Source organism: Hirundo rustica, chromosome 3 (assembly GCF_015227805.2).
Source record: "Hirundo rustica isolate bHirRus1 chromosome 3, bHirRus1.pri.v3, whole genome shotgun sequence".
Classification (NCBI taxonomy): Eukaryota; Metazoa; Chordata; class Aves; order Passeriformes; family Hirundinidae; genus Hirundo; species Hirundo rustica.
The window spans coordinates 33,934,538-34,000,054 of record NC_053452.1 but is presented as its reverse complement, the minus strand read 5'-3'; the positions used below and the strand labels follow the sequence as shown (position 1 = coordinate 34,000,054).

At 40.0% G+C, this 65,517-nt stretch overlaps 1 protein-coding gene across 2 annotated transcripts; it reads left to right on the top strand.

The window, feature by feature from the left end:
* The first annotated feature begins 12,144 nt into the window (after positions 1–12,144).
* On the top strand, positions 12,145–49,194 carry ADSS2 (adenylosuccinate synthase 2). Of its 2 annotated transcripts, none has more exons than XM_040058460.2 (13): positions 12,145–12,343; positions 26,761–26,863; positions 29,316–29,384; positions 30,136–30,186; positions 32,501–32,567; positions 35,652–35,759; positions 36,030–36,111; positions 37,799–37,925; positions 40,644–40,798; positions 41,232–41,356; positions 42,347–42,444; positions 47,005–47,154; positions 47,882–49,194. In XM_040058460.2, exons 1-13 carry the CDS (start codon positions 12,182–12,184, stop codon positions 47,932–47,934), a joined length of 1,350 nt encoding a protein of 449 aa, XP_039914394.1. In that variant the 5' UTR covers positions 12,145–12,181; the 3' UTR covers positions 47,935–49,194. The 2 variants fall into 2 exon arrangements, with proteins under 2 accessions (XP_039914394.1, XP_039914393.1); XM_040058459.2 differs by lacking the exon at positions 12,145–12,343 and adding an exon at positions 24,447–24,661.
* The last annotated feature ends 16,323 nt before the right edge of the window (positions 49,195–65,517 follow it).

The following is a 65,517-nucleotide window of genomic DNA, read 5'->3' as shown; positions in this document are numbered from 1 at the left end:
CATTCCTTCTTGTGACAGCACACAAGGCAGGTAATGTAACAACATTAACTTTGGTAAGGCAAGTGCTGTAAAGTAATCTTATACTCTGTTTCTTTTTGATTTGCACAGGCAACAACAACTCGTTCAACCCCTGGAAAGGTCATGGAGTGCCTTATTTTGGAGGCTATCTCTATTCGCATGGGTAACAAGAAGGTGATCGGGAGTAGTCAGCATGGATTCACTAAAGGCAAATCACGTTTGACCAACCTGATTGCCTTTTATGATGAAACAACACCCATATGGATGAGGGGAGAGCAGTGTGTATTGTCTGCCTTGAATTCAGTAAGGCTTTCAACAAGGTCTCTCACAATATCCTCGTAGGCAAAGTCAGGAATTGTGGACTGGATCAGTGGACAGTGATGTGGATTGAGAACTGGCTGAACAGCAGATCCCAGAGGGTTCTAATCGGCAGCACAGGGTCTAGTTGGAGCCTGTCACCAGAGGTGTCCCCAAGGGTCAATACTGGGCCCAGTATTGTTTAACTTGTTCATCAATGATCTGGATGAAGGAGCAGTGAGTTCACTGATGACACAAAGCTGGGAGGAGTGGCCGATACCCCAGTGCAGCCCTGCAGAAGGACCTTGACAGCTTGGAGAGATGGACAGATGGAACTGCCTAAAATTCAACGAGGGCAAATGCAGGGTCCCGCACTGGGGAAGAATAACCCCAGGCACCAGCACAGGCTGGAGGCTGACCTGCTGAGGAGCAGCTCTGTGGAGAAGGACCTGGGGGTCCTGGTGGACAACAAACTGTCCATGAGCCAGCAGTGTGTCCCTGTGGCCAAGATGGCCAATGAAATCCTGGGGTGCATTAGGAAAAGCATTTCCAGAAGGTCAAGGAAGGTGATCCTGCCCCTCTACTCAGCCCTGGTGAGGCACATCTGGAATGCTATGTCCAATTCTGGGCTCCTCAGGAAAACAAAGATAATTAAGGGACTGGAGCATCTTATGAGGAAAGGCTGAGGGAGCTGGGCCTATTGAGTCTGGAGAGGAAACAACTGAGAAGGGAACCTCATTGCTGTCTATGAATATGTAAAGGAGGGGTGCCAAGAGGGTGGATCCAGGCTCTGCTCAGTGGTGCTGAGCAGTAGGACGGGAGGCAATGGCTCCTGTCTGGTGCACAGGAAATTCCACCTGAATATGAGGAAGAGCTTTTCTACTGTGTGGATGACTGAGCACTGGAACAGATTGTCCGGAGAGGTTGTGGAGTCTCTGGATGCAGTCCTGTGCTTTAGGATGACCCTGCTTGAGTAGGGAGCTTTGACCAGATAACCTAACACAGTTGGCACTGTGATACTGGGTCCAGTCCAGCTGAGCAGAGCATGGTGAAGATAGAGGAGAAGCGAGAATGATGGAGTTGCCCAAAAACAGAATTTTAGATCACAAACACATAGGCCTCACGATCTGAGGAGCAACATCCAAAGACCTGGGGGCATGGCTAACTTAACAATATATAAGGTTATCTGGGGGCAAGGGTCCAATCCCGAATGTGGGATAGGGACATGACTTTATATTGTCAAAGGTCCCAAACCAATGGAGAACTAGAACTAGAGACATGACCTATTTTGGAATGATGCCATTAGCATCCTAATTTCCATATCTCGCCTCCCATAGTCTCAGGTTTATGGTTTCTGCATGAGCTACCAGGGCTAAGGTATTATCTAGCTCAGCTAGCTCGGGTGCCTCAATGACCCACTGTGGTTCATTCCAACCTTCCCCATTCTGGGATTCCATGAGGGAAGCAGCACCTCCCTTCTCAGAAATAAATGAGAAAAGGATAAGACTTTATCCAGAAGAATTTTTTGTCCTCTCAAGAGCCCTTTCTCAGTCTCTCTCTATTCTTGTGTGCTGTGCAGGTATATACAGGCTGTTCTGCTGCAGCAAAGGAAGAGTTACTCACCGCTGAATTTGTCAAGGAAATGTTACAAAGCTGTTATTTCAGTGTGTATCGCGAATGCTTCCATGACTGGCACATTGCTGACATACTGCTGTGTTAGTCATGAAGACTAACACCTGGTATTTCCATCTCATGGTACATGCAAGAGGAATAAACATTCAGTGGGATGGACTCTCCACCTTCCCCACAAAGTATAGCAGTGTAAGGACGTGCACAGTTTTTATAAAACAGCTGACGTACTGCAAGTTTACATCCTACAGTTCGCATCCTGCGGTTTCCTATTCATCTGCTCAAATCAAAATGCCGAGTCTTGCAATCCATCCTTAGAATAGGGCAAGCTGAGTAATCATACAGCTGCTTGCTCAGAGGTGGCTGAGTAGAAGAACTTGCACAGGAAGAATATAAGCTTGCCTCCACAGCTGTGAAGTTCAATCATTTTTAGCAGACTGCAAACTACTTATGAATTCAGTTTGTTAGCAAGGACAAATTTTTTTTACTATTGAAGGCTTTCATATTTTCCCACATGATCACAATTTCTCAAAGAGGGGTTGAGGTAAGAAATAATATATGTTATCACGTCTTTATATTGAATTTGGCAGATGCTATGAAATAAGGAATTTTATAAATAAGATGATATTAGTTTACTGTACCAATAGAATGTTTAATCAGAGTCATTGTATGCCACACACATTTAAAAAATTTCAAACAAGTACAGAAATTCAAAGACATTAATAATGGGTTGGTCTGCCAAAATCTGCCATATTCAGCCTGAATTCGTGTCAAAATTGTTTTCCATAAAAATGAGGAAAAAAAAGGGAATAGCTAAATTAAGATATAAGGCCAAAGAATATATTCAGATTTAAATTTACCTTGCTTTCACTGATGGAGAGTGGATCAGTTCTACAAAAATAGTAAATTATGTATTACTTTAAATTATAATTAAAAAGATTGCTGTTGAATATTTTACACAATTTAAATCAGTCTGCTTGTATGAGATGTATATACAGTGTGTAAAATAATGTTTTTAACGTACTGGCTTTAGTTGTTTTCACTGCATAAATATTTTAATACTTAAAGAGAGACCCTTATTTGCTGATATTTCTCATTTTTAAACATACTCTAGGCATTTTTCGTAGTTTTTTCTTTTTCTAACATAGCTTCTCTCTTACCGAAAATATATACTATTTAAAGGAAGCATGACTTCTGAAAATGTCACCTTATTTAAAGTTATCAGATTAAAAAGACCAGTTTTCAAGGAAGTTTATGTGTTGTATCAGAGTGCACAATGTGCACCTTGTGTTGTGCCCTGTATGAGGAGAAGACTCACTTCTCAAACATGGAGACACATCCCTCTCTGTAACATGATGGAGCAAAGTGCTGCCTGTGTTAAAATTAGAGCCTCAGATTTTTCTGCAGCCTTACTGCAGCTGGAATGAACAAGGTCCAAGGGTGAGGGAAAGGCAGGGAAACTGCTGTATCTTGGATGTCAGAAATACAATAGAATTAGGTTTGCATGAAATCAAAATGTTAAATTAAAATTTAATTTAAATAAATAAAATTGAATTTAAATTAAAAAATAATGTTAAATCTGATTAAGTCAATGCTAAATCATCCACTGCCTTCAAAAGAAGTCAAGAATTCATCTACCAGTAAAAGTGGAGAAGTTGTAGACAGTGATCAGAGTTTAAAATGTGGAAGCATGTTTTAATCACCCCTCCAGTAAAATATTAAAAAACTATGGCAGAGCTGAGGGGTGACAGGGGAGTAGAATCCAGCTGGAGGCCTGGAGTCACTGACATTCCCCAGGGATCAATACTGGGTCCATTCTTATTCAGCTTGTTTATCAGTAGCATAGGAGGCATCCTCAGCCAGTTTGCCTGTGACACTAAACTGGGGGAGTGGCTCTGCTGCCACTCAGTGGGACCTTGGCAGGCTGGAGAATTGGGCAGAGAAACAAAATGGGGTCCAACAAGGGCAGGGGCAGGGTCCTGCACGTGGGGAGGAATAACCCCAAGTGCCAGCACAGACTGGGGACTGACCCACTGGAGAGCAGCTCTGTGGAGAAGGACTGGGGGTCCTGGTGGGGGACAAGTTGTCCATGAGCCAGCAGTGCCCTTATGGCCAGGAGGACCAATGGTGTCCTGGGGTGCATCGGGAAGAGCGTGGCCAGCAGGTCGAGGGAGATGATCCTGCCCCTCTATCCAGCCCTGGTGCGGCCACCTCTGGAATACTCGGCCTGGTTCTGGGCTCCTCAGCACAAGAAGGACAAGGAGATACTGGAAAGGGTCCAATGGAGGCCAAAAAAAGGACAAGGAGTCTGGAGCATCTCTTATGAGGAGAGACTGCAGGAGCTGGGCCTGTTCAGGCTGGAGAAGAGAAGACTGAGAAGGATCTCGTTAATGCATTTTAACCTCTGAAAGGAGGGTGCCAAGAGGATGGTGCCAGACTCTTTTCAGTGGCGCCCAGTAACAGGATGAGGAGCCATAAAATAAAACACAAGAACTTCCACCTCAACATGAGGAAGAACTTCTTTCTATTGAAGGTGGCAGGCTGGAACAGGCTGCTCAGGAAGGTTGTGGGGTCTCCCTCTCTGGAGACATCTGAAACCCACCTAGATAAATTCCTGTGTAACCTGCTCTAGGTGACTCTGCCTTGACAGGAGGGTTGTACTGGATGATCTCCAGAGGCTCCTTCCAACCCTAAGGATTCTGTGATCCTCTAACTACAGATTATCTCCAAATTTGCTGAAAAAAAACTCTATGACTACAAAACTAAATTTGTAGTTATCAAGCAAACACACAAGTAATTTTAATTACTGTGTCTGAAGTGGAAGAAGTTGATCTATGTTTCTCCTAGGATGAGAGATTGCTGCTATTAAGGCTGTTTTTGGCTTCTTGACAATCATGTTTTGTTTAAGTTTGGTAACTGTGCCTGGTGGATTCCTTACAGCAAAACAAAATTTAAAAGAGCAATTAACTGCTCATTTCTACAGTAGTATCTGGGAAATTTAGGAAGACATTCTCAGAAAATACAAACACTAATCAAACAGAAGACATGCATGAAAGATTACCCTGGGGTTGACAGAAAAAAAATCCAAGTAAGAAGCTTACCAGCCTACTGTAAAAATAAACAGTTACACAGCTTTGAGGACAGGCACATGATGCTTTAGATTCACAGGAATTACAAGAAGAGTTCAAAACTCATTAGAAATAAATCTACTGCTATTTATTTCTATTGTGTTTAGAGAAACAGGCCTTTGTGTACATATTTTGTAAGCAAAAGTATTCCATTAAAATCCTCCTGACTAGCATTACAGATGTTTTCCTCCTCAAAAAATAAAGCAAGCCAAATACTAGCAAACTCCATGGGTGATAAGAGCAGAACACAAGTTACTGTTTTCACCTAAAAGCTAATGGGCGTATTCAGAAAGTCTATATAGCTTTTTTTTAGTAGTCTCACAACCACTAGACTTTTCCTTTTCTTTTTCCTAATGCTTCCAAGTATAAGGTGATCGTAACTCTGGTAGGGCTTCTGAGACTAACAACTTCCAGGGTTCCTGTCATGTCTTGCTATGCTAAAATATGTTATTCTTCACTACTCATTTTTTCTGGCTTCTCTAGCACATTTCAAGAGCATACTCTCTCCCTGCACACCAGTGGCACCCTCTGTTCAGTTACTTTTAATTCTTACTTGTTTGAGCAGATGTTTTTTAGCTGAAACTTTATTCTGACTCCCTAGTTAGTCTCGTCTTTGTAATCTTTTGCAATTCTGTCTTGAAATGCTGATTTACCTTGGACAATGGGTAGCTGTGAATTTATTCAGTGCTACATCTGAATTCACATGTTAATATCCTTCATTTTTAGACATGTTCTAAGTACAGAAAATTCTTATGGATTTTAATTCAAAATGGAAACAAAGGAGTTCTCAATTTGACCTGTATGTCGATAAAATATGAAATTAAGAGATGTTCCTTACTTTTTTTGCATTCACTGTTACTTAATAACAATAATGTCTGCATAATGTTTTATCTCCCATTTAATGTAAGATTAAAATTTGCTAACATCCTAACATTCCTTTTAAGCCTTAATCATACTACAGAATACAGAAAGAGGTGTAAAAAAATTCAGTGGTCATTGCAAAAGCTGAGGGGTTTTGCAGCTGTACGTGATAACCAGCTGCCTTTTGTCTCCCAGAGAAGGTATGGGATGCCACTAGGTCTCTAGAGCAGAGTAGCTGGATGCTAAAGAGATATGTGTAAAATATTTCATATTGATATAAAATAAACAAGGCTATCCGAAATCTCAGATTCATTGATTCACCAAACCTGCACTAATGAAACTCTGTTCTTACTTGGCAGTTTTCCTTCACAGTCTTTTAGCAATAAAGATGGGTTATTTTGTAAATAGCATATCCAGTTCTGCAGCTCCATTTCACTACAGACTATGGTGCTATGAGAGACATCTGCACACAAAGTATCACAAGTATATAATGATCAGACCACAAATTTATTTACACAGACTTTAGTTTTGTTTTACTCCATAGGTTTCAGCAAACAGACAGTTCATTGTCAGTTCTGGTGAACTAAAATTATTTAAAATATAACACACAAATGCTTAACCCTTGTTAGCTTGAGATAAGGACAACTAAAAACATATTTAGATTAAACATTAAAAATTTAAGATTTCAGGATCCTCTGAGAAAAAACTCACATTTCTTTTAAATTGAGAATATATCTACAGTTCAGCATTCCAAGGACAGACTATATACACCTCTGAGACTGAATGATTAAAGCATTATTTATAAGCACACTGGACCAAAAAAAAAAAAAAAAGAGTGGAAGAAAGAAAAAAAGATTTGAGAGAAACTTGAGTCTAAAAGCATGTAAAATATTCATAAAGCTTTTGGCTCAAGTTTTTCTTACATGTGTGTGAGACAACCTGGCTACTGTACAGTGTCAGTGACACTTTGGGGAACTACAAGACGCTGTCTCTCAACAACTCCATAAACAAGTCTATGAGTGACAGGGAGCTGGCAGGGCGCATTTCCCAGCCCCTGAGCTCTCCGAGAATGCTGAATGGGTCATCCTAGAGGCTGACACATCTTGATCACCTGCCTTTGAGGTCACACTTTGCCCCTTTCACCTGCTTAGTCTCATACTATCATGGCCCAAAACATCAGATAGGATATATGGGTTTCAACAAAGACAAACCCCTTTATTCTAACCTGTAGTTAACAACCAAACTGAATTTCTGTCGATGCAGTAGCTCTTACCTACAGCCCTAGCTGCACTTTCAAAAGATTGTGAACTCAGGGTGCTGTTTTCAAACAGATTAAGCCTGTGTAAACTGGGGCTACTGTGTTCCCCTCCCTTGAGCTGACACTTTTGCAATGACCCAGATAAGGGAACTATTCTAACAAAAAACCAGACCTAGGAAAAAGGGAATGCTTTCAGCGAATTCAGTACCTGTCTTTGTCAAATATTGTGTGATGTCTGGCATTCTGTTTTAAGGAATAAAAACAGATTTATACCTTCATTAGAGATTTTCTGCTTGTTTCTTTCCTTTATATAGTGCTTCATTCTTTCTGACTCAGATAATCTGAGAAATTTATAGATCTATAAAGTCTTCCAAAAAAATTAATCACCCAGTATCTCCCATATTTCCTTTCTATCAGATTTCCGATGGCTGATGCTGTTAGAGGCTGAGGCACAGTACAGTGTATTTGTAGATGCTTAACCTGTAACCCTGAGGAACAGGGAACTTAGTTACAGCTGCCTGGAAGGACAACCTGCTGCTCAAATGACAAATACCAGTGAAATTTGGTGGGGGGAACACTGCAGTAAAAGCTAACATATATGTCCATTTTCATATTTAACATAAACTCTTTAACATATATATTTAAATTACAGTATCATACACACAGAAATACTAATTTCATTTCCGCTCTGCACAGACAGCAATTTGTTTGCTGTTCTTTTGGAGAAGAATGGAGTATGCAGATCTGAAGAACTGGTTGTTTGGGGTTTTTTTTAGTATTATTATATAAGATAGTTGTATTTTCCATACAACTACAATACAACAAATAATAATTTACAAATCTCATTTTCAGGCAAAGGATTTAGCTTTGCAACTTGTCAACCACAGTATTTTATTTTCCTGTCTCCAGTCTTACATGTGTGTCAGCTGCTACCTCATTTACACTTGCATGTAAAAAACATGCATCTGTAAATTGCTACTGAAATTTCAAAAGTATCCTGGATTATCAGAGCTATTTTTCCACTGAATTCAAACTCTTCCTATTGTGGTGATCTTATGATTTTTTACCTTTATCTTCTGCAGTATATACATCAGGAAATTTCCACACAATAAATGAAGTTCTTTCATATTCTAGATATGAAAGGGTTGAAACACCACTCAAGATATGAAAGGGTTGAAACACTTCCTAGTGCATCCAAATATATAATTCGTGACAACATGCAAAAACATTACTTTGTAATGTTCTTTATCTCATTTTTATCAAGCTGAAAAAAGAATAATGACAGTAACAAAAATAATTACGGGAAATTTTAAATGGAAAAACTAATTTAAAAATAGAAATAACAGGCAACAAGCAGGGATCAATTCCATTAGCACACTGTCCAAATAAAATTATGTATGTCCTGACTGTATAATGACTTCTCTTCCTCCCAAGCTAAGCTGACAGCATTCTGGAGAGTTTGAAGTACTACAGATGCCAACCATGTCTGGCACAGTGATTCTTAGGCTTTTTTTGACTTTGACGTTTTCAACACCTAATATTTTTTGTGAGTCACTGTACATCTTAACATCAACTTACAATAAGAAAATGCTCTAAAGATGCTGTAAATAATCAGTAAGTAAAACTAACTTATCTTTTACTGGATGTTTTAATGACATTAGTGAAAAAATTCAAAATTCTTTAACACTGTTCTGTAGGACATATGCAGATTAGCTAACCATGGCCCACATGGCCCACGGATTACTTTTCTGCAACCACTGTTTTAGTGTAGATAAGACCTTCATGTTTAATATCTGTGTATTACATCACTGTCACAGGCAGAACCAATTTTAACAGAAAACTCCTACCACAGGCCATGTGCCCTGACATTTTCATTGCCAAGAGTCATTTCTCCAATCTATATCTTGCCTGAGACTCAGAAATTGCTTACAGTAGGAGAAACCATATCAGAAAAGTATTAATATCACTCAGTAGTCCTTCAACGCAATTAAGAAGTATCATTAAGGAGAAAGAAATAGCACACTCTGACCCATCAGCTAACAGTCCAGCTGGCCTTCTTGCTTATTACAGCACTTTCCCTTCATTTATGCTCACTCTTGATTTTTTGAACTACTGAAGTTCTTACCCAAATTCTCCTCTATCTACTTGGTATGTAATTCTTAAAATGCACAATCAGAATATGTGGGATACATCATTAGTATAATTGAAAACAGGGGGATGTAACAATTTCACAGGTATCTTTAACACATCTAAAATAAATGCAGATGTCACACTGCTTCTGTTCAGTTTTTATCAAAACTTCCTCAGTCTCTTGCATTTATCGGGAGGCAGGAAATGCAGCCAGATGAAAAGCCTGGATGTACCCAAAATAAGAGTAAAATTTGTGATAAATGTAACTGCCTCAGTTCATAGTATCCAGTCAATAACACTGTAAAACAATCCAGAAGACAATACAACCCGAGCTTTAGCAGCGTACACTTCTTCCATGGGTTCAGTTTTACAAAGTCAATCCCTCATACCATCTTGCTAATGCCAAAAAGGCAGTCACAGTCCTTCATTCCTTTAACATAAACTCTCGCCATTTTGTGCCACCTCTAAACGCCCACCTGACCCCTCCCAGAGCAGATTCAGCTTGACCAAGTAGTGGAAAAAGCAAATACAGTCCATGTATGTTAGAGGAAAACCCCAGTACAGTAGCATTGCATGTTCTTGCTGGTTTTCTTCCTTATACCAGAGGAGCCACAAGTGCAGCGTCTGTTTTTGATTAAAGGGCATTAGACACCAGTAGTGTTTGTGCTTTTGTCAAAAGTTACCAGGTTTTAGAACTATACTATAAATACAGTTAGTGAATCATGCCAATAAAGAATACTTAGTATCTTTTAGCATTAGAATGAAAGCTTCCATTTTGTTTGCAAAGAAGAGAGGATGGATGAGGGACCCACATAATATCATTATTACATTAAAATTCTAAACCTTGCAGTACCAACCAATATTGATGAACTTGATCTGCATTAAATATTTAGAAGATTTCTGGAAGTGAAGTATTTATCATTTTCTTCCCTAACAAGAAACCATACCAAAACATAATCTCAGAGCTCTCCTACACCAAATAAAAATAGCAGAACAACAGATTCCTGTGTCTGAGACTCTTTGGAAAGTGACATTACACTAACACCCCACTACTAGGACACCATTAACTCAAATTTATTTTGAGATCCAAGGTAATATTTGCTTTAGCAATGGTGAAGTGTGATTATGATTCAGCTAGATCAGAAAAATCATATCCTGAAACAATCTTGACCATTGCTCGAGGAGTCATGAGATGATTTATGGCCTCAGGAGTGCACTAGAGCAAAGTTTGCCATCGTGTCTGGAGAAGCAAGACTGGAGAAAAATTACTTCAGCAGCTCCATGTGGCTTTTAGTCTTTTAGTGACTTCCCACAAGCTCTGAGCAGGGATACAGAAGTTATGACTATGCTTTGGTGTTTGTTGTTGTTGTTGTTGTTTGGGGTTTTTTTGTTGTTGTGGTGGTGTTTTTTGGGTTTTTTTTGTTTGTTTGTTTTTTTTTTAGCAAAAGCAGACAAGAAATGGACTATAATGTACCTTTAAGGAACTATGCTCCTTGAATTGTATACACACAATTGCCTCCCATCACTTGCAGTTGCTCAATATCTTAGTTCTGAACTACTTTGTCATAGCCATCTGTTAGCACTGACATTCAGGATTTATATATTTCTAGCTGTTTCAAAAAAACCAACTTCTCTGTCAATGTTGTATTCAATTATGCGTTACATACCTCTCTAGCTTTACAAGCCACAATTAAAACTTTTCTCCAGTGGCTTTTAGAGATCCTCAACTTCTTGGCTGGAGTAAATCCGAAGGAGAGAAGAAGCAATTAAAACCAAACACTACAGCCCGCCAGACAGCTCCAGACTGACTGCTCAGTGACTCAGGTCTTTGAATAACTGTCTCGGCAATAATTATTACATCATTCAGATTTTTATGCCTTTAAAATAGCTACTTTACAGGAAAAAAAAAATCTTCCCTCGGGGTTGTTGGTTCTGTGAAGGAGGAAAGAATGAAAACAGCCACTGAGACATCAGTTCCACTCCCGAGCGTGCATGGTAAAGGAGTTTCTCGGCTATGGTTTTTTTTCCATTATTGGGTATTTTTTTCCTCATGAATAAGCCTTGGGTCATGTTCCGGTGCCTCTGGAGAAAATGGCCTCTTATGTTCAACCTTCGTTCCCCAAACTTCAATTTATAGTCTTGTGATCATCAATCCAGCAAGCCCGAGCGCGTAGGCAACGCTGCGATACGCTGCACACACGCGTGCAGCTCTGGCATCCGCGGCAGGGGCCGCAGGTACCGGGCAGCTGGAACCCCAGGGGTAACGGGAGCGAGAGCCAACTCTGCGGGACGGGCACGGCATCAGCGCCCTGGCGCCCTCTTCCCACGGCCGCCAGGTACAGGCGCCGTGTCGGCCCCGCCATGCCGGCCCGGCCGCCCGCCATGGCCACCTCCGCCCTGCCGCTCGGCCTCCCGCCGCCGCGGGGCCGCCTGGGGCAACCGACAAGGCGCCGTCCTGCCGCAGGTGCGGCCCGCGGGGACTACGCGTCCCAGCATACTCCGCGCCCGGCTCCCCACGGAGCCCCGCGTGGGGGAGGCCGCGCGGCGCGCTGGGTAATGTAGTCGGGGCCGCGAGGCGTCGTTGGGGAGCGGCGGGGAAAAAAGCGGCCGGGAGCGGCGGTTGCCGCTCCGGTTTTCCACGCGAGCGAGCCGCAGGATCCGGCTGAGGGCAGGGGTCGGGCTGGCGGGGCGTGGCGGGGCAGGTCGGGCCGATAGGCGGCGGCACCTGGACGCGACGGCGGCGGCACCGCCCGCCCGCCCGGCGGGGAGGGGAAGGAGGAGGCGGAGGCGGGGGGAGCCGAGCGGCCGCCGCGCGCTGCCGCATGTGCTTGGAGCGGTGCCGGAGCGGGCAGCGCGAGCCATGGCGGAGCACGGCGGCCCCGGCATCCCCAACGGCGAGTGCGCCGCCCGCCGCCCCGGCAACAGGGTCACCGTCGTGCTGGGCGCCCAGTGGGGCGACGAGGGAAAGGGCAAGGTGGTGGATCTGCTGGCGCAGGACGCCGACATCGTCTGCAGGTGCCAGGTAAGGAGGAGGAGGGAGGTGGCTGGGGCGCGGGGGAGGCCGCCAGTGTCACCTTGAGGCGGGCGGCCCCGCCACCGGCCCCGCCGGGCGCTTGTGGCCGCCCCGGTTCTGCCCCGAACGCCCGGGGAGGCGCGGGGCCGGGGGCGGTGGGGGCTGCGGGGCAGCGGAGCTTTCCCTGGTGAGAGCCCCGTGCCGGGCTCCGCAGCCCTCCCGCGCCTCCTTTGTCCCGGCGCCGGGGGAAGAGGAGGAGGAAGGCGCCCTTCTCGCCGCCCAGCGTTGGCCCCCGGCAGGCGGAATGCGCCTGGGGTCGCGTCCTCCCTCCCCCCCAGGCCTCCCACTCTTTGTGTCCGGGGGGCGCCGGGAAGGGGCCGCGCTGGGCGGCTCCGGCAGCATCGCCGCGGGGCCGGGATCCCGCCCCGGCAGTGGCGGCGGGAGCTCTCCCGGGCCGCAGCGCCGGCAGCGGCGCGAAACCGACCGCGAGTTGTAGGATGCACGTGGGGGATCCGTGTAGTCCGCCACAACTCGGTCGTCTTCAGATAAAACTAGCCGGTAAATGACTCGCCTGCCCTTGCTCCACGATCGATGTTGTGTCAATGGGATCCCACATTTATCTGTTTATATATTTATATATTTTTTTCTCTCTCTACGGAGGCCTTATTTCAGCCAAAAAGCAAAAAAAGCGAGTCTCGCCTGCAAGCAAAGTGCCCTTAATGCCTGCGTTAAAACAGCACAGATCTGAGGAGATGTTTTTCTGAGCGTCTCTAGTGTAGTAATTCTGTAGGGCACAATACAATGAGCTGAAGATAAGCACAGTTTTTTCTTTAAGTTGAGAGATACAGCAGCATAAAATGCCTGTAGTGTGCTCAGGTTTCACGTTAAGTGTTGCTGTCTGTGTGCTTTTGTTGAATGTGCAAATTAAATTTGCTCTTAAATAAACGTATTTTGGAAGTGCGTACCCTTCCCCTTTAAAGAGTGCAGACGCTGAGCTGTTGTTATCCAGCGAGAGCTGCACATAAATGGTGTTATCAAAAACAAGTCGGTTGCAAAGCTGACAGATCAATACCTTGAACTTCAGAGAATCAAATTTTGAAATAAACAAATATATTCCTAAATAGCTGTTTTCACAGATGATTTTTTTTTTCCCATTTGTCTGTTTTTGGGTTTGGTTTTGTTTGGGTTTTTCAGGGTTTTTTTTAATACTAAAATGTGATGCGGTGATATGGTATGACTGCCTATCTTTGTGGGTCATAGAGTGACTCAGTTCATCTTTTACCACTTTGTTCTTGAAACTTGAAGGGCACCCAGGTGAATGTGTATGTTTAATACTGAGTTTTGGAGGAGGGACAAGAGAGGCAAACAGTGAATTTTTGTGTGCACGTGTTTTACTGTGCTTGTTACTTGTTTTGAATCAGCTGGGTAAAGGATGAAGAAAAGGAAAAAAATTCTGATGTTATCTCAAGCTTGAATTTCATGGCCCTATCCTAAGCCATGAACTGCCATTTCTAACAACTTGTTGCTCTTGATGAAGGAAGGAGTTTTTCTTCCTCCTTTCTTCCCTTTCCTGTTGATGGCTGTGCTCTCCGAGTCTCCACCCATGCACTAGCTCTGGCAGTTGAACACTTCTGTGAGTTGCTTTAACTTATCAGAGTGGCAGGAAACTATTGTTGGATTTATTTTCTACTGTTCTAGTAAGTAAAACCGGATTTTTATTGGTTCAAAGGACCTTGGTGAAAAGAGGGGTTCAGGACAGGGTAAGCACAAAGAATGATTTATTGGAATGAGAGAAGAAAATAGGCATATTCTCCTTCAGTGACACTGATAAAATGAAATAATTTACTTTTATTGAATATTCTTGCTATGTATACAAGCATATTTGTGAACTTTTTGTTACTGCTGGCAAATCAGAGTGTGACCCTTGTGCTTTTTGTAGTGGTACAAGTCAAGAAAGAAAGACAGTCACACACTTGGTCTGGTGCTTGCTACTATCAGCTTTCTGTAACTGGAGCTTCTGATTCTTATTTCACCGTTATACTCTTACTTATTCCTGGATGGTTCTTTCTGTTCATCATACCACAGAGTTGCTAGAATGCCTGCAGATGACGTCAAATATTCCCAGTGTGTTCCTGTGGAAAATTTATTAGTACAAGTGTTGGAGGCCTAGGAAAGCTGATGTAGCAGATCTGAGATGTCTTGGAAACTTGTGTTGTACTTGAAGTGAAACACTAGGGTTCTTCTCACTGTTCTGTGTTCTGGGCAGATGCAGAACATGAAAATGGTCCCATCCCAGAAGCTGACGTGACTTATCACTTAGTTTTACGGTGCCTGTAGAGTCATTGTGAGAAGTTGTACTCTGAAATCTGTGGCTGTGCCTTGTCTCCTAGGTACCACATGTGCTGATGACTCCAGTTTGATAAGCCAACTGTGGCATTTGGAACCAGGAAGTTACTTGGGAGCAGTTAGCTGAATGAGTGTGACAGGAAATAAGTTACATTATGACTCTACTTCTAAATAGCCCCCTCTAGAGTATTTTATCTTGGGTTTAGAGGTCATGAAAAGCAGCCTTGTGCTCAGAGAAAGAGAATGGTATTTTCTTTTCAGAAGACAGATTCAGAATTTATCAGGGTTACTATTAGGCTTTCAAAAACAACTGTTTGAAGAAGCTAAGCTAAAATTAAAATATGTCTAGGGGTTGCATGTATGTAGTTGCTAATGCAACTGCACTGGCAACTATGATAGTTTTGTGAAGATACTGCTAATGCACAAGGTTCAGATACAATTAATACAAATGTGTTTATGTGACAGGTAAAGTATTTAGTTGTTCTTCCACTGTAAAATCTGATTTGCTCTTGATTTACCTCTTGGAGGTTTCTGGTAAAACGATACTATTGATAAAACAAATACAGTGGTGAGGCTTTTGCACTTAAACCTATATCTTGTCTTCCATGTATAAAAGAACAAAGTCTGTGTACCTGCTGTCACATAAATCGTAGTTCAGACAGTAAAATAGAGCAAGAGTTGAGATTCAGGAATAATTGCCAAAAAAACTTTGTTTTTGTATTAATTGATATAATTTCTTCTTAGTAAGCAGCTAGCCTTGACACCAGCAAATCTGTCATTTTTTAAGGTTACATTGTGTTTTGTAAACTCCACAGATAATGGAAAGTTAAAGGAAAACGTTTCTTGTTCTGATTAAGGACTTCCTACCATTACGGAGTGCAGCCCAGTTTGGGAATTAATTACCAGCGTTTCATTTGTTAGTGGAGTGATGGAAAAATGGCAAATTAATGCAAGCAAGTTATTTTAGATAATATTTTTTAAAAAAACAAGTAGAGTACCAAAAGATGCTGTGTATCTCTTATATTAACAGCACCCCTCCACCTAATCTACCAGTGTTTACCATGAAGCAAAAAATGTAGTATCTGCACTGATTCTGTTCTCTTTCACTCATTTCATCAGCAAGTTTTTGGTCACTTCCTTTTCTTACTGTTGGAGGTAGTTGATTTATTCAGAGAATATAACTCACAGAAGTAAGCCTCCTAAGCTTTCACTTGTTTTTTTTGTGCCATATTCCCCATGCTAAAGAATCCCATTTTCCTGCTTCTTTAGTTCTGTCTTACACGTTGTTGCTACATTGAAGCAGAATTGCAGCTTTTCTTAGTAGATCTTCTCAACTGTTTTCAGTGTGATCTGCCTGCTGTGGGATTCTACTCCTGAACTCCTAATGCATAGGAATTGAAGTATGTGGAGTTTTTATTCTCCCCTTTCTGCCCAACAGCAGTGTGTACAGCAGTGCCGCTGCTAATCACTTGATAATGTAGCAGCAGTAGTGCAATATCTAGAGAAGTTTTCAGTGTGCAGATCCTTGAGATTAAGCAGTTACCGTCAATTAACTGATAACAGGTTGATAATGATTACAATCAGTCAGCTGCTTGACTGAAATCTTCACACCAATGCTGCCCGGTACCTTCTCTAGTCATTATATGGCTATTTTTTTTAAATGGGATTTTGTTTTAACCTTCCATTCCCCAAGCCCTTTGTTTTTCTAAATATTCTCATTTGAAAAATATTTTAGTCTAGAGCCTATGCAAGCCATGCAGAATTAGGAACACCAGAATCAATAGCTATAGTTGTTGGTGCTTATTTTTTAGCTGCTCAGGCGTTCAGTAAGTGATGCCTAGCTAGATCTTTCTTCAAGTGCTGGGTGCACTGCTGAACCTTGTAGTGGTTGGCAGCATACCAGTGGTGTGCTCTGGTGAGGAAAGAGTCCCTAAAATGACGTCTTCAGCCTACCCCATCAGTGAGTCCTATGCTTACAGACCTACTTTAAAGCATCACTGGCAGGTGATCTCTTAGGACTGTAAACAATCATACAATGTCTGCATTATTTTAAACAGAAGACTGGTTTAAATGTGATTTTCCAGCTCATAAAGTTTGTACTATTAACAAAGAAGGCCTTAAAAGCTCTGAAGAGCAAATTATACCTTGATTTACTGATTTCTTAAAGCTCCTTCCATCTTATTGTTACATGTTACTAGAGAAGCTTAATGTATGTGTTTGTTGACTGAGATGTAGTGCTCTGTAGCAGCTCATTAGGATTTCAAATGATTTTTTTTTATTTCTACCGTGATACTTCATGTATTTGGAAGATGTTTTCTGTAAGTATTCCCAACGTCACTTTTTGTTCTTCATGTCCTTTCTAGAATGTTGTTGTGAAGCGAGGCAGTGCTGGACATATCTGTGCTTTGAATGTTTTTCTTGTTCCTTATCTGTCTGCCTCACTTGATCTCTTTTATCTCTTAGGGATAAATTGGTCTTTATTCTGGACTTGAATAGTGACTCCTGTTTCCTACCAAGCATATGTAGGCATTGCAGCAGAATAAAGTTCTGCAGGTCCAGTAAAGCTAAGAACCATCTCTAAAAAGTTTTTCAGAATAAATCCTTTGAATAGTAGTTCTCAGAGCTAATTCTGTCAGTATAGTGAAATGGATGGAGTTTCTTAAGATGACTAGACTTCAGTAAAGTTAATGTTTTGTTTGTTAGGAGAAAACAGGTGAATGTGTAAGACATAGTGTTCTTATTTTGTTATGTTCTGCCTCAGACCACATTCTTGATGCAGCAGCGCTTGTACTACGCATTCAGAAATTTCTGAAGTCTAGCCAAAGCTTGAGAAACCTTTATAATGTGTATAACATGAAGGCTCCTTGAACTAGGTTTAGATCTTGCGAACATGAATGTATATTTGTAAATGAAGAAAATGGCTAGTTGCTGGCTGGTGTTCATACTGAAATTCAGTAGTAGATTATACACAACGGTTTGTTAGCTGTTTATTCACTGGGGATGGGGTGGGGGAGAGAGAGATTGTCATGAAATATATGAAAAATGAATGCCTATCAAAACCTTGTAGCTTTTAAAATTGTTTATACATTTTTTAAAGGGGGATGGTTTGCGGTGTTAAGTTCAACATAAATTTTTGACAATGTCTTGAAATGAAAAATGAATAGCTTAGTAATTGCAAAGCTGTGCTTTCTTGGGACACATCATGGGGTTCAGATAGATCTCCTCACTAGACTGATGAACTTTTTAAAGGTATGCTCAGCATTCCCAGAATCTGATTGTGACAAGAAGCAGCTTTTCATGTTTCTTGGTAGTAGGCAGCTTTCTTGGTGTATTTTTGACTTTTCATCTAAGAGTTAAATGAAAATGTTTACAACTATAGGATGCCAAAGCAACATCGACTTGCTTCTTGCCCAACTTGGCAGTCTCTTGGATAGCTAGCTCAGAAACAACAGTGGTTGCCCTGAGCTAAAAATGAATGCTGGAATGTGGTAGCAATAAAAGTAAACTGTAGAAAAAATTATGCACACACACATCTGATGGAGAGAGTTGAAAGGAGTGTGCGGCTTCTTCCTTAACGTTGCATGAGATAACATCTCTTTTAAGTAGACAGCTAATTTTTATTCTAGAGGAAATAACTTGAAAGACTTCTTTGCTCTTCCCTGAGGCATCATATTTTTGAGATAGACAACTTGGCATGATCATGTCATAAGAAAAGGCAGTGATTGTCATCATAGACTTTTTGGGTAGATGGTTCTCTTAAATGCACATGTCAGTATTTCAGAGCTGCTCTGAATACTCTTGTATTTAATACCAGTTTAGAGAGCCATAGCACAATATGCTGTTAATCACAATTTCAGTCTACTTTCCTTGATTCTTTTTTTCCCTAAGCATCTCCACTGCTAAGTAAAGTTGTAGTAATGCAGACCAGTCTTAGCAGCTATGGGAGGACTGCTGTAGGCAAGGGGGTTTGAACTATCTTGAAGTGTTCAGAAGGCATTCAGCTGTTCTGGTGTTTATGCACTGGCAGAAGTCTAGTCTGCCCTTGATTAATGAAGATGTGCTCTGGAAATAAAACACCTGTTTTCAAAGTATGTAGATCTAAAATGGAGAAAGATATGCTGCTGTTCCTCTGTCTGAGTTTCACATACGCTATGTTTGTGTTCCTGCAATGATTTCTTACTAGCATCCTCTGTTTACGTATGTGCTCTTGTAATACTTGGCTAACACACGTGGCACATGTTTATTCTTAGTCTTTGTGCTCTACACAGAGGTTTTCCAGAAGAGGGAATGTTTTGCTGGTTGGTTTTTTCTTTTTCCCCCCTTATAATGAGGAGTCGTATTTTTGCTTTCATTTTATGAACAAGAACTCTGCTCTCCTTTTTGATTTTGCTGAATATCTAAAGTGGTCCATTCGTGTTTCCTATTAGATTGTTGTCACTTTTTTGCAAAAAAAAAAAAAAAAAAAAAAGGAAGGGAAAACCCCAAAGTTTTAAGCTAGAATGAATTTAAAACTGAAAGGGATTGTCTTTCAGGAATGATGGATATACTGAGCATGTGTATTTTTCCTGAAAGAGTCCCATGTGCCAGGAAGGTAGAAGAACTGCAAATTCTTACCCTTAAACTGGAAAGACAAGTGGTGACATCCTCTGTGTGCATTTCAGGCAAACCAGTGAGATTGGCTGCAAACCAAGGAGCAAGGAACTTCTCTGATCAAACTCATCAGAGGAAAAGTGTTCTAGTTCAGGATGTCTCTTGTAAGCATTTGAGTAGGGCTTTGTATAATTTCCAGTCTTTTTGCAAAGTGAAGTTCTATGTTTCCTGAGTTGTTGGCTTCACTCAGTTTCACACGAGCTCCTGAGTTAATGGGCATTCCACATAAAACATACCAGAGCTTGTAACATCCAGTTCCCTTAGCTGAGTTTTGGTAATGGCTGGTTATGTGCTGTAAACTTGAAGTCTTAGCTGATAAACTTTCTTGTGCTATTTTAATTCAGTAAGAAAATAATATTTTGGTTTAAAAAGAGCATCCCTCTTTAATCCTGGGAGTTGAGGTCATGTTGCAAAAATGTTAAGTAGTCATCAGTTCAACTTTCTGACCAGCATAGGTCATTACTGTTTTGTCAAATTAACTTTATTAAATTATCAAGACTCTTCCATAACACCAATAAAAAGGTTGGTTCTTATTTTTCCAGCGAATCAGCTTAATATATGAATGTTCCTTGGGAGCTTTTCACTAGTACATCAATGCAATTCCAAAAGAAAAATTGCTGTTAAATATTATTATCAATGCTTCTTCTCGGTGCTGTATATGTGATTAGAAAGCTATTGTGCATGGACAGAATATAGCAATCTAAAGAGCTTTGGGAAGGTTCAAAGTGAGAAGACTTACCCTTAAAGTTGCTCATACATCCTTAGGAGTTTACCAGTCTGGGTTCAAAGTATGACTCTGTAATAGTTATACTTACAAAAATTTTTTTCAGTCTTCAGAGCTATAAGGAAAAAAAAATTCTAAAATTGTGGTCAGGTGCTTGCATTAATATTGTTGCTAGTCCTGTTCTTTCTTTACCCAAAATGCTGGCAGTTATGGTATTTAAAAGCTACAGAAAGCAAAAGAAACTAAGTAATTTTGCATAGCCAGGGGAAGTGCTGAAATTATTAACCTTTAATTACCATACATGTCCTATTAGAAACACTTTTCAATCAGTATGTTTAAAATGTGTCCTCTTTGATACTATTGATTAGTCTTCAGTGGTTTTTCCAGTGACGCTGTCTGGACAAGGGCACAGTGTTGTGTGAATGCTGTGTTTGTGTCAGGTTCACAAGTGCAGAGTGTGTGGTAAGTGTTGCTTGCCAGTGCTTTGATAGTGGCTTTTGGCTAGCAGGAGTCACTTGTTTGATTTATTGATGTTTCAATCTTGTTTCTAGTAAAATGTCAACTGGCAGATAATGACCTTTTCCCCTTTAAAATTAGTATTTTCAGGCGCTCAACACTCTTGTAAAAAGGGTGTTTGCAAAGAATGTTTATCAAAAGGCTCCCAGATGAGCAATGCTTGCAGCTGCCTTTGCTATCTTACGACCCCTCTGTGTGCATGTCACTGATTCTGTTCACGTTTGCCAGGATAGGTATGTTTTAGAATCCTGTCTTGTTTTGTGTGTAGTACTGACCAACCTATCTGAATTGAATGTGCAGATTCTTGGGTGTGGTGCTTACATTGAGAAGGATTTTTGAGCTTCTTAATCTTTAACAAGCTGAAGGAAAAAGAAAAACCTTGGTGTTTTGTTTACTATAAGAAACTATCTCTGAGCAGCTTACCACTGTGTAAATTATCTCAAAAATAGTGTTTTATAGGGAATGTTTTGTGGAATTATGTGTATAGAAAGCAGGTAGGTATGAGGTTTTGTTACAAGGATTGCTGTAGTGTGATAATTTGTGTATTAGTGCGTGCCTTTTGTCTCCTGTAAATTTAACTCTTCTACACATTGAATAACTTGGATATATCAAGATTACCAGCTAGTGGTAAGTGATTTAAGCATACTGCTCTAGTAAAACTGGAATTATGCCTTTTAAGAGTTTTATGTTCAGTTATCCTACGTGGGTTTTGTTTAAATATTACAGATTAAGTAGTGATCGTGTACCTGATCTTACGTTTCCTGTTCCACTTGAAATACTTTAAAATAGTAGTGTAGCTGAATAGTGTCAAGATTATGCAAGGAGAAAAAAGCTACTATCTCTTAATAAGGTTTTAAATTGTTCATCCATCAGAGCATCAAAGTAAGTCCTTAGACTAAATTCGTGTCCTGAAATCACAGAATTGTAGAATGGTTTGGGTTGGAAGGTACTTCCGAGGTCATTTAGTTCCAGCGCCCTTCTGCTGTGGGTGGGAACATCTTTCACTAGACTGAGTTGCTCTGGGCTCCATCCAGCTTGGCTTTGGACACTTTTAGGGATGGGGCATCCACCACTTCTCTGGACAACCTGTTGCAGTGTCTCACCACCCTCACAGTAAAGATTTTCTTTCTAATATCTAATCTCAGCCTCTTTCAGTTTAAAGCCATTCCCGCTTGTGCTGTCACTACGTGTTCTTGTAAAAAGCCCCTCTCTAGGTCTCTTGTAGGTCCCTTGGGTACTGGAAGGCTGCAGTGAGGTTGCACCAGAGCCTTCTCTCCAGGCTGAACAATTCCAAGTCTCTCAACCTGTTTTCACAGAAGAGGTGCTCCAGCCCTCATAGTCTTTGTGACCCTCCTCTAGACTTCAGCAGCTCACGTCATGTTGGGACACACAGCAAAGGTTCTTGCTTGTTATTCGTGATGATTTTCATGCTGTGTCTCCCAATAACTGGAAGGAAATGTTTTCATTCCAATCCAACTGGCACCTTTTTGAGCTGGACTTTACATTGTAATTTGATAAAGCTATGGGCTGCTGAAAGCGCTGATTCTTTGGTCACCGAAAGTTGTTTGGGAGTGGAGAGAGAACTGTTCCAAGTACTGTGTTGAAGGATACAAGGAGATAAAATAATGGAAGGAAGGAGGACAAACAAACCGAATGCTTTTAAATTATTTTAGTGCTAAGAAGGTTGCTGACTAATGAAAATCCAATTTTAGAAACCTTAAAGTATGCTTAGGCTGCAATGCTCTGTCTCAATAGAGATGTACAAATAAATGGCACTGTATTTGAGTGGTTAAGTATGAAGTATGCTTGGGACTTCTGATATGGTTCCTGACTTAGCCCCTTGTCAGGAGCATGGTGTTACTGGTTGTTGCTGGTTCTTATTGCTCTTTGTTTTGGGTTGCTGCTCTTTTGCCAGATGGAGAATTAGTTTTGTGTTTCTGTTTTTTGTTCTATTCCTATGTACTCATTTTTCTGTGATGAAAGAGGCTTCCTCTGCTGCTGTTCTGCAGAATTTTGTTCAGAGTGCCACTGGGTTCTTACATCTCTCATGTATCAGAAGTTATCTTTCACCCCCATCAGTCCTTCTGTGCAGTCAGTCTATTTGTAGCTGAATCCAGAGTTGCCTTGCCCTCAGGGCTGAGTATCTTGGCCATGGCACACTTGTTAGCTCAGCCAAAGGAAATCTTGTGCAGGGAGAAAGGCAAAAGAAGCCACTGCTACATGTGTGTAGTGTATTCCAGACAGCAAGAGCATCCTTTGGTCTTGCTGTACATTTGTCCTCTGCCTGTGTTGGCACACAGGTATTTCAGTTTTCACATATATGGGAGATAAGTCCTGCTATTTGGGTACCTAGAAGATTACTGGGATGTGGTAAACTGATTTTTTATTTAGTTAGCTATGGAGTATTGCTAGCCTCAATGACTCTATATCTTGATTCTTGTATGTCTTAATTTCCCTCTGGCAAAATCTTTATGTAAGGTATTCAGTATCATTTTAGCATGAACTTTGTTTGACTAATAGGGAAAATAATTTCCACAGTTAGTTCTTCATTAATAATTCTTAAACATGTGAATCAAACGAGTGTTAGTTTGAATGACCTAGCTGGTCCCATTTGGTTTAGTTGGATGAGGGAGGAGGAGTGAGAAATCCAGATGGAAAGCACAGAAGCCAGGAGTGACTTCATCAGTTCAAAGCTTAAATTATGATCAGAGGCAGTAGTTTCCTGCATTAGCATCAGTATCGGGAGAAGGGAAAAAACAACCCAAAACAAATTCAAACCCCATAACCTAAAAACAACCCTCCCCTTCAGCTTACCACTGCTAGAACGCTGAGTTCAGGTTTCTGTAATTAGAATTGTTTACCAAACCCATGTTGGGCAATGTCTGAGCATACAACATGTGTACACTTCACTGCAAGTTCACTGTAAAGTGTACAGTGTAAACCATTATTTTAATATATTACAACTCATACTTTGTAACCACATGCTTGCACTTCTGCAGTTAGGGTAGAGCTTTCCTGTTCACGACATGCTGTTACTTACATACTCTCTTTGAATAAGGTTTGAAATTAAAGATACTTTACAAAATTACTCATTTTGACAGAATGACATCAAGAGCAGTGGGGGGACTGACCTAATACTCTACCAGACAGCTTCCATCAATAGCATTTTTGGAATTGAATCTTTTCATATTGTAGGCATCATAATATTATAATCAGTAATTTCTGAAATTCAAATTTGACTCTAATCTGAAAATATGTGTTTGGAAACCTTGAGGTATTCACATGGCTTAAGACGGTGATTTGTCACACGTTTTTTTACTTTAGACTCTAGCAAAATCCCTTAAAGTAGAGCAGCTCACAGTAAACATGCAGAATTAAAACCCACTAGTTTGCTTCTAGGTGAAGCATGAGCTCTGTTGCATGAACTGTTCAAGGTTTAAAGGGTAAAATGGCATTTTTATTCTGTCAGCCATGAGGCATTTTTCAGTGAGCATGGAACCAACATCCTTGGCATCACTCAGCAGTGCAAAGATGAAATCTTGACACCGCCAGAAGTCAGCAGTTGTGCTCTTGTGACTAGCATAGTCAGGGGCTGCGTGCTGTACACCTTGTTCAAGCGCATGTGACTGCTGAACTTTAAGTTGCCATGTCTGAATGGCACTAGTAACTTGGCAAACTTTAGGACACTAAGGATTTATTGTTGATTGTGATCTAATTTCTAGAGTAGCTCATTTTTTCTCTTTTTTTTTTTGACATTTATGATACTAGAGAAACTTTTTTTTTTTAAATAAATTGAGATACAAACCATGACATTAACTTGTCCACCTAATGGAGAATTTCAAATGAATAGTCATTCACTAATGTTAGTGTTATTTATGGGTTAGTTCAGTTTATTTATGCTGCTGTGGGAGACTTTGGACTTGTCTTCTCATTTGTAAATTCTAGTACCTCAGTACTTCAGTGTTGTACGTAGATCTATCTATTGAATTTTCATTAAAGCACTTCAGTGCTCATGTTAAAGTTGCCTAGACTGAAACTAGCAGTGAATCTAATAGAAAGGAATAATTTGAAGGAACCTGATGTGGAAGAAGGTAAGTACCACTTTCAGCACAAGTGAAATTTACTGACTATAAATGCTACTTCAGTGCATAACTGTTCTTCTTTGCCAAGCAAGATTTTGCTTAGCTCCTCAAATACTGAGTAGAAAACTAATGTCTTTTATTGCTAAAAATACCTAGTGCATTTTATATAAGTATATAACTTAATGGTTCTTAAAATATTGTCTGTTTTTGGAGTAACTTACAGTAGTTCAGCATTGCATTTAAAAACAGAAATTGTAAATGATCTATCTGCTGATATATCTAGTTAACATCCTCCTAAATTGAACACATGATTGTGGAGTAGTAGACTGCTATACAAACTTCCTTAAAGCTGTTGAGTAGAAAGAAAGCAAACAGAAACAAGAAGTTTATTCCTGAGCATTTATTATTTTCTTAAAAGAGTACATTTGAGAAGCCTGCTTTATGTCTTCGTTCAATATGTTTCATTTGTTGTGAATTGAAAATTTATTGTTGTCTGGTTGAGTCAGATCACTTGCAGTGAAAATCTGCATCCAAAAATCTTTACAGCTACTTCAAGATAATGTTTACTGCATGGAAAAATTCTGCAGAATGTTACTAAAAAGTTTAAACTTTTATTAAACTCAGGCATTTCCTTTGTTGGGGGAAGGTTCGTAAGTTTTCTCGCTTTTCAGAGGAGGTGAAATGGTTGCAAATCCTCAAATAAATAATGCTGCAATTTCAAAATCTTCATTGCTGACTTCAATGAGATTAGGCTGGTACCTGTGGCATGTGTGTCTGTATACTGGCACAAATGTTTAATATCTACAGCTACTCTTTATTTATATTGTTGGATTACAGCTTTATGTATTGGATTCATGCTTTGTAAGTATTGTAGAAGTAGTGAGTAGCTGTTGAGTCCATTGCTTAGAAAAGTCTATCTGTGATACAATAGTCAGAACTAACTCAGATTTATAATTCTGTGGATTAATAATTATTATAATTTCTTTTAATGTAATGCCTTTCTTCATTTCGTCTTCTGCTGAAAGGTGGCTCAGCTTAAAAGTTTTTTGTTTTTTTTTAAGTTTTCATTTCTGTGAAGCAGTTAACTTCTAGTGTGAGGTGCCTGTAAAGGATATTCCTGTGGTTATGACAAACAACCGTTTTGTATGTAACCTTGTCTTGCACAAATGACTGGGTCACAAGAGAGTATAAAGCTTATTTTCAAAAGTACAGCAAACAAGAACCGGGGATATTTGGTAACTGTTTTGTAATCTTTTTAGTTTCATAAGCCTTTCTTGACCCTCTTTAAGACTTGGTCACAAGCTTCTTTTAGTATTTTATATGGATTTCACAGTTTAATGAATCTCTTAATGCTCTCTTTGTCGTAATGAAAAGGGCTAGAAATGTTTGAAGTGTTAGTTTGTTGTAAATGGTTTCTGGTAACTTGAAAACCACAGTTGTTTTAGTTGTCTTTAGATTCACCCCTTAAACAGCATGTTTAACGTAACATGTATTTAACATAAATGACTTGCACTGTTACGTAAGTGCTCTTATCAGGAAGGAGGTATAGAATGAACTAGGTAGTTTTGCTGGTTACTATTAATAGAAAAACACTCAAAAGACTGAAAAAAAATTCAGAACAACAAGGCTGCATGTTACCAGGCGGCAAGACTTACCTATCCCAATAATTGTATGGTTTTATGATCCCAGTTTAACTGGGGATTTGGGTTTTTTTTTTCTCTTTGCTAAGGTTGCAATTCCACTCTTAATACTTTACTTTCCATAACTCTAACAGAAAACTAATGAAATTGATGATGGCTTTTCAAAATGTTTGCATGCTCTAGAATATTTATGTTTCTATCTCATAATTTTAGAAACATTTTAATCTCATTCCACAATTTTGTACCTTTGATGAACCAAAACACTGTCCAAAGTCTATATGGCAGATAATACTGATGTTGAAATTGTCCAGTTTGACAGAACAAGTTTGGCTGATTTCCTGGGAAATCTCTGAATGCTGTTTTGTCAGTAACAGGAATGAAATCTGTGGAACCAATTTATTCAATCACTATATTATGTGTTCATTTGTCAAAAACTGTTAACGCTTTTTTTCCCTCCCCCCCACTTAGGGAGGCAATAATGCAGGACATACAGTTGTTGTGGATGCTGTGGAGTATGACTTTCATCTTCTGCCAAGTGGGATCATCAATCCAAAAGTCACTGCATTTATTGGTAAGTGGGATGTCTCTAAAAAAAACGACAGTACTGTAGTTACGGACTTCTGACTCATTAAAATAACAAAATGTATCTGAGGACATACAGGATCAAGATTCTTTTTCTTCAATTTTTCATAGGCCTAGACTGTTTATTGTCTTCCTAATACTGCCCTTACTCATTTGTGAAGTTTGGATTACAGAAATTTCTTCTGTCTTGGATAGTTCACCTTTGTTCTTACTGTATTACCATTGTAAACAGCTAGCTGTCCAGTGTGTCCTCATTCTTCCATTCTCTCTTATTTTCTCTACCGTTTATTCATTTTATTCTCAGAATACCCCCCTCTCTTTTAATCTTCAGCCCTGTTAAGTACTTACCAGTACTTTTTGAACCATAGAACTTCCCTCCCTTTTCCATCAGATTGTGAAATGAATGCTTAACTCCAAAAGACTTCCACACTCTAGAGTTCTTATCAAGAAGTCCTCTCAGAAGAATACCTTGGAAGGTTTAAGGCAGTGGCAGTACTAGGTGATGTCAGGATGTATCATCTGTTTGCATTGTGAAAAGGGATTTAGGCTATCTAGTCTGTTGCCCCTAAAAAACTACTTACCCCCTTACTGCTCTCCCTTCTTGGAATCCTGTTTCCAATCCTACGTGACTGGGTTTTTCCCCTTTGGAGTGCTTTCATGGATAACCTGCTTAATAATGTAGTGTAGCCCATAGAATTTCCTTCTGAAAATGAAGGCAAACATAAAGCATATGTAGACACCATTATAACTGTGTTTGTGCTTGAGTGCTGTTTCACCAAACGGGTTGGGTCTCTGGGTCACTAAAGGCTATGACTTAGCAACACTTCCATGTTGCACCTTTGGTACCCAGAGCTCCTGTCCCTTACACAGTGTACTTCTCCAAGTCAGGATTCTGTTGTCATGCTCTTCCTGTCGCTTCTTCCTGCATCTCATTGCTTTGAGCCTGCAGTCTTGCCTTTCAGCTTGGTGCCAAGAGCAAGTGGTCATTGACAGTTTACTAAAGAGCAGCTGAAGAGCCTCTGTCGCAAGTTATGTTGATTCATAAACAGTCCAGCTGGTAGTGACTATACTCTGTCAGCACTAAATCTGCGCTTAATGGGATTTGGTGGTTAATTGCCTCTTTTCAGCTGTTACATTGTGACTTGATAATGGGATAGTTATAGATCAACTTGTCCTGCCTAATATTTCTACAGAAATGGAGACAGTGAGCATGGAAGTAGATTCCTGTTGATAAGTTTTGGATATTACCTGTTCCTAGTTTTGAGGGCTGAGGCAGATGATATTACTTCTGTTCTCTTTTGATGTTACTGTACTATGTTTCTTAAGATTATTGCTTGAAAACAGTCCAAAAAAAAGGATGCCCATTTGCCTTGTGGTCTTTGGTGGACTTGGTTGGATAGGAAAGCCCCCATCCTTTAACAATACAGTAGTTGGGAGAGAACTTCTTACAAACCCTCTTGCCTGTATCTTCTGTCTTTTGGTCTTGTCTGTTCTGAAGTTTTTTCTAGATTCTTTTAGGTATGCTTATGTATAAAATCTCATTAGGGGAGATTTTACGGGAAAAAAGGCTTAGGATTCCACTGAAAGAACATGTATGTTAAAAAAAAGAAAAGCGTAAGGGCAAAATGATTGGAGCATTATAATAGAGTATTCCTATTATTTAGGGCTGCATAATGAAGGTAGTAGTGAAGAAGTCTTAAAATACTTTGTGTTTTGATATTTAGAATGCTTTTATCAGTGTGAGATGAGGCGATACGCAAATCGTTTTGGATGGCAGATCCCTTCTTCAGCTCAATGTTCCACTGGTAGCTTGCAATCTACTGAGTTTGGTATGGCCTTAAGATGGTTCAGTTTTGCTGTGAGAATGCTCCTTCCTAGGCACTCAGTGATGCTGGTGAATTGTATGAGCTAGTACTCTTCTTCTGAGTAATGTGACAGCTGGAGGAAGGTGAGCTTGCTTTTGGTAGGGCGTTTGCCTCTGTTGTTTTTGCTGGTCTCTTAATCCCATCTCTATGTACACAATATTCTGTGTGTGTTTACAGCAACAAAGTGCCTGCAAGGATGCTAGTGTTTATAATGCTGATAGAAATGTACCAAGCTTTTAGAAAACAATAGGATTATTAAAATGAAGTTCAAAGACGGAAGTTAATTCTAGATACGAGGAGGAGGAAGTTGGATTTTGGACTGTTCTGTGAATCTGTGACTGTTTGTACTGGTCTAAATTGAAAGTTTGTTGCATTTATTAGAAAGATTCAATGAACATAGGTAGAAATGATTACTTTAGGAGCAAATCTGACTTAGACAAATTCCTAAATTGCATTAAGTTAAAAAACTTAAATGAAATACTCTGCACACAAAATATGAAGTGTCTTTGAACTGTTTGAAATATTTTTCCCATGCTCAACATAATTAATTAAATTTTGTATAACGATTTTCTTCAGGAAATGGTGTTGTAATTCATTTGCCAGGACTCTTTGAAGAAGCTGAAAAAAACTTAAAGAAAGGAAAAGGTGAGAAATTGAAGATACTACTTTTAAAATAGTTTGTGGGACACGCCTCAAATGATTTAGATGGAGGATGTCTCTGTGGAAGTTACATACAACGTATTTTTCCACAACGCCCTTTAGCTGTTGCTTTCTAACAGGGGTCTTGCTATAAATGATAGAGCCGTCATGGGAAGAAAGATAAAAGGAATCTTTGTACAGTTTCAAAATATAATCTTAATCAAAATTGCAGACATTTTTCTTTTCTTAAAAACATGAATTTAAGAAGTGAAATGGCATTTTTTTTAAGTGTCTTAACCTGTTCAAAGTAATTTTACCTCTTACAATATTGGTGTACACTTTGGTGACCATGTTAATGTGAACAGGTGCTGTGGCAATCACTTCTTGATTCAGAACTCAGTTTTTGGATACTTTGTGTTAAGTCTCTGGCCGTGCTTGGCAGCGGTCTGCTATAAGTGGGGAAAATCAATGGTCTAGATTATTCAGAACTAAAAGAGCTACTACTGATTGTTTGCTAAAATTGAGGAGCTAGTAGCTTGAATTCTTCTTCAGAATAAGCTTGATTTTCTCAGCTTTATAGGTTGATGCCAAGTTTTAATAACTGAAATTATTTTTTTTTTTTACTCTGCAGTGTGATTGCTCAGTCTTAAAATAGATTGACTGAAAACTAAGCATGAAAAGTATTTATACTTTATGCATCAGAAGACAAAAATGCCATACAAAACATAATTTAAACTATTTCATTTTGCCTTTAAAGGACTGGAAGGCTGGGAAAAGAGACTAATAATTTCTGACAGAGCTCATATTGGTATGTTCCTGTTTGTGGTGGGTTTGGGGTTTTTTTTGTTTTTTTGGGGGGGGGGTTGTGGGGGTTTTTTGTGTTGTTGTTGGTTTTGTGTTGTTTTTAATTTTTGCTTTTTATGGCCTTTCTGTGGCAGTAAAAATGTGATAATTTTTAGCCATCTCTTTATACAGGTATTTTTCTTTGGTTTAAGTCTCCCTGGGTTGCTTTGATTTATTGAAGGTCCTAGAAAAAAAAATCACTAGAATATAAACCTGGGAGGATTCTAGTGATTTTTTTTTTAATCCTATTCCATAAACATTGCCTAGGCAGGAAAGCAGGTTCACTTTCTAAGTCAGATTAGAAGCACAGAGCAGTCAGAAAGCATTCAGAAGTGAATTGACCGAGGATTCATTTCCCCTTTTGGTGTAAAAGTGGTCTTGCTTACAGTAACGTTTCTGCTGGGAAATCAGGTGACCCGGTGTCACTTGAAACTGATGGTCTCCCTGCCAAGGATATTGCCACATGCTTCCTGGAGCAGATTTGATGGAAAGCACTCTGTAGGGATGGAGAGAATGGCTGCCTTCCTCGCAAGGAGCTCATCAGTGAAGCGCTGAATCCAGCCTATGCTTGAGACAGCACTGCAGTTCAAAGCCTGAAGTAAAATAGTGTTGAGGCCAATCCACCAACACAGGGCTTTAGAAACTCTGCCTGCACAACTCCTACTACATCTTTATTACATAAATTCATCCTTTAGATTAGCTCTTTAGATATTATAACATTACTGCTGCCTCTAGTCATTTGCTGAGGATGTAAACTGTTTAGGACTGTATAAGATAAAAGCTTGTAACATGGGGGAAAAACAGTTTTGCTTTCAGTTTGCTTTCTTTGGTTTTGCTTTGTTTCGTTTTTTACACCAATCTGGAATAGCTTAGTGAGTGAACTTATTGACAGTTATTTCAGAGTAAATATTTTTTTTTCTTCGGAGTAACTAACGCGTTTGAGATAGGTGAGTAATTGTTTCTAAGTTACCAGTGTCTTTTCTGGTAGTAGAATCATTGTAGGTGAATTATTTGGAAATAGCTCGATTACTAGAAAAAAACTGTTCTGTGGTGATTATATTGCAATGGTGATGCTGTGAATTTTTCATAATTAAACAGGTTGTGAATAAAAAGGACCAATTGCTGACTGTCACTCATAATCATTCAACCTCTTCACAGGATTGAGCTTTTATAATGCCTTTATTTAGAAACCTTTGATGACAATTTGAAAATCTGTTACCATGATAAAAATGTCTTCTCTAAAATGGGTATCGATCTGTGAATGATTAGTCTGTAATAAAAGATCAGCCAAACGTAGGTTCACACTGCTGGGCATAATGTAATTCTTTAAAATACAGGAAAGCGTGGAAATAAACACCAAGCCAAAGCAGTAAGGCAAACAGGAAAACCACTCTTGTTCTGGAGAGATTGGCATACTTACTAAACCAGTCTTTACTGTGCAGTGTATAGATAGTTTTTAGTTTCAGGAAATAGTACTTAAGAAAACTGGTTAAATTCATTCTGTTTGCCCATAAGCTGTGCCCCAGCCCACCAATCTTTGTATTTGATGTGAGTCCTGTAAGATTTTTTGGGGAGTGGGGGGGACTTGTTGTGTGTGTTTTGAGTTTTGTTATTGTTCTGTTTTGGTTTTTGTTTTTTTCTTTTATGGTAGATAAAGAATTGATACAAGGGATTCTTTGCATAATCTGTATCATTAATAACAATATAATGCGTAAAAACATAATCAGGGCATATGAAGTTGACTTCTCTTTACATAACAGATGTGGGTGGGTGCTTTTGGATTTTCAAATGTGTTTTAATTAATGTTGCCTAAAACATAAAAATAAAATTCTTTAAGGAGTCTGTAGAATGAGTGAGAATGGTAACTTTCAGGTCTCACCTAAATTTTAGCAGTATGACCTTTTTTTACTGTATCCTATTTCCAGGTTTTTTTTTTTTTTTTTTTTTAACTGTATTTTGCTTAATTTATCCATATATTCTTTGGGGCTACTACAAAAGCTGAAATGGCTTAGTTATTCTGTGGGATGTATATACTCACTCTGCAAATATTCTACAAAATAAACACTTTTAAAAAAGTCTCTGAAAAACCTTGGAACTCTTCCCTTTGAAAAAATGTAAAGGAGAAGAAAAAAACTCCTGTAATTTTATTTGCCTTTCTTCAGTGTGTATATTTATTTTCCACATTGGTAAACAGGCCTAGAGTTGATTTGAAGAAATCATTGCTGATGTAATAATTTGTTTCACATGAATTTTCAACTTTAGTTATTTTATTTTCTTAGTGTTTGATTTCCACCAAGCTGCTGATGGCATCCAAGAACAACAGAGGCAAGAACAAGCAGGAAAGAAGTAGGTAGTTTTATTTTGTCAAATATGGGACGACTTAGTACAAACAGGACTTAATACATTGAATCTCTGTTTTGCCCTGTTCAGTGGGTTGAAAAAGAATTATCCATGTAACTCCTGAATGTGAACTATGCCAGGATTATTTCTTACACTTTATCTTCCAGTGAAAGATTATGTGCTTAATTAAAGCACATAATCACTCAGCCTTTATATTATATTATATTTATATAATTTTTTATATAATTTATATTATATTTATATAAGCACTCAGTCTTTATATTTTGTCTTACGAAAAGGTTTCTAGTTATTAATTTGCTAGTTTCTGCTTCCTAGTGTTTTAATTGTTTGCTAGAAGTATCTGTTGCTGTAAAGATAGATTTCTCTTTAGGAATATTGAAGGACATCAATATTTGGCATCTCTGAATAACTGAAAGTCGGAGGTACATGTAGATGTTCACGTTGTCTTCTATAGAATGCTACTGACTTTCTGAAGCTTTCAAAACTTACAGAAATTATCTTGCTTTGTTTTTTACTTGTGGTTTCCAAGTAGTAGCTCACTGGTTCTTGGGAATGGGGAAAAAGCTGACAGAATTAAGTGAGCTCTCTACAGCTGGGAAGCAGTGTAGTGCTATAGACTTCTCAGATAATAGTAAACTTAGAAGAACTTCCAAAAAGAGAGATTACATGGATGAAAAGTAATTCAGACATACTTATTTGAAAAATGTTTCATCCATGATAGTGAGCTTTAAGAGAGTGTTTGATTTGGGTATCTTGCTTCACACAGATTGCCACCGACTGATGATTTGTCAATGATTTTTACAAAGGGTCATTTTTACACTATACCAGCTCCCATGTTATCTGCTGGTTTAGGATTTAAAAGGCAAACAGAACATATAGATAAATATGGAAGAATATTCTTATTTTAATGAGCCATTATCAGCTATTATTAGTGTCTATCAGCTATTCTTGAATATTTATGGAGCACAGGATAAAATTGCTATATGACAATATTTGCAGTTAAAAACACTGTCAGTCAAATCAGCTGCTTGAGAGAAGGCACTTTATTGTTAGGGAAGGCCCAATTAATTTGCTTTAAAAAAACCTCAGGAAAAAAGGTTACTTTCAAAGCAAGAAAAGCTAAAGTCACTCCAAAAAACACTGTATTTCTTCTTTCTGTGGGATTCTTGATATTCTGTAACGTGCAGTTTTCAAGCTTGTTAAAATTACCCTATTTCCACTTTAAATTTTAAGGCTGAACAGCTGTAATGGGGGGAGTAGTACTACAGGCTGGCTAAGAACAGGCTGTCATGGATTATCAAAAGACTGTCTCTTGTTTGTTGGGGGCAAGGAATTGAAATAGTCTGCTAGCATGTCTTACTGTAGATTTGACTACATAACATAGTTGTTGTTAAAATTCTTTTGTGCCTAAGACTTTGAACATTCTAAATGGTAAGTTTATTTTTTAACTGAATGCTTTTGCCTGGTCAAATGTGACTCAAAACCCATCACTAGTAAGGCTCATCATGTAGCTTCCCTTGCAGAAAGGTTATAGAAAAGCTAATCTAATACAGTGTATTCTGCTTATACAATTGTCTTAGCTTCTGTAAGTACAGTCTTCTGATAACTTTTTCATTAATTGATATGTCTTAATGAAACAAAATAAATGGAAACCAACCCTTCCTTTAAAAGATTCTCTATGGAGAGTACAAATTGAAGTGGAGGCTAGAGTCAAGTGTTTAAGCCACAATGTTCTGGTCTGGTTAAAGGATACTGTGTGATGCAAAGAAATTTTTTTTTTTTTTTTTTGACTGGAGGTAAACTCCTTGAGATTACTTGGTATTGAGTCTAATTGGAAGAATTCAGGGTTTTTTTTTTCTAATCTAATCCAAAGTGCTAAGGAGTTGTGTACTTAATGTGAACTGTATTTCTGTTCACTCACATATCAAGTGATACTTGGTGACATAAAGTTTGGATATGATCTGTGCCTCCTACTTTACCTGGAGACCCTCTTGAATTGAGTTATGGTGTGGTACCTTCAAGGCAGTTTGAAGAACTATGGGATACTCTGCATGTGCAGAATTTATAACTGAAGAAGAGAAGGTTTTCTGTGTCTGACTGTGGGGTGGGGGAACACCCAAACCAGTTAAAACTAAGTGCACAATTAAACTTAGCAACATGCAGCATACTTCTGCAAATGCTGCAGACCTGTTCACTTCTCCTTAAAAAGTTACTTAATGTATTGAGCATGATGGGGAAGATATTTGATAATCTGCCTGTGATGAGTGCAGTTTGGCTCCATTTTGATAGCTACTTAGCATGGCTATAGCAGAAGACGTTCTCTGAAGGAGCTGTACTTCTCTCAGTAAAGTCAGTGCAAGCAAGTTTTGTATTATATCATCAGGACTTATATCTGGAAAAGGCTTTTCAGGCAGAGTGGGAAGGTAAGGGTAAGAAAAAGAATTGAGATTTTCATAATCGGCTACAGTGGAAAATCCTTACCTGAACTCTTAAAATAGAGAGAGCATTTTGAGTGTCTCTGTCACTTTGGATGTTTGACAGTGTTTTCTGTTTTCCTGGCTCCAACTGAGGTATTTAGGATGAAAATAAATACTTCTCATATACAGACTTAAAATCCATACTCTTTGTGTTGTTGCTTTATTTTAAGTTGAAGGCTTTCTTTACGTCTTCAGGACAATGTTTCAGGAAGATGTTTTAGTTTTGGTTCATAATACTGGAGGATGTTTTCTTGACATTTCTTGACATTTCTTGACATTTGGTTCCTTAAATATAAAACTTCAGAACTGTGTACAAATAAACATGTAAACATGTAAACATAAAAAAAAATTCACTAAAGTACAAAAAATTATTGGTCTAAAACAAAAAATATGTAGAAAATTAACATATTTGCTTGTATAAACAGAGATATTCTGGCACTAGGTTGCATCCTAAAAGTGTCTTGTGTTTTAAATGTTTAAAACAAGGTTAAATGCTCACAACTAACAACATTTCATTTTATGCTAAGGATGGAATAGCTTTAAAGAAAAACCATCAATATATCAATAACTCTTTATTATTATCTTTTCAAAGTCTGGGAACTACCAAAAAAGGAATTGGTCCAGTATATTCTTCAAAGGCAGCTCGAAGTGGACTCAGAATGTGCGATCTTGTTTCTGATTTTGATGACTTTTCTGAGAGGTAATTACCATACACAGTTGTAAGCGTTGTTTTCAGTTTCTGGATAGTACCCTGTGTAAGCAATTACATCTGTTATTTTTCTTAATTAAAAGTTCTTTTTTAAAAAAATAATTATTAAATTATACAATCATGATTATTATAATAATTCATTGTTTGAAATGGTTAAATTGCCAGATAACTGCAGATATGTAACCAGTAAAAATCGAGGGTTGGTGGGGAGTTGAGGAGGAAAACGAACCTAAATCTCAGTGAAGCATTTTTGCCTTTTAGGTTCAAAGTGTTAGCCAATCAGTACAAAGCAATATATCCTACCTTAAAGATAGATATTGAAGGGGAATTGGAAAAGCTGAAGGTAAGCCTGCTTGTGTCTCTTGGATTATATAATCACCATATGCAGTTACTGATAATGCCAGTCCCTTGGTGACTGATGCTTGTGCTGGTGTGAGGAGTTAGACTGTATCATGGGAAGCCATATGTATCACTGTTGGAGAGTCTGCTGCTTATCCTTAAGGACACTTGGCCCTGTTTTACGAAACATTTCAAAACTTGCTTTCCAGAGAGATACTGTGAAAAAGTCTTGTATGGGGTGATTTCTTCTTGACTTACTTCTACTCGCTCAAATATACACTCTAGGAGAAAAACCAGGATTGTAGTTGGGGGAAATACATTTCATTGTAAAGTAGAATGTTAAGTCCTTGTCTCAGAACGTTAAGAACTGAAGTAAATAGTTTTTCTAAGTAATAAGCCTTAAAAAAAAAGTATGGCAACATAGGAAAATGGAAATTGATAGCAGCAGAACTAATGAAGCCTGGTTGCCAGCAAACTGGTCTTGTGGTTAATTATGGGTTCTGATTTGATGTTTTCCCTGTGAATGGGATGGCTGAGAGTTTCCTCACTGGTATTGGGTTTTATTTGCACAGCATCCAGGTTATCTGAAAATCTTGTGAGTATCTTACCATTCTACCTAAGCTTTTTGTTCATGCTTTTTATAGGAATGTACCTCTATGAGATTTTCTTCAACTCTTAAAATGTCAACCAAATGTGACATTGTTTAAAACCACTGAGGTGTGTGGGGAACAGGGAGAGCACGCACAACTATATGATAGTTCTTTAAGAAAATCAGACTAAAGAAATCATCCTTCCTCTACCTTCAATTTTTACTGGTCTAGAATAGAACATATGGGAGTTTGTAGCACTTCTATTTGTTTTACTTTAAATAGGGCCTGTTGCACAAGTTGAGTTGTAAAATTTTTATTAATATGTAGGTCTAGAAACCAGTTACAGTTGGTTGCTTCGTAATGCTTTATAGCTTACTTAATGCAGTTCAGGATTACAGAATATCTGAAACTCCTTGTTAAGGTGGAAACACAAGATATATTTGTAGCTTGAGGAAATTACTTGTCTTATGCTAATGCACTTGATTCCATTTAGAAAGACAAAGCATTATATTTCACATGGAGTAAATTGCTAAAATGAGAACTTCATGTGTTCTCATGGAGAAGAAAGGCCATGTACCAAGTGATAATCTGAACATTATTGGTTTCTTGCATCCAGCTACTCAGTGACATTCAGGCATTTAATGCTTAATTCCAATAAATAACTTCATTTTTACTTAAAAATTATAGCCCACAATCATAAGCATTTGTTAGCTTCAGAAGGCCAGAAGTGGAACTTCCTACAATACTGGTTTTGGGGGAGACATTTTGAACACTTGGAAATGCAAGACCAAATATAGTACAGTGACAATACTCATGCCTGAATATTTCTAAAGCATTCCAGAAGTTTGGATTTTTCTTTCTTCCTCATCCTTCCCCCTTTTTTCTTTCCTCCTCAGAAGAGAGTACATATCTGTTGTGTAAATCTGACTTTCACATTCTTCCTCCCTTTGTTCACATTATGGCATATTTAACATGTCTTTATTTGCTTTTCCTCTTTGAAAGGAATATGAGCATTGTTGTGAGGGAACAATAGCAATTCTACTCTGGCTGCCTTTTGTCGTAATGAAATTATACTATACAATAGTCTTTTGTGTTATTCAGGGCTACATGGAAAAAGTAAAACCAATGGTAAGGGATGGTGTTTATTTCATGTATGAGGCTTTACATGGACCACCAAAGAAGATCTTAGTTGAAGGTGCAAATGCAGCACTACTGGACATAGATTTTGGTAGGTATGGTCTTCTTGAGACACTTGTTGATATACACTTGTGTTGTAAAAAAGGAACATTAAATATAAACTCCTGTGATAAGCTGTTCTCATGGCAGAAGTGGTTTCTTTTTGGAAGAACAGCACTCTCTGTGACTAGCAAGTAATGCAGGGGTGGGTGAGTGGATGTGTTAATTAAATTATTTCAAAAAGCTGTAGGCTCTCCCAAGAGCAATAATTTGAATGACAGCAAAGATTGAGTGGTGCCTCTTCGAGTGTAGCTATTACTTCAGCATCTCTAAATTTTAAATTAAATAGCTCACAATTTTTTACATCTGTGGAAATCACTTGAAAATAAAAATGGAGAGCTTTGAGAGGCAAAGCATACATACAAAATACTTCTTGACTTTTGAAAAATGAGCTTGCTTTTTTAAAAAGAACTCTTTAAAAAGTGTCTTTATATAACACTTAGTTCTCCATTAGTTCACATTGTTGGGAAAGGTGTTGGTATTGCTGATGAGGCAAGACTGAAGAGATTATCCCAATCTATTTGATATTCAAAATGACACAGTTTTTCTTAAAACTCTGTAAGTTTGCTAATAAATTAGAAGATTCTAGGTAGTAGAAGCAGCTTCTTTTTTATGAGATGGTTATGTTTGGTTATTATGTTGTAATGACAAGATAATTTGCTGCCTCTGTGTAAGCATAAGCAACCTATGTCATTGGCTCCTGCATTTTGTCACATTTTTCTTCAGTCTCACTAGGCTTGTAAAGGCGTCATTTTTATCGTTTGGAAGATGCTAACACCTGAAATTTAAGCCTGTAAGGACTGCTGTCAAACAGTTATGAAACTGGCATGCACGCAGCTTTCAGACAGTATGAGTTCTGGTATTGGGCATTTTCAAACATACTCAGTTTGAAAACCTCTTCTTTTAAGAGTAAGATATCTTAGATTAGTCATTGTAAGTATAAGCACCAAACTTCCTTATTAGAAGACACATCCTTTTTTAATGAGACAAAAAAAAAAAAAAAAAAAGAAAGAGGAAAGAAGTCTTCAGATATGCTTGTCACAGAGAAATCTTTGATGCAAAACGGAGATATTTGCAAAAAGTCTTATCTAGGGAGGTTATTTTCTTGTAAATGGTGAGTATTTTGGATTTCCTGTAAATAGAAGGTGCAGGCAGTCTCAAGTACATCAGGTATGTCTATAACACATACAGAGTTTAGATTAGTTAGATTTTTTTTCCTGCCTCTGCTGTGAGACTCACACATGAGAAGATCTGCTCTCCACAGGTAGGTACCATTAGTGGATTGGACACTTGTGTTAACAATAGACAAGCCCTAGTCAAAAGGTTTGACATTGCCAAGTTGATTATTAAGCATTCTGAATGAGGCTGTTGTCTGTGCTTTGTTGTATAGAAGTCTTAATATTGAAGTGAGTTTTGTGAATATGTGTCCTGGCTGTGAGGGTAGTAAATCCCCAGGCTTGCAGTCCATGCCACTTTCCTGGAGCCTGTAATGAAGTTCACTTGTGCATTTGTCTGGGAATGGGGGGAGGGAGGTGTGTGGCTGTGTGGTCTCCTGTGTTTTTAAACACAGAGTAATGATAAAGCAATGTAAATATATCAGGCCAGGAGGTTAAAGTGAGTAAGAACTGTTCATTGACTATTTTTGACATCCACTAGCTATATTCACCCGTCAATACTAAGAACAGTTTTACTGCTGTGTTCTAAGATTAAAAATAATTAATGCTTGCAAACTGCTGTTACATATCACCTGTAAGCCTGGGTGTTCCTCTGGAGTGATTTGAGATACCTGAAGCTAATCTGTGAAACCTGACTGTTCAGTCTCTGAAGGATTTTTAACTTTGTAAAGGTGTCTCGCTGAAAGAATTGCATTGCTTTTAGTTCCTTTTGTCTTGGTTGTTCCTCAAAAGACATACAGAAAAGTCTGACACAACACATAGAAGTTCCTTGCTTATGTGCAGTTATAGTAAGGCTGAAGTATTTGTTCACAATTCAGCTGAGAACTGGCATGCTCAGTTTCATATTCCACTACTTAATTAAAAAAAAGGTATAAACATAAGGATTTTTTGAGAGGTTTAACTCTTTTCTTTGCAGTCCAGGCTGCATTTTGTACTAGAGACAAACTTGTACCACTAGACTATATTCCAGGAGTCTTCTTTTTTTAATGATCTTTTTCCATTTGATTATGCAAAGTTGTTCTTTCCAGAGTTCTGCGTTTCATTACATTTTCTTATTCTTATAATGTGCTGATCAGTTTATAGAGTTTGTATTTTATTTTTTTTCTCCGAAATTAAAAATTATAAACCTCTATTCTCTAACTTTTAATTCTGTTTTGTTCAGAGTCTCCCTTCAAATTTTTGCATTGTTCAGTTAGTGAGTATATTTAATATAAGAAAGCAAGGCATGTTTTTTGTGGTGTCTTACCCAATTTTTTACCTGTGCAATCATTCAGAATTGTTATATAATCCATTTTTTTGCCAGTTGAAGTAAGTAGTAAGATTTCTACCTTTTCCAGTGAAGGTGGATCAGACAATATACATACAAAGCTAAGAGCTCATTGAATGTGTTCTTGACTGTAAAATACATTTATTGTGTGTTTCGGTTTTGAGTGTTGTAAAATCTAGGTAAGTGCAGTGCAAACACTATTTCTCAAAAAAAGTTTAAACCCAGGGTTTCAATAACTTTCCAAACCCAATGTTTTGGTTTTTAATAGGCACATACCCTTTTGTGACCTCATCAAACTGCACAGTTGGAGGCGTGTGCACAGGTCTGGGCATGCCACCGCAGAACGTTGGGGAAGTGTACGGGGTTGTGAAAGCCTACACGACCAGAGTTGGAATTGGTGCCTTTCCTACAGAGCAGGATAACGTGAGTATTGCAGCCTCAGGTGGGACCTGCTGGGTGAAATAACTTGGTGTGCCTTGTCTGTCTTTTATTAAGTCAGCGTTAACAATGGTTAAGTGCAAGTAGGTAGGTGACAGTGTGTTTGGATGTCTCAGTCTTCTGATTCTAGACTGAGCTTACAGGACTGCGAAACCTGATAGCAATTTTATGAGACGTTTCTGTGGAATAGAAGGTTAGAGCAGGAATGAATTTTGAGAAGCTTACCTAAAAATCGTTCTCTTGAATTAGAAAGAACATTTTGTATTGCTGTCTTCATCCAAATGGACAGCGTTGTGAAAAACTTGGGGAGGACTTTGAAGGTAATTTATAACGTACTGTAAAACATTAAGTAAACACCTGCATCACGTATTTCAAATCAAAAGAAACGCACACGCTCATGTGTCTTACTCTTTGTTAGGAAATTGGAGAATTGCTGCAACAGAGAGGCAAAGAATTTGGTGTTACCACCGGTAGGAAGAGAAGATGTGGCTGGCTGGATCTTGTCTCACTCCGATATGTCTATATGATTAACGGATTTACTGCGTGAGTTGTTTGTTGAGCTTTGTTGGCAACTTGATAGAAAATCATAAAATGCTGTAGATTACTGTAAATTGTACATTTAGTAGTTAATAACATTTGCATTGTTAATATTGATCAGTTGATTGTTTTGATATTTTGATAAATTATGTGTTCCTCATTTTTCCTATCATTAAATATTTTTACATTTGACATTATCATACATGTAGATTTTTCTCGTCTTTCTTCATGGAGATTTCTTTTGTTAGTTTTTCTTCAAAATAAAGATAGGTGGGAACCCATCAGTATCTCCATTAGTATGTGTGAATACCAAAAGTACGGATATGTCTTTGGGATCTTAATCAAAATGAAAGATAGGTGCCCGAAACTAACTGGAATAAAACTGCCAGTAGATCAAATACTGTAAATGTATATTCTATTTAAATACTTCTGTTTTTCTTGTTCTTTGTGGGTTTTCTTTTAAATAAGATGCAGCCAGGTATTTGTAGAGCCAGTGTTTGATTATTTTTCTGCCCTCACTTTAGAACAGGAGCATTTGGCAAAGGACAGGAACAGACACTGCCAGGCATCATGCAATGAAATTATCATCTCAAATGGTTGTACCTTAAGTGGTTAGGTATCTTGGCAGCATCCTCACCAATTAAAACACTTAAAGCCATAGACAGATTCATTCAATTAGAGAATACCTGTTCTTTGATTTTTTTTGACATTTTCATGTAGTACTAGGTCTAAGGATGCAACAAAAACTGTGATTAATCCTTTTTTGTTGCTATCTTCTTGTTTCAGTGGTTGGTTGTTTTTTTTGTTTGGGGTGTTTAAGTCAGACCAGAGAACAGATTAGTGCCATATGAGATACTTTTCTAAAGAGATAAAATTAATTGCAGGAATCAGTTTTGTTTGATTCTTTGTTGTTTACAGGTTTTTTGGGATTTTTTACAATGTGATAAGATTTTAGAGTTATTGAACTTGTTTAACCAGAGTAATGTTTCTTTATAGATTGGCACTTACCAAATTGGATATCTTGGATGTTTTTCCAGAAATCAAAGTTGGTGTTGCGTACAAACTAGATGGTGAAATCATACCTCATTTTCCTGGTAAGAATGCTTATTTAAAATTAAATTAAATTTAAAAACAAGATTTTGGTGAAATGCAGAGTGGTACTTCTAAATTAATTTGACTTGTACTTGTAAACTTACAAGAGCAATATTTTGCTTCAGCATCAAGCCATTAACATCTTCCAGATCTTTTACCACACCAGTACCTGCACCCTAAAGATATCTGTAGCAAATACTGGCTTTTGTCTACTAGAAAGATTCAGAGAGCTATATAAAGCTTGTAAAACATAAATGTTGCTACTACTTGTCCTTCTTATTTTATGCAGCCTGCATCACCTTCAAGCTAAATTGGAAGCTTGTTTCATACTCTAAACTCTCTTGTCTTGTTCCCGCTACTGTCTTGATGCCCATTTTTAGCAGGCCAGGTCTTCATTTAAGCATGCAGTGAACCCCATAAGAGAATTGGTCCTGTTGAGAAGCCAAGCTTTTCTTTCCTTCTGTTTTTTTTCTAAAAGTTCACTTCCCTTTAAGGATTCATGGAGTAGCCAAAAAGCTATGAAAGCTACACATGTAAAAGAGGGACAAGGAGTGGGGCAAGAAATGAACAACTAGTTTAGGTTGTTGGCAAGACTGTTTTCTAATGCATGGCTGATGTGCATCAGCTTAGCATGATAAAAACTGTAGTTCCTGAGGACAGTGGTCATTTTTACTTGAAGAGTGTACCCACATGTTAAAATAATCAAATATCACAAGTCAGTGTTTTTATAGATAATGCATCTTGTTCAGTTTGTGATAGACATACTCCAGAAAAAAATGAAGAACATAAAGCAGTACTAAAGATTGGGCCTTTTAATTTTCATAATGTGCACACAGATACCCATTTTCATTCTAATTGGTACCTGACGGTTAGAGGCTAGTCACAGGTTACAATTTTTCATGTGATCACCATCATCATCAGAAACTTCTTGTGGGTGCAGAGATCAACTGTAGTAATTGGACACAACTCAAAGCACTATTTATGTAGTACAAAGATGTAATTATGTATAAAGGAATAAGTGATGATCTACCACTAGTCCTTGAAAATAGCACATATCTGTTAAGAGTAATTCATAAAGAATTAAAAAAAAAAATAAAATCTTCTGTTTCTCCATGTGCTTGTGGGAGTTCTCTAACTGATTTGCTGTCCAGGATATTTGAACAAAAATGCCAGTTCCAGTCTGACTGCATGCTGAACGACTCTGATTCAGGAAATGTAGTACTTGTCCTGCACTAAACCAGGGAATGCTTTTCCCTTTTTAAGACTCAGGTGTTACAAGATTGATACTTACATAAAGACATTAAGGACAGTTATGTTTACTTGAAATGGCCTTTGAACATAATGGAGATTGTACATTTGAATTGAGAACTACTCAGTAAATGCTTTCCCTGTAGCCTGTTGTATGACCTTGTGCTCAAGCCAGGAAAACCTTTGTATGTCTCAGGGCCAGAATCTTGTTAGATACAGCTCTTGAGGCAGCAGACTTTGTTCCCTGGATCCTCCTAGGTAACAGCTGACCTTTGATCATAGCAGCACAATGTGGCTTGCCTGCCTGTATTTTTCTTTACTTAAGAACAATTAAGAAATCTGGTAGAACTTCAGTAGAAGCTGTTGACACGCTGTCTTCCTTAAAGCATCAGGAAGGTGTTTGAGCTGAACTTCTGGTAAGCTGGAAGATGCTGTCTCTCACAGTGCCTCTGTGTTCCACACCTCTCTTTGCTATACTCCTCAACATTTGGCAGCATTTTCAGCACACATGCTGCAGGTTACCCATGCCCCTGGCATAAAAATCAAAAGGTAACTTTTTTCCCACTATGTGTTTTGCAGACCATTAGACTGTTTCTGATGTCTACATTTCTGCATGCTGTGTGCTTGTATATTTCTTTTTTTCAAATGTACCACTTACATTTGAATTTAATTTAGAAGAAAACTAGTCTGGAAAGCTCTCACTGGCAGACTTTTTCTTTCTCTTTCCCCTTCCTACTCTCACACTCTCTTGGAGATGTTCATGATTTACCCTTCTTGTGAAATGACTGTCTCTAAATTAGAAGCACACATAGTATCCACCATCTCAGGAAAAGCGTTTTATATATTGTTCCTTTTTCCACCTGGATCAGGGAAGCATACAAGTCTCACGAAGGGTTTTTTAGCTTAGCTTTCTGTGTGCATTTCGTAATTGCCTCTTAAGCAAGAACCTAAAATGTCTTGTAAATTTACAGCTAGCTTCAGTTGATATTACTGAGGCTGTTGTCTTTTGCTGGCCAGTGACAGGAGTCTGTGGAAGAACTTCCTGCTAGCTTTGAGCCAATCAGTTTAAATAAAAGGTATGTGAGAGCTATGGTTTAGTTCTCTAATGCCTCCTGTCCAAATTCAGACATCAGTTGATTTCAGCAGAGAGAGACATAACCTCTAGCTCAGGAGACTTTGAAAACACAAATGCTTAGGAACCTGGGAGATTACTTTGGACAAGCTCTATTTTCATGGCTGGTGTTGGTGTGTGGTGTGGGTTCTTCTTTTTTTCTTTTTCTTTTTTCATTTTTTCTTGTTTTCCCTGGGCATATGGTGTAGATTAAAGAGCTGGAACACTATTCTGGATGCACCTTTGGTCTGACCTACCTGACTGTTTTCATGCTTAGTTTCTGGAAATTGCTGGAGGATCTTTTTCTTACAAAGGTTCCAAGGTCCCAAATCTGAGTTTTTTTCTGAATTGGAAGTAGCATCACTCTTCAGATTATGATATTGTATTTGCTCTGTCTGTTACATAGTTAAGCTGTTAAGGAATATTCTAGAAACCCTAAAAGATAAATCTCTTCAGTGAAAAGCTGAGAGAAATCTAGATGGTGACTAAATCTGGTACTACACTCAGCTCAGTTTGTGGCTTGTCTTTACCACACATCATCTTATATCACACCTGCTGGAACAAAATTAAAGAATCATTTGAAACCTCAAACAACACATCTCTCCTTTTTCTTCTCTCTTAGGGGGAAGTAAGGAATTGATCTAATACAGGCTAATGGAAGATTGTAGTCAATATTAGACTGTTCAATACCAAATGCTTTCAGCTGTCTCCCTCTAACCTCATCAGCAAGGCTCTAAAGAAAAAAGGCCTGTGGACATCCAAGATGAGGTGTTCATTCACTTTCCCTCTTCAGAAAGAGGGAGGCTAGCAACCATCTGCACTCCAGGAAGATCAGTTTGTGGTTTTGCACTTAGAGTGTGTCTGTTTTGTTGTACAGATCACCTGGGCTGCAGACAACATCTCAGCTGTTACTGCTGCAATAAAGTGCTTATCCTTGGCTTCTTCAACCAAACATCCTTAATGTGCCTGTCTGTTCTCATTGCCACGAGTATTGGTTCAGGATTCCCTTAACCTGGGAACACCTTGGTCCAAAACTTTGCATGTTTCTTTGCTGTTACAGACTCTGAGGACCAGCAGAGCAGTCTCCTTTCAGCCTTTCTCAAAATGCCTCGTCCATTAAGGCTGTCCTTAGAGCACTGCTGCTGTTGAACTGTTGCCTGCATCAGGACAAATTGTTCAATGTGCTCAGCTTGAGTTTGCTGGCTACACGCATGCTGGAGGGGATTAGCGTATGGTTTTGTATTTGCACCTCTACTGTGCCTCTTGCACCTCAAACCCTTTCCCAGGCTGACTCGGTGTCCTGGCAGGAGTGACTTGAACTGAGACACGGAGCCTACATAACGTTAATTACTATGCCCTCTTCTTCATAAAGGAAGAAGGAATGCCTGACTCTTCCCATTTTTTGTCAATGTATTTTGATCATTTTTAGACTTGAGCCCTTTGTTTTGCCGCCCTGGGTCATTCCCAGACTTAATGTTCAGATAATTCCTAGAGTGATTCAGTTCCAGAACAGTATACCTAGCATGGCTTTCAGTACTAGAAATCATCACAGGATTCATAGTTAAAGGACAACATTGTAGCAAGTTACTAAATGAAGGACAAAATATTGCTTCTGTTCTGAGAAGTAGTGGGAACAGTTACTGTTCATACATCTTCAGGGACTCCGCACTGATTAATAAATTCATTGCATAGTTTTGGGGCAAAGGGTCTGTGGGCATCAGAAGTCTGTTAAGTCTTAACTGCATCTTAGGACTACATTTAGTAAGAGGTACACTCCTATGCTATTTGAACATACATTTTAGCTGCTTGATTCTTAATTTTGCTTTCACAATTCCCTCATGAAGAAGGATCTGGTTCTCAGTATTTGTTCAGAAAAAAAAAAAAAAAGAAAAGAACATTTTGGGGAATTATTTCCCTGAAAAGTTCTTTTCTGAACTGAAAAGATTGTGGTTTCAGCAAAATACATGCATGTGACTGAGCACTGGAATTCCTAAAGTCTGAGTCCTGAGAGTTACTGGATTTCTTTCCCCACTATGCTTATATTAACAAAAACCCAGACACTTTAGCGGCTGCAGTGCTTGTATTACCTTATGAGCAAACCTCTTTGTGTGAGGAAAGAATAAAAGCTTTACCATTAATGTTTCATAGTAGAGAATGTACAGTATCTCTGGACATAAAATTTTTGTTTCTGTTTGCTACTCAGCCAATCACGAAGTCTTAAACAAAGTAGAGGTTCAGTATGAGACACTCCCAGGATGGGTTACGGACATATCAAATGCCAGGACGTTTGATGAGCTGCCTGTAAATGCACAAAATTATGTTCGTTTTATAGAAATGGAGTTGGGTGTTCCTGGTAAGTAGAACAGATTTTCTTCTTGCTGTCTGGGTTATTCCTGCTCTGTGAAACCTGTTTGGTATTTTGTATTAATGAACATGCAAAATACTAAAAACTAGGTTCTAACCATGCTTATTGTGCCACTAGGTGATTATGGTATTACTACTTTTTATTTAGTTGTTGAACTCAAAATTTTCAGAGGTTTTAATATACATTCCTTCTTTGGCTTATACTATAGTTCTTGTTCAATTAAGATTTTTTTTTTCCATAACTTGCTCAAGTGTCTTTTAGACTGGTTATAATCGAGGTTCAGTTTTGCTACTATCTTAAAGTCAGTGGGACTATGAGTTATTAGTTAGTGTGATGATTTATATATGAGAGGAAGAGGTCCTGAACTGATACATTTCTCTATGCTCCCTAATAAAGGTGATCCTTTGGTTCTATCCAAAGCTGGGAGTTAGGAGATGATGCAAATTTTTACTTTTCTGATAGTTTCTAACTATCTTTTATCATTTGTAAAAGTGATTAATTTATTATTGGCAGTTTCAAGAACACCTGCTTTTTGAAGTTGCCAGTGTATTCTTTGAGAACAACAGACAAAGTTATAATTTCTTAATGTGTGAATAGTGTATGCTGTGTTTTTCTTCAAAGTGTGGTGCTTAAGAAGATGAGTTTGTATCTTATCTTATGATACAATCCATTCTTGCTATGTATTACAACAGAAGTTTGCTTTTCTCTCCTGCAGTTAAATGGATTGGAGTAGGGAAATCCAGGGAATCAATGATCCAGCTGTTTTAAAGATTTCAGATGCATGGAAGAAAGCACACTCCTCAAAAGACTGCTCATTCTTAAATGCATTAGTAGCCCGCAAAGCAAAGATGTTGGAAAGATAGATTTTTGCATGGGAAGAAATGCTAGAGTTGATAGCCCCAGATCAATTGCTACTCCTGAAAGAGACTCTTAACATGAACCTGTATCAATTCCTCTTCAACTGCAATTACCAGGACACTTGTCATTGTTGTTCAAGGTGCCATCAGATTTTTTTTTTCTTTACCTAATATTTACTTCATAATGTTATTCCTGTTTGAAAATCTAAGGTAGCATTGCTTTCATGACTGTTTGTCTTTGTTATCCTCTCTCTGCTTTCGGCGGTGTTACTTCCCTGAAATTTTAGGCAGTAAAAATAATGCAGTTTTGCACAGATAGTTTTACATCCTCATTATTTGTATTCCTAAAGCTGTTGTATTCTTAATGACTGCTCTTGTGAGTGATTAAAGGGAGGGAGTCTGATTTTATAATGCTATAAATGCTGTCTAAATTATTGTGTGATCTCTTTTTTAAAAGATGTGATGCCAAGTTGTTATGAATGTCCAGGTTTTTTTAGCTGTATAACACAGGAAACTTACTCTTTGTAACTCACAGAGGATACTCAAGTGTTTACCAGGAAGTGTGCCCAGAAAGTTAGAAAATGGATATTGTAAAAAGTTCATTTGCAATTATTAAAGAACCATTCTGATTTTGAGTTAAATGTTTTATAATGTTACTCCTTCTTTTCCTGGCATTTTAAGAACTGTGTGCTTCTCTGCTTCCAAGGCGCTTATCTTAAAATGTTCCCCTAATTAAATGGGGTCATATTTATATTTTGTGAGAAGTCTAACATTTTGATGCCCTTTTAAGTCCCTTTCTTCAGAGTTAATTCCAGATCCTTCTCTGGAGGATTACCAAAGTGCAGACACTTCTGTATTTATAAGCTGAAGATGCTTTAAAATAACATTTAATGTATTCCATGTATTTGCTTTGGGTGTGGGGTAAATAACAAGTGTTCACCTCAAGACATCTGACATATTTTGGATTATTGTTGGGAAATGTGGAAATGATCCAGAACTATTTAAATTTATAACCATTATTATCTATTCCAAAGAATCTGATTTCTTTTTGCAACAACACGGTAATTACATTTTCCCTTTCCAGATTACTGAGAATGACTCTGTTTTTACACACTGTGCTATGGTATTCATGTGCTTCCTTTTTACTTCAAATAAAATTTACTTTGTTTCCTAAACCTAAGTTTGTATCAGGGTAGGGCAAGAGTTCTAGATTTAGTTTAGTAGATTTTGGCTGCATATAAGAATTTAAGAATGAATATAAGAAACTTCTAATGCAAAATAAAATATACAAGGCCTTTTTGTTTGTCTTGAGTAACCACATGTTGCCTGAAATGGAACAATTTGTTGGACTATGCTGCTGCTGAGGTGGTTAGCATAATGTTTATATTCTAAATTGGCACAAAATAAAATTGCTTATTCTAAGAGGAGAGACAGAAGGGTTGAAGGATAAAACTACTGATATTTAAGGAGCATTTTCTATTGAATTTCTTGTATGTGGCAGAGCAGTTACGGGGGTCTGTATTTTACTTGCTTAATATGAGGAAAGAGGTGGGATACTACAGAATGCTGGAAAATTGGCAAATACAGTGGGAAACCTTTGTATCAGCAGCATTGCATGTAAAGATCATTCTTATCAGCATTAAAAAGCAAGCAATGTCATATTTTTATTTTCCTGGAGATGAAGTTCTAGGTGAAGATTTAGTTTTGCTGTCAGCCTTGCAGTCCAGGAGAGAACCATACCATCCCTCCCTAGCTAAAGGATATCTTGAATTGAAACTATTTTCCTAGTTCCTGGATGGAGAGAAGGAGGGCTAGAACTGTGTGAAACAGAAATTCCAGTGTTTATTTAAAGGAAAAAAGTTACTTTTTTTCTAGCCAGTAGAGGGAATTGATGTTGCAGTGTGAACAATAGGTAATAATTACTAAGTATTCTTGTTTCCCTGTAGCTGTAGGAGGCACCAAGGCGATTTGTGCTGTCAGTGAAAATACCAGCCAAAAACTGTGGGCCTAGCTGGTTCAAGAAGTGAATAAATAAATAAATGAGGGCATGTTTCCTTCTACAGGCAGTGAATAAATAAAACACATCTATGGAGCTGCGTTTCGCTTCTGCCAAGCAGAGACCTTCAAGTTCAAGGTTTCAGTTTTTCCATGTTGTAACTTCACTGTACAAACTACCATTGTTTTTCAGTGGAGGAATTCATATTCCCAGATGCAGCAGTATTGCTGAGCAATACAGCAGTAGCCTAAAATGATACAGAGTATTTGTGCAGTGTTTTGAAAGAAACAAAACAGAATTGCCTTGCATGCAGTAGGGATTTATATTCTTTCGCTGTCTTCTAAATTCAGCTGAGATTTTTCTTTGATTCTTCCATTCAAGGACAGGCCTGGAAAGTTGAAAACATTCTCCTACCACCACTGGTCCAGGATATATGTGGTGTAGGATCTGTGAGTGTACATTTACTCCCATGATCTGGAACAAAGAATTTTCAGTTTCAGGTGGTTAAACTTGGCATCTGTAAAGCATTTTATGTTGTTTTTGCATGCTACTTTTCCCTAAGTTTTCCTGGGGTGAATTCTTGGACCAGGGCTCACTTTCCTTGTGTCAAAGAACACTTATACCCTCCCAAATTTCCCCCTCCTCCAGTGCTACCTTTTCTCCCCATTATTTCACTTGTACAGATGGGGAAATAGTTGGGATGTTATCACCAACCTGAGTGTGGTGGGAACATATACTGTAAATTACACGGAATTTTTCAACTTTCATGTTCAACTGTGGAACCAAGAAGGAAGAAGAGAACAGCAGCCTCATAGCTTTACCTTCAGCTCTGTGTCCAGCAGGGGCAAAGGTAAATGGCTTTGAAGACATACATAGTTTTTTAGCTGTAGATAAAATTTTGTGTTCTGCCTCTCCCCTACTTCGTTAGTCAAGAAAGAAATTGAACTAATTCTCCAAGGAATTGTCCCACTGATTGGCAAGAGGCTTTCTGTTGTCTGTCACAGGCTAGTAGTAAGCTGTGGTAAAAAGAAAAACCTTCATACTTTGACAAGCATCTATTTTTTGGGCCCTTCCTCTGTGCTCTCTGTCTCTGAAGGCTCTTCAGTTTCTGCCATGTAAGGGGAGAGGATGGCAGCATAGGATAGTAGTTGAAATTGATTCTCCTCCAAGTGTCCCCTCCTGCTAATGGGATGTTTACAGGAGGCATGGATACCTGTTAGAGCAGACAAGGCTGATGACAGACAAGGTATTTTGATCTCGCTCTGTTCTTGCTGCCACTGAAATATTTACGAGGCTCAATCTCCCAGGCTTGTGCTGTATCTCAACATTTAATAGCCCTTATGTCCCTACAGATTAGTGAGCCTCCTTTACTAACTAAATAAGGGAAAGTGGGGGCTTCTTCTGCTGCTTAGCCTTTCCATTTGTGTTCCACATATAATTGGGTTTTGACATGCAGCTAATGGACAAAACCTTCAGATGAAGGGGCAGATGTGCTGTTTATGTCATGGTGCTTTTGTCTACCATCATCCTGGAAATCTACTTTCTGATAAAAGATGATAATTTCCTTTTGCTGTCACTGCCAGCTCTCTTACTGAAACATAATCAAAGGAGTGACTAGTTTAGAAAAAGTAAAGGGCAAAATAGCTGGGAAGGAAAGAGACTGCAATCAGGTGAGTTTTTTCTCCTACCCATACCATTTGCAGTCTCTGAAACAGTGAAACTTAACAAACCTGATGGTATAGTAATGAAACACACTTACTTCTGGTGTTTGACAACCTTACATACTGAAGGTAAGGTACAGACTGCTGTGCATGCCTGTGTACATAAAGCTGATGCATTATTGACTTTAAAATACCTTGTAATAGATACACATTCAAATATCTTCCATTCAGCTTTAGACAGATAACACTGTTAAATCCCAGCATCCTTCACTGTCACTTTGGAACCACTAGTCAAGTGTATCTAAGTGACATATTTTCCTATACTCCATGGAATTTTTTTCATTGATTTATCTATTTGTGCATGCATCCAGGTACTTACTCTTTAGCTCTATTGATGCACGCTGCTGAAATTATTGATAGTGTATTTGAATAACTATTTTTAGATAACAGTTGCCCAAGTACAGATGATTTTCCTTGTCATGTTCCCTGGTTGACAGTTATTGTCTGGTGATTACCAAAGGTGATCTGGTTATTACAGAAGGAGTTGGGGTACCTGAGTGTTGGTAGTTGGTATGGCTTTGGGGGAAGCTCTTTTTTCCAAAACATGAGATGACTATTCCCTTTTTTCCCCTCCATGCAATTTAGGACTAGCTTGTTGATAGGGAAGCACAGCTCCCTAGTTCATCTACTGTGTCCCTCTCAACTGGAAAACCAGCATGGATCACTTAGTTGTGTTGAGAAAGGAGACGAGTCAATTGTTGCTTTGAATGAAGCGTGATTGTGCCAGTCACTGGTGGTCTTTTCTTGAGAGCTGAATTGTCACAGTCAGGATGGAGTGGCATTTCAGCTTTCTAGTTTCCTGGAGCCAGTTGCAGTTTACTGAAAGGTCTGGGCAAAAAGCATAAATCATTCTGTAATCTCATGCTGACATATGGTGTGTAAATACCATGATCCACCCAAAGGGTAGCCAGCATTATAAATGTACTTCCTAATCTCCTGCTGAAATGAGCACTCAGTATAATGCAGCTGTAATCTAATAGATATTAACAGCCTGAGAATGTACAGTAAGACCTTAATAATTCAGTATTGTTCGATTGGCTCCATCTGACTTGTAATTAGCCCGATAAGAGTTGTGCCTCTTGCAGTCAAGCAACTAACTGCATTAGTTCAGTATCAACAGAAATTTTAAAGCCTTGACTACCCAATATAAATAGCCTACAACATTTTACTTCTTTTTTTTTTCATCAAATGCTTTGAAGTCAATGTGCAATACAACAAAATTTCACAGGGGAGAAAAAAAATGAACCATTTTTTTACAGCAATTTCCATTCTAGATTCTCAAATATATGATAAATTCAGGCCATGTAGCATTCCTGGTATGACCAAAAACTTTTGGATGTAGCTTTGGTTTCCTCTGCCTGGGTTCTCTTGTGCCTTTAGTAGATCAGTCATTTAAAAAGTCACTAGAAGTTGTTGCAATGTTGACCACAATAGGCATAAAAGGGAGATTTGTTCCACAGGCCTCATGGGTTTACTTTGGTGCACAAACTTACCCTGGAGCTCCTCTGGATGCATGTGACTTGTGGAGCCATCCTAGCTGCCCGTGACAGAAACCAGACATCCTCTGCAGGCTGAAAAACTGAGTTGATAAAGCAGGCAAATAGAGGATAGTGAAGTGAAGGTACAAGCAGCAGACTACAGAGCAAGAATCCCACCAAAGCTCTGGTAAGGTGGGGTTTTTTTGTATTATGGTCACGGAAAAGAAATATTTTTGTCCCAGTACAGAGCTTACAAATGAATACGGGGATGACATTGATAACAAGGCACAACCATGCCTCGGTTGAAAAAATGTGAGTTTATGCAGATGAATTTTTTTTGTTGTTTTTTTTTTTTTTTTTGGTTTTTTTGTTTTTTTGTTTTTTTTTAATATAAGAAAGAAAAGTTCAGCAGACTTTTTTTGTTTGTTTGTTTGTTTTCCCAAAAAGGTACTGTTCAAAAATGCTAACAATCTTCAGTGGCTTTTTTTTTTATTCAACTAACTTGATGGCCTGACCTATACACATACTGTGTGCTCTGTGGTTTAGGAGGCTGGGGGCAAGATGGGTGCAGGATCTATTAAACCCCCTTAGCTTTTATTGCTGAGTGTAACATGCCAGATTCCTACAAGCATTGGTGTAAAATATTTGTCCTTTTGTTAAGGAGCTGCTGCTGAATCTAAAGTAACTCGCTTATGTGGCTTGAATATATTAATCTCCATTTTGATAGCAAAATCCACTGTGGGATAGCATGTCTATTAGGAATCCCCCAGGATGAAAAGCAACAGTGTCTGCATGTAGTAGTAGAAGTTCTACAAAAGGCTGAATTTTGCAGAGCTACAGGAGTTTCTAGAGTAAATTGTACAATATTAGTGGCAGGTCTTAGAGTAGAAACTAATGCAGGAACCAGTTGATTTATTTAAAGAGTATTTTATTTCAGGACAAAAATGTGCTGTTTTGTGACTCAAGGCAGAATTTCTTCACCGACTGATTCATTATATCCATGGTCTGATATGGTCTGCTTGTTTGTCACAATTAAGTAATAATTTATTCTACCTCCCGAGGAGTGAAATTTGGCTGCTGTGTGTAAAACACTGACTCACCAGTATTTGGAAAACAAAGTAGATGTTTTCTGTGTTTTGTTGCCCATCAAAGTTGGTGAATTATGTTTTGGCTATTCCATAGCAACTACTTCACTGGAGTGTGAATTAATATTGCAGCTCCCAGAATTTGATGTTAAAATTGGTTCTCACCAGAGATCTTAAGTAGGAGTATTGTTTTGAATAGTATCATGACACAACCATCTTAGAAACTCCTTGAACACATCCACAGTTCATTTTTTTTCCTGAAACTAAGACCGTTGCATCTTCCACTGAGTTGCAGAGCACGACGTAAAAACTCCTTATCCAATCCAGTCTACAAAAGAATGTATTTTCATGCTTTAGATAATTTCAGTCAATCTTGGAAAATGTAGCTATACAACATACAAAAGTGACAACTCCAACACTCACACACAATATGAGCTGTTGAGAATCACTGTTATATTTACCAACATTTCCATATCCCTGTCAGCCAGTTCTGCACAACTGTTGTCCTCATCATAGTCAGCAGCACCAACAGAGATTCCTCTCCTCTTCCCAACTCGTCCCCGGGGGTGATTCTTCTCCAGTTTTACCCTGGCGTGGCTTCAGCGGGAAGCATTCCTCGTCCCTCATCTTTGGGAAGTGGGGGAGGTTGCATCTTCCTTCCTCCAGCAGGAATCATGTATTCAGGTTGCCAGCCCAGCTACCTGAGAGAATGCCAGTAGTGACTGTGTCTACTACAGAATCTACAAGATTTCTTCCAAACTTTGGGTTGCTTGCCTGTCTCCTGGTGTACAATTCATGGGCCCTCATTTCAGAATTTGTCTTTCACCCTGGATATACATCCAGGAATAGTTTCTTAATTTGCCATTAGAATGCTTGAGTGACATCTTTCTCTTGTAACTTTGCACGTAAAACTTTAGTTACAAGTCTCAGAAGCTTTCCAAACCTGCTGTATTAAAAAACCTCATCATGCTGTGAGCAAGAGTGGCTCCAGTCTTAACAGATAGCCCCATCAGGAGGAGAGGAGCCTAAGGCAGAGGTTAAATACTTCATGTAGGGACCTGCAGGGAGCATGTGCAGTCAAGGGGAAGGGGTACATCCAAATGCCACAGCCATTCAATTAAAATTGCCATCTCTAATCTACTTGTTATGCTAAATAATAATAATCCACTAAAAAAATAGCCTAATCTTGGTTTTGCACTTTCTTGAACTTTACTTGCTGAAAAGGAATTCTTTTTCCAGGATGAAGTCTGTACTTCTGTTGAGAACCAAGGAAGAGCCATACCAATTCAGTTTTTTACTTAAGTGATATTTCTACTTACAGACTGGGCAAAGACTGAGGCTGCACTGTGAGCTTACCTTTCCTGGTCCATGCAGTCAGGTTACAGACTTAGATAAATGATGGAATGAAGATCAGGAAAGGCAAATCTTGCAGGTACAATCACAGGTGCTGTCATCTTGGGCTCCCTTTGCCTTGCTAAGCTGGTGGGAGCAAGACCCTCTGCTTCATTAGGCCTGGCTTTGTGATAGTTCCTCATTTCCTTAGGGGTTTGAAGGGGCAAGGGGAGAGCAGTCCCACAGGCATCAGCCTTGGGAGTGCAGTTTGGAGTGCTCTTTGAGCCAGGTTACTAGCAATGTTGAAGCTGACTATATATACACAACAAAATGGAGTGGTGTCTTGAGAGACTAAGAGCTGGACTGGGGAGAGGATCTGTCAGCAAATCATGTGGAAACTTGTGTCCCTGCACACCTGAGCCACCATGCTGAGTGCTGCTGCACTTTGGTAAATTAGTCTCTAGTACCTGCTAGTCCTCAGGTTGCATTCTCCTCAAGTTACTCCTAGATCTGAGTGTAGGAGCATCTCCCAACTGCTGAAGCTTAAAGAAGGTCAAAGGGTGAGAAAATAAAAAAGATCAGACATGGGAAGGAGCCCAGGGTTGGGTCTTAAAGGGTGAATCTTTTTCTGACGTCTTACTGGACATACTCTCCAGTGCATCTTACTTGCTGTAAACAGAAGGTAAAGCTTGCTTTAACCTTCCTGGAATTAGAAGCATAGGCGTAATTTGAGTCTGGATTTTTTTTATGCACCCTTCTGTCACATGAGCTACGACCTACATCTCAGCACTGGAATAGGGAGACCTCAAGAAAACCAAGGTGGGGCAGGGAAGAAGGAAGGGCTTTGCTTTTTCTGAGACACAGAGTCCTGGAGCCAGGAGAGACCATGAGATTCTGGGACAGGAGAAGGATTTTTGTCTTTAGTGACAGAGACCCAACCTCTTACCCTGAGACCTCAAGCCCTCTGTGTTAATCTGCTCCAGTGCTTCACACTTGCAGAGTTTCTTCTACCAGCGGCTTAGTTCCCTCCTCAGCAAGTTTAGGCTTTGCTGTTCTGTGGTCTGTTTGCTATGGATAAGGGAGGACAGATTTCCTCCTTTTTCCCCTGCAGCACTGTTTTGGGTATTTGCTGTGTCCCATTTTTTTCCTCAGGCTAATAAATTCTCTGAGGCTCTGCTTGGAGGTCATTTTTAGAGATGTCCGAGGCGGTGTGTTTGGTTTATTTTTTTCTGTCCCTGGGGAGTCTGGACCTGAAAATGGTCACAGTTTTTTCACTGATGTTTGCATGTGAGTGTAAGGGATGAATGACATCAAGTATCTTGTATCAGGAAATCTAATTATGGATTGTGGTATGATGTTCTCCAGCTTTTCAATGTCATAGTTTCGCTGATTCATATTCCAGTCCATTTTGCATTTACGTTATTGATATTTTTTTGCTTACACGTAGAAACTTGCCCACAGCCCTAGTGCCTTGCGGCCTATTTTCCTCAGATCATTTCTCTAATTCGTTAAAATAATTTTGAACTCTTACCCTGTTTTCTAATGTACTTAGTTCCTTTCAGCTTTGCATCACCTGCACATTTACTAAGGACACTCTTTTAACATTGCTGACTTCACTGATGAAAAATTTGAATTGTATGAAAACAGAACCCATTCACTGAATTGCTTGTTTGAAGGTGAACCACTTTCTAGGTGTGATTTTTTTTTTTTTTTTTTCTTTTGTTTGTTTGTTGCCTGACCAAATCTGCACCTACTCCAAAGAAGTTTCATCTAACCACATTCCTTTGCTGGCTTATGAAAATATCCTGCATGTCTGAATATGTCACCATTTGAGCTGATACCAACAGCTTGCCAATGCTGTCAAGAAAATATCCTGATCTGTGCTTTGTGGTTGCTGAGCCTTGTGCCAAACCAGTTTGCCTTGCTCACCCAGAGGTGGTGCTTTGCCGCTTCCCATGGGGGGAAAGGTTGAGTTTGCCTGTTGGATGAAGAATTGGGAGGCAAATAAACAATATTTTCATTAATTTCTAGCTAATCATAGCTAACTACTAAGTCTAGGGTGATCTTAGATAATTGGCTGTAGTTAGATGATTTTTTGTGGCACTTTTCTTTTTGTGTGCAAGCGCTCTGAACATACTTGTTCAGTCAACCACATTTCATTAATTAATATGGATGACAGCTCTGTGTACTGAATCACTGAAAAGAAATTCCAGAAGGGACACACATCTCATTGGTACCAAGCAGCCTTCAGAGCAGGATGGAAAGGGGTTCTCTTCACACTGCTTTGCTTGCTCCAGGCTCTGGCAATTCCTGTGGGAGCCCTGTTCAGCTCTCATCCAGAAACAGGTGATGATGGTCAGATTCAGCCCTCACACTTAGCAACCCTTCTGTCTTCCTGTTTTCTCCTTTCACATGTCATTATATCAGCGTGGTAATCTTGGTGCAGGTGGAGTCTTGTCGCTGGAAGAGCATCCCGCCGGCTGCGGGGCTGCACAGGGCACGAGAGCCAGGAGCTGCCAGGGACAGAGGCCGTGCGTCGAGCTGGGCCTTGACTTGGCAAGTCACAACAACTCATGAATTCAGCACAGTCAGCGAGGGAGAGAACTAGACACAGTTAATAAAGAAAGGGGCAGAGGGGCTTTTTGTAGTCATTCTTGGGGGCAGAGCTGGAATTTAAAAGGTTGTGATAGTGCTCATACTGACGGCCACGGCCCGTGCCCAGCAGCAGGGAGCTTTCAGGAATCCAACCAATTTCTTAAAGAAAAAGAAACAACTGAGAAACTTTGCCCGCCCTGCCCCTGAAGTTCCGCAGCACCGCACTTGCGTTGGATCTCGGGCTCAGCCTTTCCCGGGAGCGGCGGCAGGGCCCCGCGGCCCAGGCGGGCCCGGCCGGCCCCTGAGCGCTGCGGCCGCCGCCCGGGGCCGGCCCGCTCGCCCGGAGACAAAGGGAGCGGCGTCGGAGCCCCGCCGGGGCCGCGCCCGCCGGAAGAAACCGAACAATTCTTATTTACCAAATTGACAAAATCCTATCATCGCAATTAAGGGGATATGTAATTAACTGTGTCTTAATTACAGCAGCTGCCACTTCATCTGAATGCAGCAATTTGCGGAGAAACCGGGGGAGATGCTTTAAATTCGTGTGTGTAAACAGCGCGAGCACCAACAGCGCGGCGTGCGCGGCTCCCGGGGCCGCCGTGCCTGTCCCGGGGGCACGGGCGGAGGCGGAGGCTCCCCGCCTGCCAGCCTACCCGGCCCCGGTGGCCTCTGGAAATCCCTCGGGAGGGAAACCCTGCCGCAAACCCACGGCCCCGGGCTTGTACCTCGGGCCGCAAACCCTCCGGGCAGAGAATCGCTTCGGAGAGCCTCTCCCGAGTCCCGGCCTCCGCGGGAGCAGCGGTCCCCGGTGCGTGCGCTGAGTGCACCGGGAGAGGTGAATTTCGCTCGGTCTCGCCGTGCCCTTTCGCGACTTCGTCGCTCTGGGCCGGCAGGAGCGCCTCTGCCAGCCCGTGTCCCCTCTGGCTGCTCTGCTGGGAAGCCAGGCTGGCCCCATCCGGCTCCTGCAGCTCCTTTGCTGCCGCAGCCTCCGGTGGCTCACCTGGGTCACATCCCGGGAGCTGCTGCGGACTTTCCCAGGGTGCCAGAGTTTCCCCTGCTGAGGTACCCACAAGGTCAGGGTGTTTGCGGGTTCACTCGGGTACAAACAGCTTGGCTTTTGCCACTTTTCCCACTCTCGGAGTGTCTGCCGGCTCCTGGTTCTTGCCTGTAACCAGAACTTTGTGACTGGCCGTGCTGGCTTAGGGTGGTGAGCTGTCACAGAGTGGAGGTGGGTTTGGATGTGGTTTTCCACACCTGGAGACGCAGCGCGGACTTCCCTGCACTTCCCAGGCAAGAGCCACGGGCATTCCGGGGGTAGGAAGAGGGTGGTGCCCTGCTGGGATCACGGGCCAGGTTATCCCTCCGTTCCTTAGCTTCCTCCCGTCAGCACAGGGCACCTGTGCCTCAGGTACAGCTCACAAATACTGTGCTAAGCCCAGAAGCATCAATTGCTGAGCTGCAGTTTGAAGAGAGCCTTGCACACCCCCTCTGCCACTGCTAATAAATAGGATTGATGTGACAAAGGCTGAAGACTGCGCCTGCTCAAGTTGGCAGACATCATTGGGGCTTCAGAATTCAGCTGCATTGATTTGTCCTGTATGTTCCACACATAAAATAAAGCTTTTCTCTGTCAAGTCAGCATAGGAAAGATATCCTGCTTGGTGTTAGCAACATTCCTCTGGTTTTCCAACTGAAACACAAACTCTCTTCTTAGTGTTTCAGTAATGGGCATCGTCGCAAAGACTGGATTACTAATACATGCATCAAGAATTTAAAAACATGGGATGACATCCTTTCACTTTAGATGATGGCACAACCTCCATGGATGCTGGTGTAACCAGAATTTCACCAGCTGGTGCTACTCAGCTTTCTCACAAACTCTCTTCAGATTGTTCTGGGATCCTCTGCGTTTCAGTCAATGGCACTTTGAGAAAAAAAAAGATGGCGTTAAACTTATTAAAACTTGTCCATGTTCATCTCTTAAAAAGCACTTAGTCATTTTAGATTTCCAGGCTGAATCAGGCTTCATGGAAAACTACTAATGTTTCTCTTTCTATCTTCTTTGGGATGGAGCACACGACTGCATGGCATGGATACGCAGCCTTTGTTTCATCAGCCTTCACGTTTTGCTGCCACCTTTGGAAAGGTAAAATGATATTCTCACTCAGCTGTTTCCTTGGGACTTTTCTGTGGTGTTACTGGTTGTGACTTGGGTACAGTCTTAGCAGGAGAAGTTAACAACAACAACAACAACAAACAAACAAAAAACCAAAACAAAACAACCCCCCCCCAAACAAAACCAAAGCCAAAAAACAAACAAACAAAAAACCCAGAAGAAAACAAAGCAGCCTTTCAATTTTTTTTTTTTTTCCAACCAAAGTGGAGTGCCTGGGCAGGAGTGATGCAATTTTCATAGCTGTGGACAACTTCAGCTTTGACTTATTTTGTAGGCCCCAGTATGGGTGCCAGCAGTCTGGCTTTTGGTAACAGGATTTGGAAATGCCACCCAAAAGTTCCATTGTCATCCAAGTGACCTTAGCAGTGATCACAAAAGTAATGCAGAAAACCAGACACTGTAAAAATATCTTTTTTCCATGTTCTGTTTGATAGGTGCATGGTTTCACCCCACCCTGCTGACACTACCACATTCATAAGATGCACAAATGTTGTCAGCACAGGCACTGACTGAAGACTTCCCCTGACACTGCCAGAGGCTAAGTGAATTATGTTTGCTCCTCCGTGTATAAACCTGGAGAGGAAAACCTGTGGTCGGTCATACTTAAGGCACTTAATATTCGAGCACCAACCATGCAGTTAAAAATGGGGTTTTTTTTAACATCAAGGTGTTCGACAACAGTGAATGTCTCATACCCAGGAAGTGGTGTGGCAACACTGTTGATCTGTGAGAGCCCTCCCTGTCCCTGTTGTTTCAGTAGCTGAGTTCCCTGGAGCAGAGGGACTTGCTGGTTTTTGCCACTGCACCCCCTCCAACCCACAGCATCTCTGCTCCCCAAAGGCTGGCCCCTCTCTGCAGGAGGCAGGCAGGGGCTGCCGGCTCTGTCAAATCACAGGGTGTGAACAAAGGACCGTGAGGAGCTGGAATGAGATCACCAAATCCATTTGATTTATTTGGCATTTGAGCCTAGGTCTTGTGGGTGAAAGTGAGTGCGTTAACCCACTGTGGGAGTTAATTCCTTGCCTAGTCATTATTCAGGCATCATTAAAGTATGCATTGTGCTGGAGGTCAAATCAGATTACTCTAAAGAATTTGGAATGGGAAAAATGCTGGGGTTTTTTTCATCAGCTTAAGTGTTTGGTTACCTCAGTGTTTAGCTATTTATATTGTGCCTGTCACTGTGGCATGTCACTCTGTAAACAAAGGGATGCTCCGAATCTCTTATTATTTTAATGGCATTAATGTTCTTCATCTGGGGAAAAAACATAAAATAATTTCCCTCTGGAAGTTAACGGAGTAAGTGGTTTAACATAAACAGTGGCTCTGGGAAAACTCTCCGAGGCTCACCCAGGCAGAAGGTCCCACAGCTCCTCAGCCACAGTCACCCGGGCACACCTGGAGGTGCTCTGCTCCCCCCACAATGCCAGGGACAAGCACCCACTGTTGCAGGAAGGGCTGACCTGCCATTGCAAGAAAAGCAAAGGAGAGCGATGTCCTGGAGCTAACCCTCACAGAGAGGAGGAGGAGCAGCACTGTGCAGCTCTCAGCCCCCGTGCACCAGCGTAGCGTTTGTGCAGAGCTCTCTTCGGGAGGTGTGAGGTGCGCGCCTCGCTCAAACCATGCGCTCTGGCACCAGGGCAGAGAAGCAGCACATGGGCTGGATCAGGGAATATTCTTTTCTTGGCGATTCCTAAAGATATGGCCCGGATCTTTGATCCAGATATGTGATCCAGACATATGCTGCCCTTATCACACAATGGAAAGGTGCTAGGATAGTAGCTCCATGCTGGAGGGGGATCAGTGAGGCAGAAGCAGGAGCAAATAAAGGGTGCAAGAAGGCAGCTCCTGCCCCAGAGAAACCTGTCTGGCTTTCTGGTTGTGGCAGCAAGGGAAAAGGATCCAGGACCCAGGAACTGAAAACCGGATCAAACTAGTTTGCTACAATAAAATAAGATGATGGTCCCCCTGGGGACACACAGTGTATGGGAAGGAAGTCTAAACACTGAGATTATTTTAGACTCTGAGAGACACAGGTCAGAGTCTCGGTGTCTGGCACACTTCTGTGAGGAGGAGAGGAAGCGTGAGAGCACCAGCTGGCTGAACTGGGGATGACAGGCAAAGGATTCTTCTCAGGCTGAAAGAGGCTTCCATAAATTTGTATCTGTGGGGCTTTTATTTAACCTTGTTTCATGTGGAAACAAGGCCAAGACAATCATCCTGTTAGCTCCCTCCAGAGGCATCCCAAACTTTCTGCGCAGTTTGATGAAGGTGATGAGCTCAAAGATGTTCAGTCCCTGCATTTTGGTTCCTTTGTCCGAATGGGTACCTGAGAAGAGAACAGAAACCCAGACCTGCAGGACCTCAGGAGCAGCCTTAGCAGGGGCCATGAAGGAAAGGAGATTTACAAGCACTGAAGCAGCAGCAATCTGCCTTCTGCAGCTCAAAATGGAGAAATTACTAAAGGGAGCACATTAGACATGAGGAAACCCAGGAGCAGGACATGCAGTTGCAGATCTAACCTGCAAAATTTCATCTGCCCAGCAGCATTTATTTGTAATTAATTTCAAACTGAATTTGAAATTCCCATGAGTTTCTCCATCCAGGGATTGAAACATGTTTGTTTACTTCGAAATTGACAGGATGGAGTTTAGGGGACACAGGAGATGTCCTGAGCTGCACTGGAAGGCAGTGCCCGGTCAGCGTGGGAGAACAGGGTGGAAAGGTGTGCAAACCTGAAAGTGGGAGGAGCGTCCTCCCGTCACCTTCACCTCTCTTCATGTGTGAGGGGCTCAGAGAGGCTGAGAGTCCTCTTCAGGCACTTCCAGTCCCACTATGAATCAGACACAGAGGTGAGACTGTGTGTATCCAAAATGTCTTATTTCCTGGCCAGCAGCACTGGGAGAAGAGTTCCTTAAGTGCCAGATGAGGACCCAAGCCATGTAATTTGTGTTTCAGTCTGGCACACAGGCTTTGTTTGTTAAAGGAGGGATACAAATTGCTGCCTCTTTTTCTAAATATCCTGGTGCAGGCCCTCACTTTACCTTGCAGCAAGAGATCCTGGAAGCAAAGTGTAAGATTAGGGGGCTAAGGAGGGATTTACTTGGTGCATGGAGTCCCGGTGGTGAAAAGCACTTTGTGCCATGTCAGGGATGGTCCTTCTCTTGCATGCTCTTGGATTTCACCCAAGGCAGATCTGTGCCCTCATTGGGAACAAGAACCATCTATTTACCTATCTGTGTATTTCTGTACATTGAAACATAAAAACTGGGGGCAGTCATTAGTGCCAGCCTTTCAGGTAGTGGGGCAACCTGGAAAAATGTCCTTAGGGCTGCTTTTGCCTTCTTCTCCATATATGAGGAACCTGGACCAGTTCCTCATTGCCTACACCTTTACTGACCTAGTGTCCTTAGAGCTCCAGTGCAACACTTGCAGGATGATGGCTGGAGTCTCCTAACCTAGCAACTTCTTCCTTGTGGCATGTGATGGCTTTTGGGACTGACCTTCCATAGGTGCTGGGACAGGAGGCTCGTGAGCCAACGCACCTCTCTGGGGCAGGACGCCGACACACAAATACCTGCTGATCAGCAAGGCTTCGTATTTCCAGTAGCAAGGATTCATTTTACAAGATGAACTGGGATGATTGCACTCCTACATTTTTGGGCCTGCCTGTTCCAGTCTGGCAGTTTGGCAGGGTCCTGGATTTGGTAATAGCCAGCCTGTGGTGACTGCGGGAGGGTGGGAATGGGAGACAGTGCCCCGTTCTTCCACAGGGATGAGGCTGCCTGGGAGGGACCTAAATACACTTGATGCTGACTGGGTGGACCAGTGGATATGTGAAAGCAGAAGCCCGCTGAGAGTGTGCCCTGAACCACTGAACCATTGGACTGTCTGTTTTTGGTTTCAGTGTTAAAGAAATATTACAAATATATTGCACTGGGGATTGGTAATTTAACCCTTGAGGGAGCCCATTCAACACCTTGTTGGGTGACCCTGATGTTTACCTCTAGTTCTGCGGTGGTAGCAGTATCCACTGATATCTTTTAAAAGACAACTGGGGCAGAAGTGATGCTTATGCTGTGAAACAGGTCAAACGTGATGCGACACCTTATCTGTTTAGCTGCAAACGCCACCATTCCTCCTCAGCCCCCATATTGATTATCTGGCGGGTTTAAAAGGCTGCTGAAACCTCTGTCTGTCGCCTCATATCATTGCATTAAGGAGAAGGCACAGCCCTATGTCCTTTCAGCTCAAAGGATCTAATTATTGTATCTCATTCCTGTAACCCAGGAAAAGAGAGAGGGCCATCCTAAGGCACAGATGGCCTGCGATTTACGTCAGGAGCCATGGGATTAGGGACTGTCCCAGCAGAGAAAGCTCACCGGTCTTTCTTTTATTGAACTGTCTGCAAATGATGTGTAGTCAAAATCCCGGCCACCTGTGACCATTAAACACCCAGTGGTTCTTTTTGCAGGAATAACACCCACGTCCGGAGCACATTCAAGGTGTGTGTGTGTATGTGTGTGTATGTGTGTGTGTGTGTGTGTGTGTGTGTGTGGAAATGCACTCCAGCTTCCTAAATCCCACTTCCTGACTACATCGAAAGAAAGAGGCATTACCTCCTTCCTGCCCTGAGTTTTCCAATAATGTTATTAAACTGTAGGAAATCAAATGGTTTCTGCATGTTGTCCCAGAGCTGGGAATTTTTCCACTGTGAATTCAGAAGATCCAAATGTGTCATTCTGGTTTGTGAAGTGCCTGGGAACAGAGTTTACCACTTTGAGAAGAAATCTTTATTTCAGCAGCCATTTTAATGAGGTTGTAAAATGTCCTAGAGTATGCTAAAGATGAAAAGAAAAAAGAAAAGAAAAGAAAAGAAAAGAAAAGAAAAGAAAAGAAAAGAAAAGAAAAGAAAAGAAAAGAAAAGAAAAGAAAAGAAAAGAAAAGAAAAGAAAAGAAAAGAAAAGAAAAAGGAAAAGGAAAAGGAAAGGTGTAATGCCGTTCTAGGTTTCACCTTAAATCATTTGATTCATATGAGAGACTAAAACATCCATGCAGGAGCTGAACTGCTGGGAGAAGATGCTTGGTTCTGACAATAGCAATGATGCAGCCGT

Bases quoted from the DNA above. Each gene is read 5' to 3' on its own strand.
- ADSS2 (XM_040058460.2), top strand. From the start codon at position 12,182: ATGGCGGAGCACGGCGGCCCCGGCATCCCCAACGGCGAGTGCGCCGCC. The intron at 29,385-30,135 runs GTGAGAAATTGA...TTGCCTTTAAAG, and splicing joins AAACTTAAAGAAAGGAAAAG to GACTGGAAGGCTGGGAAAAG. The intron at 42,445-47,004 runs GTAAGAATGCTT...TTTGCTACTCAG, and splicing joins AATCATACCTCATTTTCCTG to CCAATCACGAAGTCTTAAAC.